Source organism: Ananas comosus, linkage group 17 (genome assembly GCF_001540865.1).
Source record: "Ananas comosus cultivar F153 linkage group 17, ASM154086v1, whole genome shotgun sequence".
Lineage (NCBI taxonomy): Eukaryota > Viridiplantae > Streptophyta > Magnoliopsida > Poales > Bromeliaceae > Ananas > Ananas comosus.
Window position 1 is genome coordinate 10581976 of NC_033637.1, and position 72089 is coordinate 10654064.

Genomic DNA, 72089 nt, shown 5'->3' on the forward strand with positions numbered 1-72089 from the left:
AATGTGAACAATTAAGCAGGCCTGCAAAAGTCATTGCTTTGAAATAGAGAAAGTGGGAATTTTTCTAAGAAAAGTAGAAATTAATGTAAAGGGCTTTATTCTTCATGAATATTAATTGCATGCCATTTCAAACTTCAACTTTAGTAGTTTGGAAAAGTTACTAGAAGGTTATATGTATGATAAACAATAAGATCCTAAATATGCATGTATCTCAAATGTGAATGATTAGAGTGGTCCTTAAGAAGAGATCTTCAATAGTGGATTTGTATCATAGGGCACCTATTTTACACTTTTTTGAAATATATAGGGCAACAAGTTTCCCCTCACATGCATCCCAACATGCCTTTTGACTCATTGAGGCTCCCATGGCCTTCAGAATAAGCATAGATTATATTAAAAGGAACAATTATGTTCACCCCCATGAGCTTGAAAAAGATTAAAGGAACCATATGGCTTTGAAAAGGTGGTAGTTTGTGGAACTTATCATTGATTTGGCTCAAATTGGAAGCACATGGATTGGCAATTATAATCCTTTTAAAATTATTATATTAATTTAATCTCAATTATTATAATACTTATATTATATACTAATTGATGTCTCATTGGATACTCAAGCCACCTAATCTTCTAATTTCATAACTCCATGCATGCCATGCTCTTGGGACCTCAGCAGTGTGAAATGCTTCCAGGTTAAAAATTCACCCTTCAAGTTTATATCTACATCATAAGTTGCTAGATATACAATCCATAGTATATGTATATATAAAATGAACTCACTAGAAATGTAAAATAATTAGGATTCAAACTTGGGACCTCAAGTACCAACCATCAAGTCCTTAGTCAACTGCACTAGGTATAGTTGGTGGTATATTCTAAATGTTTTCATGGTGATACTAATCATGGGTTGCAGGTTTAATTAACGAAGACCTTCTTTGCGCTATCCTAACCTAACTGACATAACCACCATGTTCAAATATCACTAATTATTATAACATGTAAAGAACAAAACACCTAGATTGCCTTCTTTCAACTTTGATATTTTTTTATCAGAAGTAACATGCATAGCAAGCATTACTTTACTCAGGATCAATATGTATAAGCATGACCAACAAACCCTAATAGAAAAAAGTATCCCTGAGTTACTTTTGTTAAAAACAATTAAACATATATAGTGTGTTATTCATGCATATTCATCAAAACAATTACCTAATAAATGCTAATTCTAATGCATGGGATCGTCTTCGGCGATTAGTTAAATGTTTACTCTTGAAAGAAAGAAAAATCGAAGATCCAATATTACCCAAATTAAGAAAAAGAAACAACATCAATTTAAGAGTAAAAATAATGACAACTTTTTTTTTTGGCTACAAAGAATCCCTGATTAGATTGTGATCCAAGATTAAGCATGTGGATCGTAAAAACTTATCAATGTACCTATCCCAAAAGTACGTGCTAATAGGAAGAGTGCATCCATTGCGCACCTAAGAGCTTAACTACAGTGCTCACAGGCTTCGATCTTACTCAACCCACCTGGATGTTATCTATTGTTGGGTCTCTTACTGTTAGGTCTATTATGAATCGCATTCTCATTCAACTTATTGGTCTCACCCAACTCAACTTATTAGTCTCTTTAATCTACATATTGTCACGGGACAGAAGGTTGGATCTATTTTAGTCAATAATAAAAAGCCAACAATACATTCAAGTGCCATCTTAATTTAAATTTTCTATAGATCTAAAAGACTAAAAGGAAGGGAATAAGTTGATCATTAAACAATATATAGGGGGAAATTCGAAAAGAAAAGTTGGCACTAATTAATCATCTCCATGAGGCCATCTGATGATCATGTGATTTCACTCTTAATTACTCTATATATGAGGCCCCTCCTCCTCATTATTAGAAGCTCAGTTCCATGAGAGAACAATCATAAGATCTTTTTAGTGCATTAGGACCAATCATTCAAGTTTGATGCATGCAAAGGGCATAGATTTGTTGTGGCACTTTAGAGCTGTTGATTGGGCTCTCTCATATGAATTCACTTTTTTCCTTTTTTTTTTATTTCCCTCCGTTTTTATTTAAGAAGACGTGGCCATGGAGATATCAACATGTTGAAAAGTGCAGGGGAAATTAAAGAGTTTCAGGCGGTACTACATATGGGTGCATAAGTATATAATACTGGCCTATAATTACCTTTGCTATGACTTTGACTAAGGTTAAAGTTGTTGACTTAAAAATGGTCAGCATCCTATATATCTTATGGCGGGAGATTAAGTTGGGACAAGTCACGTTCAAAATGGCAGAAGGTCGAGTTAAGCCGAGTCATATCCGAATGACAGAAGGCCAATTCATAATCGACATCTGTAAGCGTTATGTCTGTACACTTTAAGTGAATTAGTTGTATTTTTCTAACAGTTCGAGCTTTTGAAATTAATGGTTAGCGCCGACGATTCGACAAAAGTGTTGGCTAGGGATTGTTTGTGACAATAATATTGCTAATAGAATAGGAATTATTATCGACATTACAGATATATTGAATACGTTCAATTCTATCACATAAATAATAATTATTTATAGTTCAACTAATTTGTCAACAACAATTGATCATTCTTTCTTAATAGATACATATATATGCTATATATCACATGTGCCAAATTTACATTATAGAGATGCTAGTCACAAATAACACCATATTCCACAAATCCCACTAAGCCCATTTATATATTATTGAATTTATTTTCGCTTTTAATAACTACATGACAAAAATAATTATCCTTTTTTATTAATTAAGGCACTGTTCATGGATATCCCATTATTCCCTAGCCTCTCTATTCTCCAAATAAATATGGCGTAAAGGTGAATAGATTCAAACTAATTTTTTGCCAATTTAACTAAAGATCGATTGAGAGAATAATATTAAATGTATATCTTTTAAAATCTGTATTTTTCACTATTTTTAATATAAAAGTTTCTAAAATTATTAGAACAGAAAAACATGACATAAATATTGATTTTACTTTTTTTTCTAAGAAATTTAACTTAGCTCAAAATATAAAATAATTCTAGCTTTCGAACTTGGGATTTCGATCCTGAAACCTCGGATATCAACTATCAAATTCTTTATCACTTACGCTAGCGACGGTCAATACATAGTACAGGGAGTAAATTAACTGGCATTTTATTTCCATTAAATTTAATGAGAGTAATATAATGTACACTCAAAATAATGTTTATCTCTAAAGATGGATTAATATCATGGGCTAGCATGAAGTTTATGTATATGCTATTCCTGTGGCTAATAAGCTCTCATATATGTATCCTAATTGTTAGTTTTCACTATTCTTAATTATTAGCTTGTTCAAAGTTTTACAAAAAGTGTGTGTGTATATATATATACAATTTAAAAAAACAAAAACCAAACATTACCTAAGCAAGTAAAGTAGTACAAAAAATATATCACCACACTTTCATGTTTTCTTTAATTATGCAGGTGATCTCTCTCTCTCTCTCTCTCTCTCTCTCTCTCTCTCTCTCTCTCTCTCTCTCTCTCCCCACTAGTCCAAATCATTGGGTTGACCACAAGTGGACTCCACATATTAAGAATCAAACCATGCATTTTTATTTCATATATTTCCAGTGCATTTCGCTCCTCCCCTTATATAAACTCCCCCTCCACACCATGCAACAATGCAAAGCATCCCCAACCTCCTCTCTCTCTCTCTCTCTCTCTCTCTCTCTCTCTCTCTCTCTCTCTCTCTATATGGATCTCTCTAGTTACTTCCTCTCATCCCCATCCTCTTCTTCTTCCACACCACCTGATCATCAAAAGAAGTCAAAGCGCCGCCAACCGCAGCAGCAGCAAGAGAGAAGCAACAGCAGAAACAACAACAACATTAACAACAACAACAACAACAACGCAGCGGTAGCCGCAGCAGAGACAGGCGGGGGTGGCGGTGGCGGCATGAGGTACCTGGGGGTTCGGCGGCGGCCATGGGGTCGGTACGCGGCAGAGATACGTGACCCGGCGACGAAGGAGCGGCACTGGCTTGGCACGTTCGACACAGCGGAGGAGGCGGCGGTGGCGTACGACCGCGCAGCCCGCTCCCTCCGCGGCCCCCGCGCCCGCACCAACTTCGCCTTCCCCGACCTCCCCCTGGGCTCCTCCCTCACCCCCTTCCTCTCCCCCGACCTCCACCACCACCACAACCTCCTCTTCTTCGCTACCCCATCCCCTACCCCACCCCCACAACCCTCTCCTCCCCCTCCTCCTCCTCCTCCTCCTCATGATCCAACCAACCTGACCGTTGACTTTGACTTTGACCTTGACCTCGACTTTGACTTTTCTGGTGGGCCCCAGCACTCCGCTGCCTCCGTCCCTGGGCTCGCGGAGGCGGAGTCGGCGGCGGGCCATTGTAGTGCTTCTCCCGGCGGCGGGGCCAGGTCGAGCGGGTTCGAGTTTATGAACGAGTACGCCTACGGGCCGGAGTCGGCGGCGGAGTCGGGGATATTCTTCGAGGAAGGCTATGTCCACAGCCCGCTTTTCGGGCCGATGCCGGCCGCAGACGACGCCGCAGCTGCCGCTGTTGCCGACGGGTTCCAGCTCGGCGGCTCCGCCTCTTCATTCTTCTTCTGACGAAACTATCACCTGCGTCCGTCCGATGCATCCGTACAATCCGTGAAAGTATCACATCACTTTACTCACCGTTCATTTCATCTTATACTTCAATTTTTGTCATCATTCAATCACAAAAAATTCACGTCAACTTTCTTAAAACCCTCCCCACGAAGAGATAACTGCTTTAAGATCGGAGCACCCCACGTAATAGTCGACCTTTGATTAGAACGCCTCTTTGCAGTGAGTCTCTCTCTATTTAATTTTGAAAATTAAAATATAAGATGAAATAAATGATTGGCTTATTCTGATGCACCGGGTGCATGTAGTAATTTTACACATTTTGTGCATCCGATCAGACAATCGTGCACCGCCTATCCGTAGATTATTTTCTCCTTTATTATTCTGACTAAAATGTTGGACGGTAGGATTTGAACGTGAAACTTATGGACGGCCGATAACTGAGCGGCGCACAGATGCACGGATACACCAGGTGTTTTCTTTCTTTTTCTTTTTCTTTTTATTTTTCCTTTTCTTTTTTTGAGATTTGTGTTTGGGTGCGCCCGCAATGACGACGTGGCGTGTGGTGATTGGTGCGTGGCCTTTTTTTTCTTTATGATTTTCCTATTTTGTGTGTGCGTTTTTGTTGAAATTTAATGTATGAATGAATGAAAAAGAGATATTTGGATATAAATATATGCATGAAAAAGCCCGCATGTGAATTTTTACTGACAATAATATCCACCCATGAAGAAACGATCTAATCAGTCATTCATCACTACTTTAAAATTCATACATTGTATGAGATAAACAGTTGATTCGGCCATCGGTCTCAGTATTTGTCAATCGGACCACATTGAGACTCATTTTTTATACACATACTGTTGGAATGGTAATCCGAATTTAATCCAATATTTAGTTAGAGATAGACGACATTTCTTTTCTCCATATTATTTTATTTTTATTTTAGATCTTGGGGTACATAATCGGTATAAGCGCAAATACCGATTTCAACAATTGATATCAGGGAAAATCACATTTCCAACACATGCTATAATATATAAAGATTAATATTAAAAACGCCATTAATTAAATTACATAAAAACGTTTTACAAATATACAAATACAGGCGCAGGGTTTGTCGGGCTTCGGATCGGACTTGGATCGAATTTGGGAAAAAGCCCAAACCGGCCCAAAATTTTTTCGGGCCTAAATTTTGAAGCTCCGCCGGAGCCCGAAGTCAAATTTTGCGGTATGAAAAATCCGGGTACGGAATTCGGCCCATACATCTAACAGAGAATTAAGCAATGTAAAAATATTTGGTTTTTTTCGTTTAAGAATTTGAAATGAGCTTCTGTGTCTTAAAAAATGGAGGCTTATATTGGAGCTTCAATTAAGGCTAGTAGTTTAGCTCGCTGTTCACGAGTCAATTCGTATTCGGCTCAAAATGAGTTCGAAATCTATCGCTTATTTAATAAACAAATTGTACACGAGCTGAATTTTCAACTTAGCTCGCTCGAATTAATATATATATTTTCACTACAACAAAAACGGTCTATAGCGACACTTTTAAATGTCGGTATAAGTCAAAATAAGTGATGCTGGCTAAATTACCGACACTTTTAAAAAGTGTTGCTATATGTGGGGTCGCTAGGTATATAGTGACAGTTAAAGAGTGTCGCTATAATCTAAAAGAGTGCTGCTAATTTACCAATATTTATTTAAGCATCTAGCAATCACCGGAACTCTACCTCGTTGGCTGCGGTGGCGGAGGAGGACGAGAGGAAGGGATCTTCGTCTAGAATTTCAGTCGATTGAGTGAGAGGAGAAGAGGAATGGTAATAGTAATCGATTTTTCTTTCCTTTTTCTTTTATTTTTCTTTTCTGTGTATAATCAGGCCGAATGTGCTAGGTGGGGTGGGTTGAGTAGAGTACCCTTTTATTTTTGATTGGATTAGACTTTATATTTAGGCATTAGTAGGTTTTTTTTTAAGTTTTGGTATAAATATGACACTTACACAAAAGTGTCCTAAACATGTGTCCCTATAACCTAATTCTGTTGTAGTGTTTGCAAGTCGGTTCATGTTATGTTCGAAATGAGTTTGAAATCGATTACTTATTTAATAAACGAGCCAAGTATAAGCTGAATTTTTCTATTAGAAATCTTAACGAGCCAAATACAAGCTAGGTTAACTCACTCGTGTTTATATATATATATATATATATATATACACACACCAAACCTCGCACGTGATACCCATCGCGTTAAGCACGTGCTCGTCCCAGAACGTATTTATGTGGTATTTATTCACGCGCATTTTACCCACTTGCACTTCTCGTGACCTTGCATAAATGAACACTAATTTACACACAGTAATTATTATTATTTTACTTATTTTACGGAATTTAGTTATTAAGTTTAACTAAATCTTTTAGTACAATTTTAATTACATATAATTTTAGTCAAATGCACGGACCCAATACTATATTTAAATTTGCATATAATTAAAAAAAATGTAATACAGAAATAACTAGGTGCAACCAACCGGCTACTAAACTCCTTCCGTGCCAGAGTGTTTATGCTAATTTGGCAATTTTCGTCCAAATTGACGATGTTTTCACTTAAATAATTTAATAAAAATAGCTAATATGTATATATATGCTAATGATCTATGGGGATGTTTGGTTCAAGTGCTATAATATTTTTGGTAGGAAAAAAATTTTATGCTTTTTAGTTTGTACAAAAACAATATTTTTCATTAATATTTATTTGGTTTGTCCCAAAAAAAAAAAAAAAGGGATAACTTCAAAAACCCCCCATATGGTTTCGTAGTTTCTCACTTTGCCTCACTGTGATTTAAAATGTATCAATTTGCCCCCCTGTGGTTTCGTTTTTATCTTTTCGGTAATATTTCGTTAAATTATATATAAAAAACTTCAGACACCCATCTAGATTTACCAAATATTCACTTTAGTACTCTTTAATTTTAACTTTATTACTGATTTAAGAAAAAAAAATAATAAAATTGATAAAAAAAAAAGAGAAAAACAAAACCACAGGGAACAAATTGATACATTTTAAACCACAGGGAAGCAAAGTGAGAAACTATGAAACCACAAGGGGAGTTTTTAAAGTTTTCCCAAAAAAAGGAAAACTTTGATTTTTTTTTTTTCTAAATTCGTAAAAATATTTTTACCCCTAACCAAACAAGGAAGAAAATAAATTTTTTTTTTACTTGTTTGTTATGTAACTTTTGAATTGAATGGTAACGATGAGAACAAGGAGTGAGGATGTGGTAGAGAAGGAAGGTGTGTTGTTGGGTTACCTTTCCGGCGATCTTGTGCATCTCGCCGAGGAGGCAGGAGAGCAGCGAGGACTTGCCGGAGCCGACGGTGCCGACCACGGCGGCGAGCGCGCCCCGGCGGATCTCCACGTCGACGCCTCTCAGCTCCGCGGCGTCGTCGGCGGCCTCGTCGTCCCACGCGAACGCGCCGCCGCGCACCTCGACGGCGGCGGCGGCGGCGGCGGCGGGGACCCGCTCCACCGCGCCCCGGTCGAGCTCGCGGCTGCCGAGGAACTTGTCGAGGCGCTCCAGCGAGATCATGGCCTGCGACACCGATATCAGCGCCTGCGGGAAGCTGCGCACCGGCTCCTGCAGGATCTTGAAGAAGGACGTGGCCGTGAACACGAGCCCCGCGTCGAGGCGCACCCCCACGGCGACGCACGTCCCGAACACGAGCGCCGACACGAGCAGCGGCGCGCTCTGGAGCGCGATCATGTTCCCGGAGATGGAGTACATGAACCTGGCGATCCAGCCGTACTCGCCGTCGCGGAGCAGCTGGATGCGCCGCAAGAAATGCTCCTCCCAGGCCTGGAGCTTGATGACGCGCATGTTCGCCAGCATCTCGTTGGTGGCCTTCATGCGGCGGTCGCGCATGGTCATCAGCAGGAACTGGTACACGTTGTTGCGGCGCGTCAGCAGCATCACGAGCGCCATCACCGCGAAGATGCCGACCACCGCGGAGGTCACGGAGGGCCCCAGGTACGCGTAGAGCAGCGCGAGCGCGACGCCGACCTGCAGCGGCATCAGCCAGAGGTAGTGCACCTGGTTCATCATGTCGGCGATCATCTGCGCGTCCACGGCCATGTAGTTCACGATCATGCCGACCCCGTGCGCCTGCCGCGCCGCGCACGAGAGCCGCAGCCCCTTGCCGTACAGTGCGGTGATCAGCGCCGACCGGATCCGCATCCCCAGCTTCTGCGAGTNAGAGAGAGAGAGAGAGAGAGAGAGAGAAAGAGAGAGAGATGGAATGCTATCAATTGTTTGTTGTCATCCATTTGTTTTCGATGGTGGAGCCTTCAAATCGACGATCAGTACAATTGAACATGATTTATACTACTTGAAGTATCTGAAAATCAAATTTCAAGTATTTTCGACATCATCAACCTAATGATCAAAGGGTTTTAAAATTTATAATGTTAATGATCAATATGAGACTTCTCATTTAACGCTATAAAGATATCAAAATCAATTGAATTTTGGTTAGAAAATTTTTTAAACTATTTAAAGCAAGATCTATACTCTTGATTCTGATTACAAGATCCATATCATCACTTTTTAAAGTATATTCATTTCCAGTCGTTCATTTTTGCGTCCACTTGATGGACAAGAGAACAATATCACAAAAGCATGAAATTTAATTTCTAGATACTTCAAGTAATATAGATCATATTCAACGTATCGATCATCAATTTAGAGGCTCCATTATCAAAAACAAACGAATGGCAATAGAGCATGTTTACTACCGATAGCATTTCAATTATATAACAGTGGCATGCACCATGTCAATGTATCTCTAGCCAGTCGATGTCTCTTTCTTAGAGAAAAGTATAATAATTTATTAAGAAAATCATGGTGGTGGGGATGAATAAATTTTGGGGACAAATTTGACTGGTTGGAGATACAGATAATGTGGTGCCACTGCCATCGCCATATTTTAAATACTTTTTGTGCCTGGAAAAAAAATAATTGTATAGTGGCTTTCCACTCCGGGATTTTTTTCTTTTTTTAATTAAAAAATATATGAGTAAAAATATAAAATAAAAAATAAATTAGGTAGATACATTTTATTTAAATGTAAAATAAATGATTACTCTATTTGAGCTTTTGAGTTTTTTGATGCACTTAGATAACATTCAATTGTTGCTTTTAAATTTTACAAACTATTTTCTTCAAAAAAATTACACAATATTTTTTTAAAAAAAATTAAAATTAAGATAGTTTTATCTCTTTCAGAATAATTAACTAATTCTTCGATCCTTCTATATTAGAAGTGAGCTCTTTATATATGCATTGCTTTTTAGTATTAATTTTTTTACTGTTTTATTTTATTTATTAACATGTATTCTTTTTCATATTTTTATAAGTCACTAAAATATGCTCCCTTTTCTACATGGACGCCGCGTGGGCAAGTGCTCATAACAACGTAGATTCCATGACGAGACACCTAATGAAATATTATACAAGGAGGGATTCGATGCTGTCCGTTCAATTAAAATATACTTTTCACAATCTTTATTCTGAAAAATGATTTTGACTTATCATTGCTGTATTCAGCCTCTAGTTGTTATCACATTTGACTTCGTTACGGTGTCATATCAAAAAAGAATTTTAATTATACAACTCAATCATCCAAAGCCTACTTTTTTTTCTCCCAACCTTATTATGTTTTTTTAATAATAAAATTGTCAAAAAAAGTATTTAAATCTTAGGAGAGAGAGGATTTTAACCCTTGAATGGAGAGTTCTAATCCTACAACTCTTTTTACATTGCACAAGGAGGGATTCGATGCCGTCCGTTCATCCTTTCCGTTCAATCAAACTATACTTTTCACAATTTTTATTCTAAAAAAAAAATTTGACCTTAATGAAAAGGATTAATTAAAAGGAAAAGATGCTTTGCCAATTTTATTCGGCCTCTAGTTGTTATCATATTTGATTTCGCGATAATGTCATACCAAAAAAGAATTATAATTCTACACCTCAGTCATCCAAGAATTATGTTACTATACTATCGATAGTATCAAACGCTTGGTGCTATCAAGTTTTTGACCGTTGGATGAAAAGATATACTGTTTGGATGATAGTGGTCTCCTGAGGTTGAGTGGGTGGTTGGTTGAATTATATAATCTAACAGGTGAAAATAATAAAAGAGTAAATCTAACAGCAAAAAATTAAATAGTACTAAGAGTTTGATACTAGAAAATTCAATAGTACTAAGAGTTTGACACTATCAATAGTATATTAGCCGAACTTATCATCCAAAGCCTACTTTTTTTCTCCCAACCTTATTATGTTTTTTTAATAATAAAATTGTCAAAAAAAGTATTTAAATCTTAGGAGAGAGAGGATTTTAACCCTTGAATGGAGAGTTCTAATCCTACAACTCTTTTTACATTGCACAAGGAGGGATTCGATGCCGTCCGTTCATCCTTTCCGTTCAATCAAACTATACTTTTCACAATTTTTATTCTAAAAAAAAAATTTGACCTTAATGAAAAGGATTAATTAAAAGGAAAAGATGCTTTGCCAATTTTATTCGGCCTCTAGTTGTTATCATATTTGATTTCGCGATAATGTCATACCAAAAAAGAATTATAATTCTACACCTCAGTCATCCAAGAATTATGTTACTATACTATCGATAGTATCAAACGCTTGGTGCTATCAAGTTTTTGACCGTTGGATGAAAAGATATATTGTTAAGATGATAGTGATCCCTAGGGTTGAGTGGGTGGTTGGTTGAATTATATAATCTAACAGGTGAAAATAATAAAAGGGTAAATCTAACAGTGAAAAATTTAATAGTACTAAGAGTTTGATACTAGAAAATTCAATAGTACTAAGAGTTTGACACTATCAATAGTATATTAGCCGAACTTATCATCCAAAGCCTACTTTTTTTCTCCCAACCTTATTATGTTTTTCTAAAAATAATAAAATTGTCAAAAAAAATTATGTAAATCTTAGGACAGAGAGGATTTTAACCCTTGAATGGAGAGTTGTAATCCTACAACTCTTTTTACGTTGGTTTTTTTTTGTTTTTTTTGTTTTTTTTTTTAGAGAGAGAGATAGGTAGCACGCTACCCGCTTCGTCTATTTCATTTAGAAAATAAACTTAGGTAGAAATGTGAATCAACTAGGATTCAAACTTGGGACCTCAGGTACCAACCATCAAGCCCTTTGCCACTTGCTCTGGGGACGGTCGAACCCTAATTTTTTTTGCTTTCTTTCTAGTGTTTCAGAAGCAACATCAAATTAAATCCTAAATCTTAAACCGTAAGATGTATGAATTAAAACCCTAAATCTCTACGTATCGGGTGTCATTACATCTGATGCAATGAGCATTTGATTACGTTTTAAAAATATCACGATCACATTCATTTAAAGCGTCATGGATACAGCAGTGATCACGGATCTCAATTGAAACTAAAACTCATCCGCCTTATTACGCCACTCGAAAACATGACTGACCATTAGATTTCACACGTCATTTGAATGTGACTCGGCTCCACTTGCATTCCCGCTACAGCACAGAATACTTTTTTAAAATGTAGCTTTTTAGATTTGTATTGGAGTAACGATTTGATTACCCCACATTGGTTCTGACAATAAACACTCTTCGTGGAGCAAAATGATTTAATAATTGCAAAAATCGGCGCGACAACAACAAATAATGCTCTAAACTTCGAATTATATTCCGCACAGGATAAGCAGAGCCAGACAAGTTCTAATTAAAAGTCTACAATTCGAAACCCTAAGGGTTTGTTTTATTGTTGGATTTTATCCATATTAATTAATTTGATATACAAACTAAATTGGAATATTGTTATTAGAATTTACATGTTGGATTAGAATCGGATCACATCTCGCCGAATTTCAATTTGAAGTGGTTCAAGCCGATCCGGAATTGATCAAAGTAAACCATTCAATCAACATTATTCAAACTTAGGTCTGGACAAATCATAATTCCTACCAATTGGATGCGAAGTGGCACAACAATAATTGGAGACTTCTTTACAATTTATCGATTTGAGCCGGTCAACCTGGTCATTTAACCAATCTCACCTTTTGGGTTTGATTTGAGGCTTAACGTCAAATTAGTCATATTGTTAATATGGTTATGAAAGAGATGATATTATGCTTATAAATTAAAAAATGATTTTATTATGGACGAATTTAAAATATGCAAATATGATATGAAATAAGTTTTACTATGTATGGTATTAATTCAAAAGCTTTTACAAATGTGCAATGAATTTAAAAATAGTTTTATATTTGTAGTATTAATTTAAAGGATTTTGATCTGTTATCAGATAATTTGAATAATTTAAGATTGAATTTCAATATTAGTTTGAATTCGGTTTTAAGTATGTATAGAATTCAAATTTATTTTGAGAATTAATTCAAATGCATTGCAAATCATGCGTTAAAATTTCAAATTAAAATCAATTTATGCATTTAATCATATTTTTGTTCCCTTTTTTAATATGATGGCTGTTATTTAAAGGGCTTGTCAGTTGTTTTGTGATAAACTTCAGAATAAACATGTCTAAGTTCTAATTATCTCATTGCATTTGTAATTGTGAGTTTCATCTAGAAAGTGTAAAAAAGTTTTGTACGCTTGTAAACATTTTGGTTTGCCATGATTCAAAAGGGCCAAGTGATAGTTGACAATCGTACTCTAGAAGAAGGAGAACCGCGACTGGAGTAGACATGAAATGGCCGGAGATCAGGATAAATCATCTGTATTATTTGAGTTGATTTTTTTTTTTATTTGATTGATGCATTTTTATCTAGATTTAATTTTTACTTTTTTTTTGGAGGTTTTTCCACTTGTCAACTAATTCGCCCCCTCCTTTAGTTGTCATTTTGATCCTTCATTTATTCTTCTTTATAGCAGAAGCTTGAATTATGACTTACTTTGATTTGACTATCCAATCTTTTGTAAAATTTTTAAAATTTTAATTTTGCTGCAAATTTTTTGAAAACTCTTTTAGTTTAGATTTTTTGGATTCCGTTTATTTTAGTGTGTTTTGAGTTGAGGAGGCTAATTCTATTAAAGTAAACAGTCTACAATTAATTTTTATACCGAAGTTCATCAAATGCCTCAATATCTAAGAAATTAACACGATAAGCAACAAAGTTTGTACCACACCTCAAGTTCCATGCATTTTCACCAAACTTTATTATAGACTCTATCATTTGGTACGAAAAAATTACGAGACGAAATTCAAGGGGCAAGTGACATTTGTGAAGTCATTATGCCTGACGCATTCGGGATTGGATAAAAGTATTGGGAAAAATATGCTTCTCCCTGTCGCATGTCAATTTTACCTACATTCGAGTGTGCGTTAGGTTATTTACTGATATTAGAACTCTAAAAAAAAAAAAAGAAAAAATAAAAGAAAAATAGAAAATAAAAAAAAAAGACACATAATACAAACTATAGAACTTCAGACAAATATTTGGCACATAACAGTCAATCTTGAAAAATATATATATACACTGTAGAACTACTATGCTATTGAAAATATAAAGGATTTGATATTTTCGAATTTTTGGCCCTTTGATTAAGAATTGTATAGTTGGGATGATTGCGATCCCCCCTAGGATTAAATAATATCCTTAGGATTGAGTGGTTCTTATAAGATAATAATAGTATTAATCCAAAAATAAGAAATGATTAAAGGAGTTGATCTAAGAATCAAAAAATCGAAAACACCAGATCCTCTATATTTTCGATAACATATATATATATATATATATATATATATATATATTCGAGCTTTTCGATCTTTTCGAGCCTAATTCGAACGAGCCGAGTAATACTCAAGCTTGGCTTGAAATGAATTTTGAGCTTTTTTTTTTGTTCAAGCTCGGCTCATTTAATTTCGAGTCGAGCTCGAGCGAGCCAAATATCGAGTCGAACGCGAGTCGAACACGAGCCGGCTCGCTCATTTGCCAGCCCTACACCTCTGTGGTTCAAAAATTATAGTTTGCCTCCCTATAGTTTAACTCATTTTTACTTTGCTATCCTGTGTTTCAAGAATTTACACTTAATTACTCAGCGGTTTAGCGGATTTTTAATCTCGCCACCTAATTTGATATAGAATTTTTTAATGAAATAAAAATTAAACCACTAGGAGGCCAAGTGATTACATATCTTACACAATCTATACCTATACATTATTTCTCCTAATTTTTTGCCACGTGGCGAATTTTCCTTTACTCTTTCTCTTCTCTCTTTCCACTCTTATTTTCACCCAATATTTCATCTTCCTAAACCCCCACTCAATTAATGTGTTTACATAATACCATCTCCACCCAATGCTTCATCTTCCTAACCCCCCTATCTCTCAATTAATATGTTTATATGGTTTCATCTCCATTTCTTCATTATCTTTTTTTTCATATTGTTTTGTTTTCTCCCCCTTATCTCTCAATTAATATGTTTACATGGTTTAATCTCTATTTCTTCATATCTTCTTTTTTCTTTTTTTCTTGGCGCACAAAAAGGGCTCATGTTTTGTAACTTTTTAAAATTTTGTTGTGTGTGGATTGAAATTAGGATTTCGAGGATCGCGATGGAGCGCTGCAGAAGAAAACGGTGATGGATTTGGAGTCAGTGAGAGAGAAGAAGCAGTGGATGTGGATACGGGATTGATATGGTCGTGAATAAAGAGGAGCTGGACACTAGCGGCGAAGGCGATGTAAAGATCGGAATTTGCCTCTCCGATGTCGATAGTGCAATGAAGATGTGTATGGGGTAAAAAAAATTTTATTGCTTAGTTTATTATTATTATGTGTGATTTATTTATCGAAATTATAAATTTTGTTATATCTATACCTATATCTATTTTATATTTTATATTTTATATTTGTGTTTATTGAAGTCCCATATCAAATCAAAAAATTTAAAATTTTTATTTTATTTATATTTTATATTCTATAGTATCACTCCGCCGCAATGCGCGGGTAACTTCACTAGTAGTTCAATAGGACCCTTCTGTCAGTGGCAATTACTAATTGCACAGTTGTTTTAAATCATTTGATAATATATCTTACACATAATTTTATAGAATTAAAATTATAAAAAAAAAAAAAATTTTCTCTTCCAATTTTGGCAAGCAGTAAAGTGATTGAAGAATGGGTGAACCAATCTTCGGCTTTTATTATTTTTTTATATGTTAGAATTAAAAACATAATTTTTTTGTATTTTCAAACTTTACAAAATTATATGCAAAACATATAATCACAACAGCTGTATAATTAGTAACTCGAATTTAGGAGAATGCCTCGAGAGTCTAATTACCAAAATAAAAAGTTCAAGAAGGTTTTTGTACATTTTTTTTAACTTTTAACATATGTACTCCTTTAATCTAATGACTGAGTCCGAACGTACATGCTTAAATTTTTTGATAAAATTTTAGATAGCATGAGAGTTTTGATAAAAAATTCAAGTAACTCCATAGTGGGGTTGGGGGCCACAAACATTGCACATGGAAAAAAAAAATATAAAAAAGTACCACAAAGGTTATTCCTGCTTATTTTCATAAATTTTAAAGAGTTCCGACCAAAAAAATTAGTGTTTATCGGATCTAATTAATCTTTACTTGCCACAAAAAAGCACGATTAAGATTATTCCTATTTGTTTTCGTAAGTATTAAGCGATCAAACTTCGTGCGCAGATTCTGCTGCTAAGCAATCCTACGAAAAAAAGAAAAAAAAAAAAAAAACAATGTTTCAACCTGAAGGCCGGGGATTTAAATCTCAATCGAGAAATGTTCAAATCTGAGCACTTTGGCGTTGTCTGGGATTGCGGGCCATAAACATTGTGCATGACAGTACTAAAAAATGTACGATAAAAATTATTCCTAACTTGTTTCATAAGATTCATGTTATGGCATGTTTGTGTACACTTTGGACTAAGCAATCCTCCGTTCATTATTTTTTCTTTCTAGTTGTTTTTGAGAAAGCAACATCATAATTAAATCCTAAATCTTAAAACCTAAGCATTATAATTAAACCCTAAATCCTCTACGTATGGGCGTCATTACATCTGAATGCAATGAGGTTTTGATACTGTTTTAAAAATATACAATCAATTCATTTAAAGCGTATGGATACAGTGTCCACGAATCTCGATTGAGACTCAATTCATCCAGCCTTACGCCACTCCGAACATGACTCGACCCAATCGGATCTCACGTCATTTGGAATGTGACTCAGTCCACTTGACCTCCCACAGAACAGAATACTTTTTTAAAATGTAGCTTTTTAGATTTGATTGATATTAACAATTGATTCCCCACATTGGCTTCTCACAAATAAAACACCTTTTCGTGAGCAAAATGATTTAATAATTGCAAAAATCGGGCGCAACAACAACAAATAATGCTAAATTCGGTTATATTCCGCAGTAAAGCTAGAGCACAAGTTCTAATTAAAAGTCTACCATTTCGAAACCCTAACTTTGTTTTTATTGTTGGATTTTATCTAATAATAAATTTTGATGATAACAAATAAATTTTGAATTTAATTTGTCACTTAATAATTTCAGGTTGTAATTGAATTTGAAATGGTTCAAGCCGAACCGGAATTGATCAAAAGTAACTATTCAATCAAATTATTCAAATTGGCCCAGACAAGATCAAATTGTACCAAATTGGATGCAAGTGCCACAACAATAATTTGGAGGACTTCTTTACAATTTATCGGATTTGAGCCGGTCAACCTAGTCAATTTAACCAACTCACCTTTTGGGTTTAATTTGAGTTTAACGTCAAATTAGCCATTATTTTAATACGGTATGAAAGAGATTTGATATATGGTATAAATTTAAAAATGATTTTATTATGACACGAATTTAAAAATATGAAATATGATAGAAATAAGTTTTATATGTATGGTATTATTTTAAAAGCTTTTACAAATATGCAATGAATTTAAAAAGTTTTATATTTGCAGTATTAATTTAAAAGGATTTTACGAATTTGGTATAATTTCAAGTGAGCTTTTTAATATAATAATATTTCAAATGTGTTTTGCAAATATGGTATGAATTCAAATTTATTTTAAAATTAATTCAAATGCATTTGCAAAATGGTTAAAATTCAAATTAAAATCAATTATGATTTAATCATGCTTTTGTTCCATTTTTTAAATGATGGCAAATGTATTTAAAGGGGGGCTTGTATGTTGTTTGTGATATAACTTCAGAAAAATTTTCTAAGTCCTAATTATTTATTGATTTGTAATTGTGAGTTTCATTAAAAGGTTGTAAAAAAGTTTTGTGCGCTTGTAAACAGTTTTGGTCTTACCTTATTCAAAAAGCCAAGTGATAGTAAAATCAGTACCTGTAGGAGAAGAAAGACCGGACTGGAGTAGACAGAAAGGCCGAATCAGGATAAATCATCTGTATTATTTGAGTTTGATTTTCTTTTTTTATTTGATTGTGTAATTTTTATCTAGATTTAATTTTACTTGAGTTTTTACTTGTCAACTAATTCACCCCCCTTTAGTTGTCATTTGATCCTTCTATCCAATCTTTTAAAATTTTAAAATTTTAATTTTGCTGCAAATTTTTGGAAAACTCTTTTAGTTTAGATTTTGTGGATTCCGTTTATTTTAGTGTGTTTGATTTGAGGAGGCTAATTTCTATTAAAGTAAACAGTACAATTAGTTTTTAAACCGGAGTCATCAAATGCCTCAAATCTAAGAAATTATACGATAAGCAACAAAAGTGTACCATAGCTCAAGTTCCATGCATTTTCACCAAACTTTATTATAACTCATCATTTGAGTAGAGAAAAATTACGAGGAAATTCAAGGGGACAAGTGAAATTTGTGACTCATTATGTGACGCATTGGGGATTGGATAAAAAGTATGGAACAATATGCTTCTCCGCTGTCGCATGTCAATTTTACCTACATTCGAGTGTGCATTAGGATTTTACTTAATATTAGAAAAAAAAAAAAAAAAAAAAATCTAATAAAATGAAAATAGAAGAGTTAATAGATACTTTACAAACTTATGAAATGGCTTTTTTCTAGTAATACATCTTCTTTACGTTTTTATGACCCTCAAATCAGTCAGGGAGGAAGACAAATTCTTTTGCATCGAATTCGAATAAAGATGTCTCAACAGAAGAATTTGAGAAGTAACTAGCAATCGTCACGAAAAGATTTCGACAGAATTTTAACAGAATAGAGCCAAAAGATCATCTTCATCATCCAAGCAATCCGACATGAAAAAGAGGGCTCTCAACTCAAAGAGACGTCGTTAGGAAACTTCCCACTTAAGTTATTTTTTTCCAACTGTTACGAAAATGGGGAGGCCATAGTAGTACTAGAGGTCAAGAACCTTAAAAAGAGATTCGATACCAATCTTGCTTCTTTCCTTCACCTTTCAATGCTGCTGCCGTACGCGTCGTTCTCCAACCTCAACCCAACCCAACCCCCTCTTCTCCTCTGCGTATCTGATTCCTTTCCCCTTCCACTGTTTTTTCCTCCTCTTAACTGTGTCCCAGACATTATTATGTGCTTTAACCCCCACATTCCTATAAATACTACAAGGATAGTACTTTTGAACCCAAACAACCCCAGAAAATAGAACAGAGTCTTAATCAGAGATACCTATCCTCCACATTCTTCTGCTCCCCTCCCTCTGGAAAAGAAATTCAGGCACTTAACAGACTGCTTTTTTCCATGGAAAGCCAACCCCCTCCCGCCGGCCGCCCCCCGTGGTTCCGACTGGCCTCCATCGCCCGCCAAGAAGCCCCGCCACAACCCCCGCCACCTCCAAGCCGGCCGCCCATCTTTTCTGCATTACGGTCGCGTGCCGATCAGCCCACAGCCCAACCAACGCCAACGCCGCCGCCGCCGCCGCCGCCACCGTCGATATCGCCGCAACTGCCAGCGGCGCCCAGCACGGGCAACGGCATTGCCGTCACGGGCGAGCAGCAAGCATCCAGGCCGTCAACCGCACCGTCCCGACCTGCGACGCCTCAATCCCCGAAAATCATCAAGACTTCTTCCCAGACGCCGCCCCTGTCCCCGAAGGCGTACCACCCGTTGCCCGCTGCCCCCAACCCGGAGCCTGAACCAAAGATCATACCAACGACCCCGAACCAAACAGGGAGCATTGCTGCGAAAGGCGACAGCGAGAAGAACGGTTCCAAGGATGCCGCCAATGGCTTCGGCAACCTGCAGAGAGACGAGCCTGCTGTCGAAGATAAGCGAACAGCCTCCGAGACAAAGAAAGAAGACGCGAGAGCGCCGCCTCCTTCCTCGTTACATCCGACGCGGAGACATGATGATAACAAAATGAGGATCATAACATTAGCAGGCAAGAATGTGGGGGCTTACATGGAGCTCGGGCCTTCTCTTGCGAGGAAAGTCGAAGCGAGTGCTTCTGGGAGCCACGGCGGAAAAGCTGTTGGTGAGAACTCGGCCAGCAAAAGCCCGAAGCCCTTAACCACCACGGTGAACAGCAATGTGCAGAGCATCAACAACTCGTGGCTCATCAATAGCTCATGCAATCTCCGAAGCCCCGGTGTGCATGTCAAACTCGTTAGCCGCCGCAAGTCCAAGAATGGCCGCCCCGCCGATCCCGTAAAAGAGAACCCAAAATAAACATGCACCCCCCTTTCTCAATCCACTCATTTAAGTCTCTATTATAACTAATATTGCCTTGGGGTTATATTTATATTTGCATGGTGTGTTGACAGTGTTGTATAACTAAATTCTCTCTATGAATAACAGGCACAGCATATTTGTAAACATATAGTGATGCCTCAGCATGTGTAAACATATAGTGATGCCTACTATATATATATATATATGTTATTAATAGCACGAAGCACTTGGTGCTACCAAGTTTTCCGCCATTAGATCTACCCTTTTGATCATTTTCACCCGTTAGATCATACTATTCAACCAACCACCCACTCATCCCTACTAGGGAGCCCACATCATGCTAACCGCACATCTCTTAATCCAATGGCCAAAAACTTGGTAGCACCAATAACTTGGTGCTATTAATAGTATATTAGCCTAGTTCTTTCTATATATATATATATATATATATATATATATATATATGTCACATTTGCATACAGTGTAAACAAACCAACATTTGACTCAAGATGAATTAACAAACGCGCTAACAAATTTTCCAGTACGAAAAATCGAGAGCAACAGAAAAAACAAGCAGCATGAAAAAGAGCGGGAGTTTCAGAGTAAAAGCCAATATATAAGAACAACATATTCAACAGTTAGAAAAAGGGAAGAGAACCATAAATTTTATTAAGTTAGATGTTAGTACGAAGGTTACACATATTTCACACCTAAATTATATTCTAACAACTGGGGAATAGAAGAGGACAGCAGGATTGATTATTCTACAGCATCTTCTGCTCGCGTATTATTTCCCCCACAGAATTCCTAACTCATGTACAGTTGAAAGATGGAAAATTCTCTAACTTATTCATAAGAATAAAAGGAACAGAAAACTAAAGTGAGGAACAATGGGCTACGTACAGAAATTGCAGCCGCCTTTGGTTATTTAGTCGTCTGGCTGCTCTCGCTTCACTGGTAGGTTAAAGGTGACGGCGGCTTCTGAAGAAGCAGAGCTGCCGTTTTGATAACCGAAACTACCAGCTACAACGGAATCACTTACCATGTCGAAGCCCAATCTGTTTTTCGCTCCACTGCGGCAGATACCCAGAAGGGCAGTAAAATAGGGGTTAAAGATTTGTTTATACAATTAGTAATTGGGCTCTTTGCATATAAACCACTGTAAATACGCAAAAGTTGTGCAATATACACTTGCGAAGTTAGTTTGTGTGTGCGTGCTCCCGAAACCATATTTTTCTGCATCCATGCCTTTGCCAAGGGTTTATATGCAAAAGATCTTTTCTGCATAGACACCCTCTGGAGGGACGCGCACACAAATAAGCTAAGTTTTCAGGTGTCAGAAGTACCTTCGCAGGGTTAACTGCAAAACATTTTGAATATTTGAAGGGAATATGTGCAAAATATAGGGAAGAAAAATGAAAAACTTATTTAGTGTCTGTTTGGCTTAGGTCTTGAAGCAGCTTTCTTACTCCGTGCTTGGCAGACAATAGGTATTTCGCAGACAACAACTATGGAGCTTTTGATGTATAAAGAAGTTCAAGCGAGCTTCTAGACCCCAAATGCAGAAACTCCAATTTGAAGGTTCTGCTACTGCAGCAACAAATAGCTGGAGGGATTTCAACAAGAAATTTATGCTTCTTCAATCAGCTTTATCCAAACAGCACTGCTGCAGAACCTTCGGAAGCCAAAAAGGCCCTTAATGCTGCAACAGTTATTGGAGGATTACCAATTCAGGCGCTTATTTATGTCCGTCAAATCTTTGGATGGACTCTGGTAAGCACGTGTGCTCTCCCCGACGCACGCGTAGTAACTCTTGGCACTTGGCGGTAGTAGAGTATCTACCTGTTGAAAGATGTAAGAGGCTTAAATGACAATAATAAGACAACATAAATGTAGCTAAAAAAGCACAAGCATAAGAGAGCGCACTCCCATTATTACAGCATTCACTTGCTTTTCTAGTATTCTGACCATCAGAGCTTCCTTCAATTATGCAAAAAGAATGTAGCAACAAAGCTTAGAGATCTAACTTTGGTGTGCAAGCATTCTACAACAGCAAAAGTAATAAATTACCTCCCCCATCCCAAAACTTAAATTATGTAATGCAGTAACTAATATAGAATGAAATAATAAAGTGAAACACCGTTACTAAACATCCATTGTTCAAGTATTTACAAGCTCAATGTTGCAGCATATCATTTGATTCAAAATTAGAAAAAATTAGAGAGAGAGAGAGAGAGGCGTAAGATTCCATTACAAAAGGCAGGCTCTAAACACTCCCTCCCAGTACTCAACCTTTTGTGGGACCATAAAAGGCCGGCTCCTCCAATACAAAATCTTCCCTACAATAGGTATTCCATGTACGAGAGTAACGCCCAACAAAAATTTGCTATCTTGCACAGAAAAATGTAAACAAAATTTTTCTTTCACATCTTCTCAAGTTTTTACTGCCCTCTCTTTGACATCCACAAGCTTACATAGCTCAATGGGCACAAATACCATGCTGAACACATGTTATAGAGGAGACTCTCCAACTATACAAAGATGAAGAGTACACAGACTGCTTCCTCCAATACAAAATCTCCATATCTCCAAAGGCACTCTGAAATCCTTGGCACATCATATGCATACAATCAAGCTGAGACCACAGAAAAACCACTTTTATCACCATCCATTGGATATTGGAAGCATCACTTTATATTGCGGATTACTATCTAGTCTTTGTATAGTTTGGATGTATTGGTGGAGAAACTGCAGCCCGACACGTGGTGCACGATCTGGTTCATCCACCAACCAATATCCCTCAGTATAAAGGCTAGATATAACCGTCTCAGTCGCAGACCGGAGAGGGAATAATCCGATCGGATTCAATCCTCGAGAAATGATCTCAAGGTCTCCACACATGGGCTGAAGGCACAAGGCTTCGACTTGCGGACTTTGGCCGCTGATCTGGCCGAAGGTAGATAGCAGGACCGCTGATCGACAGCAGTCCTCAAAACACAGGTTTTGCGCAGATGGGGGCACGCAGGCTAGAAGCGTCTATCAGTCAGAAATGAGATCTGATTGGGTCCTCTAATCTGATGGAGAAGCATTTGCCAGTCTGATGCATGATCCAATCAGGTCCTCCTGCTGGCCAGGCTGTGATGCATCTGGCCTTTCTTTATCCCGGCCGCTGCTCCGAGCTAAGATCGGATGACGGGATCCGTTTGTGAGTTACGGGATCCGAGATAAGAAGCTACACGTGGCGGAGGCATACAGCGTGGCAGACGGGATCCGTTTGTGAGTTACAGGATCCAAGATAAGAAGCTACACGTGGCGGAGGCATGCAGCGTGGCAGAGCGTTCACCGGTAGAGACCGAGGTGGTCAGACTTGGTCGAAGTGGTTGCGGCCTGCGGGCGGTCAGAGTTGGATGAGGTGGTGTTTCGAGGGAACTCTAAGTTACAGCTACTCCTAGATTTTATTATGCCTACTCCTAAGGCTACGTTGGCCGATGATGATCCTTTTTTTGTCCTGTGCTACTCTCCCTTATATAGTCTCAAGTCTCCGGCTTGGCATAGATACAAGCAAGGCAGCATTTGCCGGGCGGTTACATATTATTTTCCTCGGATCGCTCTCAGATGTCACGCCTACTTCCATATACTTCAGCATCCATTATTTGAAGTTTGAATTTCGAACGGGCCCAAGACTCGCCTTCTCCGGCCCTGCCGAAGTCTAGCATCGAACATAGTGCCGAAGCCTCTTCGGCACTCTCACAACTAGGTTATATGATTAAAACATAACATACCAAAATCCCTTGGAGTTGGAGCATGTCAATTTGGTGGCACATGCCACATGGCACAAGTCTTTTTTTTTTTTACTTTAAAAATTTACAATAAAGCTAGTTCTATCAACATTAAGTCTTGTACCATGTGCTGAAGCATCCGCCACATCAAAGCCCTCCTGGGTTCGCCGCTTCCTAGTGCCGAAACATAATGCCAAAACCTCTGTCAGCATTCTCAAAATAGGTGTCAACAGCGGAATTCCAGAAAGCTCAACACCACGGGATTTTAAATCTCATGCACTTGCTGATAATCTTCTCAATCCTCCAGACTCACCACTGTAAAGGCTAAAATGGACTAGTGCAGTTATTGTGTACCTACTGATCCAATCAAATCTTGCTAGATCTAAAAGCTCTAATAAGAAAAAAGGGATGAGCATTGAACTTTCACCAAAAAAAAAGAAGCCAAGATATATAGTAAGGATCGAAGAAGCCTAGGCCTTCATTGAACCAATGTATGCATTATCTAGTTTCATAACAAATATTCGTTACAGGCTTATGGAAATACACTCAGAGCAACCAGACTCAGATGGAATCATAACAGCATAGAAGGGTCACAGAAGGACAATCAAACCAAGTTTAGCAGCAAGCCATATGCATGCATATATAAAAATTCAGCTTAATTTCCAACGAAGGAAATATAACAGGTTGTGATGGTAAAAGGCAAAGGTGCTAAAATACAATAACAAAGCCAAATGAAATTCATAAACTGATATGCAAATTTAAACAAGAAGGCACACCTTTGATTGTCGCAGAGGAGATACATAAACATTATGAGAAGCAGAGACTTTTTTGGGCGACATATCTGGAAGCTTCGTGAAAGGATATAATTTAGGTGATCCCTGTCCCTGACCTGCTGAAAAAAAAACAGAAGAAATAAAGAATTCTTAGCAAATTTCGGGTGAGAAACCAACACTAACTAGAAAAACCCAGAATATATACCATCTGTGATATTCCTGTCTTGCATGTGAGCTCCTTCATCTGTTAGCCCCCACAGCAAAGGTTTGACTGATGGAATGAATATTTCATTGTAAAAGGTAATGATATCAACGTGATTAAGTCCCACCCCCTGCTTATAAAAAGAATCTAATTAATAGCCAGTTGAAAGTAAATGACGGAACTAGCTAGATCACTACATATTACCGCATTTCCATTTGCAGATGAAAAACCAACAAAGACACTTCGAAATACTCCCACTTTCCATTGTGGTTCCTTTCTGTAATTGTTGACAATCTCCTTAAAAGTCAAATTAGCATGAGACACCTGTATAAAAGAACATAGAATATGTTAGAATAGGGTGAAATTCAAGAAACAGTTTGCAAGCATTGCTGACTTTACCTTCGCAACACCATAGAGGCAACATAAAATAAGTTGGTCGACATGTCGATTGAAAAACAGAGCTGTTTGGTGAAAAAGAATTTGTTGAAAGATACTATAAACGCGCTCCAAGATTTGTTGAGACTGCCGTAGCCTTTCACACAAGCTTCTGATTCTAATGGCAGCTAACTTTAAAATCTGAAGAGTACAAAATGAAAATTTAGATAATGAAGGCAAAGTACGAAGCATTTATATATCTCAGAACTTTCAAGATAACATTGCCTTGCTGAAGAAGATTTTGATCCCAATCTCGGCGCAAGTTTCACCACCTCCTACAGGGTTACGCTGATTTGGACTGCCAAAAGAATTAAATGTGGATTTAATATGATTCATATGATTACATATATAGATATATATAGATAGATAGATAGATTTATATAATACATATAGATATATAGATATATAAAATTCAAATTTTAATACCGGAGAAAGATGATCGAACCTTGCAAATGTCGGCTGAAGAGTCAGTACCCTTGATTTTAGACTGTTAAAAGTCAATAAACGTTCCTTGGTTGGCGGTGTAAAGGAATTCCGTTCAACCAAAACACTCCTAAACTCGTTACAAGCTCTCTTTGGTGATCGGGCCTCACCATTCTGATCTGTAACAATATCAACATAATTTCATGAATAGACCATTTGTACCACATCACTATGGTATAATTATTCTGGAAGGCAAAAGGTGCAAGGAATAAACGGCGAGTAAGCCCGTATAAATAAAATCATATTATTCATATGCTACAATGCTGAACAAATAACAAGGATAAGAAGTAAAACTCTTACAACCTGACACCTGCTAAACGTGCTATCCTTCTGGTTTAATCTTTTTTCACTAACGTATAGCTTACAATGTAGGTCCATTTCAACAACAATGAAAAGGTACCATCATATTGTAAGGCACAAGCTTAATATTTGCAATCATCTTCCATATTATCAAAGGTCAACACTGCCATTCTAATTGCTATATGAGATGTCCATGGAAATATGGAAGACCTGTGTGAAATCAAACAATCCTTTATCAACCTACATCATTCAACGGTAAATCACCATCTTATCAACTGTGCAACACAGAAATTAAGTGTTTTGGGGCTAAATGACTATCTTATAGATTATGCAACACAGAAACTGTGGTGTGCCTGCTTTTAACCTAATGCAAACATTGAAGCCATGAAAAGTTAAATCAAAACTTCAGAGTTCTGAAAACTACATCTCAATAAACATGAAACTGGAATAACTATCTACTGGTAATATATGAGGCATACATCTCTAACAATTCAGGATAGTGCATTTCATTGTAAGCACAAAATGGATATTCACAAAGAACTTATGAGATTTCACATTAAGTGATAAAATTAATGATAAACAAATATATAAGTTCTTTTAAAGCCTCTAATGCTCACAAATTCACAAGAGATAGCCGTTCATCCACTAGTAAACAACTGTGAAGCATCATTCCAAAGGTGAGAAAATACCTGGCAAAGCACCATGTTTTCTAGAAGGCAAAGGTGGCAACCCTCTATCAGCAATATTATGTACTTCTATTTCATCAAGGGAAGGCATCGGATCAGCTAGTAGTGCCAGGCGATTTATTTCTACAGCGAGAGCCGGCCTCACAACGATCAAGGAATTATACAGCGATGAACCTTTCTCCAATGCCTTGCTCTCCAAAAGTTGCTCTTCCAAAGAATTCAAATGCCTTTTTAGCTCTCTCGGAAGAGTTTCTTCATGTCTAACGAAACTCTCAATAACCTTGCTCAAATCAAAAGCAGTTAACCCAACTGCCCTTAAGACATCAGGAAGCATCATGACGACAGATTTATGTGTGGCCAAAACTATTTCAGCCGAACATGCAAGCATGCATCTGTGGAAACGCTCATTGGAGAGTAGAGAAGTCAAATTGTTTTCACTAAGCAGTTGCGATTCTGCTTTACAGATTGCCTCCAAAACTCTATAGTACAGCTTCAAGGCCTCCATTTTTCTCTCTTTTGCCCATGTAGTATCAAATGAAATAGATCGTCCTCCAGAAGAACTGCTTGGAAAAATTGCTTCCAGAATGATGTCGGCCCTACGTGTCACATCGCTAGTAATGTCCCTGTCGCATGAAGCAAAAAAGCGCTCAAGCTCAGTGGAGGGTTTCGGTGGTAGCGAAGATATGACATCTCGAAGCCACTTTGCTGATGTCATAGCAGAGCTGACTGGTGTCATCTGAACCATCTTTGAGCTATTAATGAAACAACCATTTGTAGGCGAGGAAGGAGAACGAGGAAGATTCAACATGCTCTTTATCGTCCTGGTTGGTGAGGCTAAACTTTCAAACTTAAACTGCAAAGAAAGGAAATAATCATAAATAATTGGTGAGAAAAAGCCGTATTCAATAGTGAAGCCATAATTGCGTCATCACATTAGCATACCCTTGTGCTGCAGAAAGTGGCTCCTGATGTACTTTCGCTATCAAGTAAATTTTCCTCATCATTGACAAACATCCGCTCATCTAGCTCCCCTTGAGTGTTGATTGCATTCTCATAATGTCTCCCTAAAATAAGTATACTTGATTGCAATGACCTTTCATCAAGTAGATCCTTGAAATATATTAAGCCATCTGCCACAAATATGATGGCAAAAGAAATTAATACAAACTGCAAAAAATAAATAAATAAATAAATAAATAATCTAAACAATGAGAATGAGCCAAAAGCGCAGTAAATTTTGGACCTGTGTTGATTTGATCGAAGTTTTCTGCTTTGCACTCTGAAGCAAGTGATGGATTCCTATTCAGAATATCAACAATCAAATTTTGAGCCTTTCCCATCATTCTTTTTAAATGATCTTCCAAGGTATGATAAGTTTGACAGAGAGAAGCAAGAAGGTCCACGCCTTTTTCAGATCTTTTGACTGGACAAAAGAGACAAACCAAATCAACTGATCTAGCATATAAGTAACATGTAGATAGTAAAATGGACCCAAAAACAACACCAAAATGAAAGCATGACAAAAATTGAGGACAATTACCAAAGTGGAACGAATCTTGAATTGTGAAATTCCTAAATTCTGTGGGTACATGAATTATGAGTATGGCCTGCAACATATTAGACATCTTCACATATACTTAAATAGAAGAGTCGGCTACTCTACTGATTAGACAGCATACCAATTGCAAATAAATAAACAAATATTGACAAGTAAAAGTAAAAGAAAAGGAGGAAAAGCTAACCAGAATAGCTACTAATCCATGAATACATGATACGAGATCTTTAAATAGTTCAGGGGTGTGGATACGAAGAGCTAAGAACAGCAACCATCCAAAATGATAGAATTCTGAATATTTTCTAATACAGCCAGAAATAGAACAATGCTGAACATTGCTTGGGCTTGAGAACAACTCCTTGTATGCTTTATCGTAGAACCTGATGCGTCATTGTAAATATCTAGGTCAAAATTTAGGCTTACGGCAGGTGATGACCAAAGAAACTTCAAACAAAATCCAACAAGCAACAGACAGTGGCAGTAAATTATAAAAATAAAATAAAATAAAATAAAATAAAATAAATCACCTACTTTGACAGATATATATATAGAATTAGGCTACTATACTATCTATAGTACCGAAGCTCCGGTACTATAGTGTTGTTTTCGATCTTAAGGTGTTCAAATTAACGATCCACACCGTTAAATATGATCTAGAATATATGAAGTTCTTAGGAATAAAATTTTAGTTTTTTTCGACATCGTTTACTTAGTAAATAAATTATGTCAAAATGGACGGTGGAAATTGAATAATCTTTAAAATTTGAGCATAGGACTTTTAAATTCAAGATCAAGAATGTTAACCTTAATCTAGATAGTTTAAAGTATTTTCTATGAAAATTTGAAGAAATTTAGATTCTTCTACACCGTTAAACTCCAAACTCGCCATAGTAGCCATTGAAAATTGACAATTTTGAAATGGTTTGATCATAAAGTAAACTATATCGAAAAAATATAAAATTTTATTTCTAAAAACTTTAAATACCCTAGATCAATTTTAACGGTGTTGATCGTTGATTTGAACACCCTAAGATCGAAAATAAGACTATAGTACCGGAGCCCCGGTACTATAGATAGTATAAGAGACTAGCTCGATATATATATATATATATATATATATATATATATGTGTGTGTGTGTGTGTGTGTGTGTGTGTGTGTGTGTAAAGGAGAAGAGAATGGAATTTTCTCAGATTATTGAATATTTGTTTTTCAAAATGATGTAATATATATTATCATGTGAAACATACTTTTACATATAGGCCCCACTAATTTATGAAAATTATACGCAATTTATATTGCGATTTAAAAAAAAATTAGTAAACTATAAATTATGTATGTTGTTATTTTGTAATTTGAAAAGTTGGTAAATTATGTGCAAGAATTTTACTTTAAAAAAAATGATGAAATTGTGAGTAACTATAACTTATGAATGTTACCACTTAATAAAGTATGGAGAAACTGCAATTTATGCATGTTGTACTTTCTGATTTGAAAGGTTGGTAAGTTGTCTGCAAGAATTAATTTATCTTTTCTGAAAAACACTTTACATAACTATAGGTTATTTGTAAACTGGAATAAAATTGTGACATTGATTACAAGTTATAAACAAGTTTTGACCTCGAATTTGAATTCATTCTCACCTTCTATTAGCTCTCAAATGAGCCCATAAGTTTAGAATTAGATTAAATTAAAATTTGTTATAATTATTAGACTTTCCGGCAAAAGTCATAGCTTTGTATAATAGTTGTTCAAGCCACCTGTCAGTCCTCCTATGAGCCTTGACATCCATCCACCTAGGTGTCTCTTTGCATGGCTTCTAAGCCATCTAGATATAAAAAAGTGAAATTATATTCCATGCATAGTTTAGCTTTAGTTCCTCATAGATGGTTTTCTCTCTCTCTCTCTCTACATAAAAGGGAGATAGGAAGTAAAGGAATTTGGTTGGACTAGATACACATAAGGGGAAGAGAGAGAGGGTGAAGAAGAATGACAAGGAGAGAAATGTTGCCATGTTGTAGATACCATCATTGCCTCAGTCGTCACGCACAGTCAATCTGCAGTCAACAACCACTACCCCGACCGTCATGCAAGACCGATCGTTGCCATCACCGCTATAGTCGCACAACCAACTTTCAGTCATGGATCTCATGCGGATTTGGTACTTGTATAAATATATAATATATAAAATATAGAATTTATCGATATAATTACATAAAGTTAGTTAGCTATAATATATTTCTAAAGTATAAAATAATATAATTATTTTGTAATATTTTATTCCTCCACTGCGAACCACGGATTTTACGCTAGTATAGCACAAAAGTGGAAGGTCGTAGACACATCTGGTGGACATTTAAAGAGCGTTTACTAGGAAGCTAACCTCTTTAGCATTATGAGCCCAAGCGCCTAGACAAGCAAGTGGTATGGTCTTTTTCATAACTTCCCCTACAACTTTAAATTGCAATCATAATTTTAGCAGAGAAACTTCTGTATGATTTCTGTAAAAGGAAACAGAACTTTTAGCTGAAACCATCTGATTCTCTAGATCAACGGTGCAGAGAGTTTGAAGTGACTGTTTATACCAGCTATACATAATACATACTGGTGCCGGAAGAGAAGTCCAACTTTTCTTATGGGCGGACAAGGTACAAAAAAAGAAGTCACAAATTTCTCTTCGTAAGAAGGTAATCCCACACGACTAGGTGACCAGTAGGCTGTTGTTGAATGCATAATGGAAGAGATATAGAGAGGGAAAGTAAGTCAGTTAATGGACAATCAATATAAACGAAGAAATTACGGCAAACTTGATAGCCATAATAATCTATTTATGACCAGAAACCCGAAGGGTGGTTTGCACTACTAGTCCCTGAACTTTCAGTGAAGTTTCATTTTGGTCTCAAACTTGTAATTTCGACATTTAAGACCCCTAACTCTCTAAGTTGTCTCACTATAGCATCTAGTCTTTACTATAGAGAAAAAAGCTATTGTCTGCGCCTAATTCATTCGAGCTATTGCCTGCTCCTAATTCATTCGAGCTATTGTCTGCTCCTAATTCATTCGAGCTATTGTCTGCTCCTAATTCATTCAAGCTATTGTATGCTCCTAATTCATTCACGTATCTATGCACCACGAATCCATTGGCCATTCATCCATCTCATATTTTTAATCTAGCATTCCAGTATCTGAATATAGAAAAGGCTACACCTCGATAGGTGGTAGGATTCAAAAATGAAATGGGAGATCAAGGCTCCATAGATGCATGGTGCTTAAATTTATAGATGCATCAGGTGTAGGCAATAACTCTAATAATAAAATTAACATAACGACTAAAGTGAAACACTTTTAAGAATTTCAGGTTTAACATGTCAAACTAAAAAAAATCCAAGGACCAAAGTGAAACTCGGCCAAAAGTTTAGGGATATGGTGGAATTTACCCAGATGGGTGATTACTTACCCCAAAAAATTATAACTTCCTTCAGTTGTGGGGAAAAAAATTATAAATCACTTTCTCACCAACGCATTTTCTATCGTTGGACAGTACAAATAATGCTTTGAGATTCGGATTGAGTGTTATCTGTTGGTAGGAAAGCATTTAGAGATGGAAAAAGCCGTGAGCAACTTTTGCACTCGCTTCCCTTCTCTGGAAGATGAGGAAGAATTGAGAGGTAGCTCATACTTCCCAATCCTCCCATAATATGAGAATCACTAATTAACTAGATTGTTTTATTGATTTCCGATAAAACCTTGAAGAGTTTGATATTACCTTCATTTGCCGTCTTACCTTTCAAAGATATTGTATAGAAGCATTCCTCGAATTTTAAATCTCTTCTATTGATAACAGGGATGGTTAAATTTGTTCTTTTTATTCAATTTTCACTTTGAAAGATGGGGTGCTTGTGAGTCAAAATAATTTTTGCAGTTTCATTGTTTTCTTTTTTCTTTTTTCTTGACAGTAAAGTACAATGTACATTGACTTTTATACAGTGAGTTAAGTGGATGAGGCCTTCTTCTCCACTTGACTCAAGGCGGGGGCCCCTAGACTTTGCTACAAGACTGGACTCCAAACTCCAAAGGTTTCGAGATCTCCTGTGAGGAGAAGTTTTCATACGGTGAGTTAAGTGGAGATCTGGGCAGCCATCTAGTACATTTAAGGGAGGCAATAACTTGGTCTTTGTTAAGAAATTGGCAACCATCCATGAAATTAGTGAGGTAATCAAGCCTTATATATTAGCAAGTTAAATGAATGTGTTTATCCCATACATCTTGGAACCAACTGCATATAGTTCAGAGAGTTACCAGTTGTCCGACAACAGGGAACAAACCCCACAAAATGTAAATGAGACGAAACCAAAAAAAAGAATATGTAATCCAAGCATATACCCAGTTCTTTGTATCATCAGCTTTTCATGTAAAATTTCTACGACGACAAGGTTATGTAATCAAATTATCACTCATAAAAGATAAAACTATGATAGGGAAGAGGTGAAAAGTCTATTAAGGAAAGAGAACAGAGGTGAAGGGGCTTACTTGCTCGCATCTGTTAACAGCTTTATGTACTTCTCCAATTGCTTCAGCTGAAACATTAAATTGCACAGACCGACAAAACATAAAGTAAGTTACACAAACAGAATTCAATATGGTTCATACCAAGAAGTTACCTCGAGCTTTTCTTCCCAATCAGATCCATAAAATTTGCTTAAAATCTGATCAAATTTAAGAGAAAATTGTTGCGCCTCTTTGAAGAAATCATCGAGTCTACGAAGAAAAATATAGGATTATCAGTCAAATAGATTACAGATATGACCCCAAAGAAATAAGAATTAACAAAAAAGAAACCACCTACTTAAGCTTAGAACACCTCAAGACCTGGCACAATCTAATCCTTTCCTCTTTCTTCTCTTCCTTCCCCTGCCCCTTTCTCAATTTCGCCGCACAGAACAAAACATAGGCGGCGCGGAATTTCTCAATCTCAATCGGCTACAAAGACTCAATATTTAGATTCAATTCAAACCAAATCACAGCAAATAAACCAAACCATAGATCATTCGTGGAAAGAAGCAGCAATACCTGCCTAGTTCCGAATGGCGAGGCGAAGCGAATGTTCTTGCTTTCCTTCAACAGGGATACCGCCTCCCTCTTCAGATCCTCACCAACATCCAATCCCTTCACCTCAACCAAATCCCCACGTCAATCACAAACTGAGAACAAAACAAGAGAGAGAGAGAGAGGGAAAGAGAGATCGAGGAAGAGGGAGAAAGAGAGACCTTGCAGAGATCGTAGAATCCCGCACCCACGCCGCCTCCATCCTCCGAGTTCGGCGACACCGCATCCTCCGCCGCCGCCGCCGCCGCCGCCGCCTCGGAACTCATCTAAACCCTAGCAGATTCCAAATCACAAGAGCCTCATGATCTCCGATCACGCGATCGAAGAATCCCTACTCAAATCAGAGAGAAACAAGTAGGAGATCGATCGAACGCGATTACGCTACGGGGATCCACGGATCCTGGCACCAATTCCCCGATCCTCGCCTCGATCCTCCCCCCGATCCGCCGCGGGATCGGCAAAATTAGGTTGAGGGTTACGGGAGAATTAGGGTTAGGGTTTCGGGGATCGGCGCGGAGGAGGGAATCGAAGAGCTCCTCTCTCTCTCTCTCTCTCTCTCTCTCTCTCTTTCCCTCTCTTTCTCTTTTCTTTTTTTTTCTTTTTTTTTTTGCGTTTTTCTTTCCCTCGTTTTTTTTTATTTATAATAATCCCGGGGTTGTTTTTGTATGCAAGAAACCGCCCATCCACCTCCGATTTAGCGCGGGAAAGGGGAACATGTGCGTGTTCGTACGGAGTTTATCCAATGAGGAGGCGACACGTGGAATGTAGACGTTATTTACCGCCTAATTCATTATTTTATACCGTTATATATTTGTTACATATAATAATATAATATTATATATTTGGGATTTATGTTTATCGATTGCGGGGGAAAGTGCATGGAGACCCCTCAACTATATTTCGTTTTTGAAATTGTCCTCTCAATGTTAGTATTTTAAATTGACTCATCTTAATTTCTATTTTTCTTTTTCTTTTTTTGTTTAAGAAGTTCACATTAGCTAAGCTTGAAACCTCGTTAACCTATTAGTTGACAATTATTTTAGATTTGTTCACTATAAGTTAAATTTGCTTTAAAAATTATCTAAAATTTTTAAAAAAATTGCTGGAATTGTTAAAAAATTATATAAAATTTTTAATTATTTGGCTAAATTCAAAAGTTAAGATGGCATGAATAAAACTTGGTAATCTTAGATAGATAAGCTTATCATTTGTTTAAAATTACTCTTTTCAACTTTTGCATTTGGAACTATAACTAAGTTGGGCGTAGTTCCGACTGCTACAGTTGAGCCTTCTTGTACAATTTTAATTACAGTAAATAAATTCAAATACAGCAAATCAAACACTATATTCGAATCTATATGTAGTTACAATTACAGTGCAATTATAAATTACATGTAATTAAAAAGTCACAAAAGAAGAGCGTAAGAGATGGACTGTATTTTATTTCTTCAAACGCAATGATTAAAGTCCCACCTCGTGCTGTACAATACGGAGCGACACGTATCGTGCCCCCAAGAAGGGAGCAAGATATAGGGGGAGTTTCGGACCACCCTTCGTACCGCACACTATGTTTTATTTTTTGCTTTTCTTTTTCTCTTTGCTTTCTTTTCCTTTTTCTTTTGTTATTTGGGGTACCAAAAAATATTCGTGTACTCTACATTTTCGAAAAATATTACAAATCGAAAATCTACTTGTTAGATAAGTCAAAAAAAAAGTATAATTTATTTTTTTTGTTTACAAATATACTGCCAAATTTTTAATTTACATATCCGATCCTATCAGCCCGAACCATTTGCTTCCACCACAGACATCCATTTTTTCTTAACAAACTATTTTATCTAAATTTCTCGCACCGCAAAACTTTTAGCGAATTAGAAAAACAAAGTCGAACTCAATAAACAAAATTTAAGACACATCAAATATAAAATTTTATTTTTACGCTAGAAAATTAAAAATACTGATAAAATTAAAAGTTAAATTAAATTAATTGATATACTTAAATTTATTTAATTTATTTGTTATATAATTTATTGCTTAAGTTTTTTTGATAGATCTAATAATTTAAAAAAATTAATTAAAAAATAATTTTTTCAAACACTTTTTAAAATAATTTTTCAAATAATTTTTAAATAATTTTAAAATTTATTTTTTGTATTTTATAAAAGAAATACTATAATATAATCAAAAGAAATAAAGAAAGAAATTATTTTTTGCATTTTAAAAATTTTAACATGCAAAAATTTTTATTCTGCATCAGGTATAGTTGTATTTTACAAAAATTAATTAAAAAATAATTTTTTCAAACACTTTTTAAAATAATTTTTCAAATAATTTTTAAATAATTTTAAAATTTATTTTTTGTATTTTATAAAAGAAATACTATAATATAATCAAAAGAAATAAAGAAAGAAAGATATTTTTGCATTTTAAAAATTTTAACATGCAAAAATTTTTATTCTGCATCAGGTATAGTTGTATTTTACATACAAAAAAAGTTACAGATATATTATTTTTTCAAAATAATATTATAAAAATTTATTGGAACCAAAAAAATTAAAATAAGTCAATACCAAAGTATGCCAGTAGAATGTCATGCGTATCTATCGACACACAAGTGTACCATGTGTCAGTACGGAAGTATGCCTGTGTCGTACCATATCAGGAAGACAACGGCACGCCTCAATGCCATGGTACTTTAAACCTTACTTAAAGGGTATAGTTTCAACTATTACAATTGAGCCTCATTGTGTAGCGCCAATTGTAGTAGTTGGATTCAAATATATCGAATCCATTTTATATTTGAATCTATACTTAGTTTCAATTATAGTGCAGTTACAAATATATGCAACTAAATAGTCACTAAAAAATGAGCATAACAGGCGCAGTTCTAACTATTACAGTTGAACCTTTTTATATCGTACCAACTAGAATAATTAAAATCAAATATATAAAATCAAATACTAAACTAGAATCTTCGTGCAATTATAATTACAGTATAGTTATAAACACAATCAACTAAAGTGTCCATATATAAAAGGAGGCCGGACGGGTAAGAAATGGATCATATTTTGTTTTCTTAATATGCATATTTCCAACTATTGCCGTTGAACCTTCTCAAACAATTTCGACTGTAGCAGTTGAATCAAATCCATCAAATCAAATACTATATTCAAATCAGCATGTAGTTATTATGATCACGGTATAGCTAAGAATACAAGGTTTTTTTTTGCATTTAGCCCTCTCAGAATTTTTTTCCACAAATAGTCTCAAAAAATTTATATTTGCAAGATTGGCTCTATCCCTGTCACACGAGCGCCACGTGAGCTGGTGGCCCAGGCTAAGTTGAACACAATGAATCATTCATCGTGTTTGGACACGGTGAATGGTTCACCGCGTTTATTGTTTTATATATTTCTGTAAGTTATATAAGTTTGAGTTGAACACGATGAATCATTCACCATGTCCAAATACGATTGGTTCACCGTATTCAACTTATCCCTAGGCCGCCAGTCATGCTCACGTGACGCTTGCTTGGCGAGAATAGAGTCAATTTTACAAATATAAATTTTATGGAGCTATTTATGAAAAAAAATTTCTGAGGAGGCTAAATACACAAGAAAGTCTAAAAATGCATGCAATTAGGGGCATGTTTGTTTGGGTAGAAGTGGGGTGGAAGTGGAGAGGAGGGAAGTTATTTTCGCTGTAAACGATCACTTCCGTTGTTTTGTTCGCCGTAAAAAAGTTACGGTCGAAACTCCAGTTAATTTGAAACGGCATAATTGACTTCGGCCTATCGTGGGCCAAAATCAATTACGGTGAAAAGAGGTGAAGAAAAAATAATAAAATAATATATTAGGTAAAGATAGTTATATTTAAATATATTTAATTAGGGTACTAATTATTCTTTTATTCATTTGACATATTTAAAATATGATAAAAATTGATTAGTTAAGTTTTAATATTTTTTAATTTAGTTTGTATAATTAAAATATGATAAAAATTGACTAATTAAATATTACTTTTTTTATTTTATAACTTTATTGTTGTATTACTGTAATTTATATATAAAAAAATAATTTAGTTGCTTTAAATTAAATTTTAATAATATAAAAATATAATTATATTATTTTTATTTATTAAATTATGTATATTTATACATAAGTTATAGTTTTATATCATATACTTTCCACCAAACAAACAGCAAAACTAATGAAACTTCACTTCCATAACAACAAAACAAACAGCGGAGAAGAAGTAATTTTCACCGAACTCCACTTCAACCTAAAGTTCACTTCAACCCAAAATCTAGTTTCAGTAAAACAAACATGCAAGTCTCTAAGTGGCCGTTTGGTTGCATGTAGTTGCAACTACACTGCAGTTGTAACTGCATGTAAATACAAATTTCGTACTTGGTTTGATATATTTAACTCCAACTGCTGCAATAGGAATTGCAGGAGGAGGCCCAACTGCAGCAGTTCGAACTACGCCCAAATTAGCCGCAGTTCCAACTACAGCAGTTAGAGAGAGTAACTTTAAATAAAAGGTATGCTTACCTCCTCAATATTTTTTAAACAAAAATTATTTTCCTTTTTTACATTAGAGGTAATCTCACCATCATATATAAAATAATAAAATTTTAAAAATTATTTCTCAACTGCATACAATCAAACAAATTATTTATACTTACAGCGCTTTCTACTACAGCCAACCAAACATGATTCATGTAGTTGTACTTACTGTATTTTCAACTGTATGCATCTCTAACTACAGTACATTTATAATTACATCTAACCAAACAGCCCTAAGAGGAGGACGCAAGTGATAAATCGTATTTTGTTTTCTTACTAGGCATTTTTAATAGGGCCCATGAGAATGATGATTTATGATTTCGGGCAGGCCCGTTAATCTATTTTGTTTTCTTAACGGGCCTTGGGTCCAAGTTGGGGATTGAATGTACGGGTTTAGAATTAGGCCGAAAAGAGTTGGGAGGAGAGTAGGGATGTTGGGTACGGATGCCCAAAATTTTATAAACCGGTATCCGGACAAAATAGATTTATTTAATACTAAATGAATATAGATTCGATATGAATATCAAAAGAAAAAAAAAACGAATTTGGATTCGGATATAAATTTTGATTGTACCCGACTCAAACCCGAACCCAAATTAATTTTATATTATATAATGTGTGTGTGTATATATATGTTTGATGCTATGTTTAAATTTGTATTTTAATATGCTTTGAAATATTATAACGAGAAATATTTGTTTCTGGTTCGGATTTCGGATTTTTGGTAGTTCGGGTTCCAGGCTTGATAGTCGGGTTTGAGTTCGAATTTTTGAAAACTCACCCCAAATCCGACATGTTGACATCTCTAACCGGAAGCATATAGAAATATATTTTCAAATTTTTGGTGGAGACAAAATAAAATATAGTAGATTACAAAAAAAAAAAAAGAAAAATCATGATTACAACCCAAAAAAATAAAACCTCATAACACAGAAATTACAGTTATACAAACATCCGAAAAAGTTTTTATGGTTCTGTTTGGATATATAAATATTTTGTTGAATATATTTTTTTTGATTTACAGAAAAAGGTTATATTATTTGATAGACGAGTAGTGTGACCGAACCTTATTTTGATGTGATTGAAGAGTGATAATATGTTTCGCCGTGATCATTTTATGATGTGATTGAAAGTTACGAGTCTAAATTATTTGAATTGAAAAGTTAATTCAGCTAATTAAATTAGAAACTTAAAAAAAAAATAATTGTAGAAACAAACTAGTTATTTTTAAAAAAATCTTTTCAAATTTACAAAATAACTTTCTAATTTGGTAATTAAAAATTAAGTTTCTTTCAAAAATTAAGTTATTTTAGTTATCTACGGTTCTGAACTACGAATTTTTTTCATAAAATTAAGTTATTTTGCACCAATTGAATTAGAAATTTTCAAGTTAATTAATTAAATTAGAGATTTAGTAAGTACTTGTTCGGTTTTCCTTCACTGACCATAATTTTAAAATTTTAAAATTGAAATTTTTTTCAATTAAATTAGAATTAAAATTGTTGTTTTTTTAAAAATTAAAATACGTCAGTTTAGTGAATTAGAAATTAAAAACTTAGTTGTAATTCATTGATCAAAATTTCTATTAAAAATTAAATCATTTCAATTAACTGGATTAGAAATTTTTTAAACTAAGTTAACTATCGTAAAATTTTCTTTTTGAAATTAAGTTCTTTTTGTTAGTTGAATTAGAAATTTACTAAGTACTTGTTTTTGAATATATAGTTACAAAAAATTCTAAGAATTTAAAGTACTTTTGTTAATTGAATTAGAAATTTATTTGACTTTTTTTATTAAAAAAGCCACTGGTTTTGCATTTTTGCAAAAGCGACCACTATTTTCAATTTTTTTTAGATTCGATCTGAAATTTTCAAAATATAGCTGAAATACCCTTCCGCCCATTATATATAGGGCAGGTAGGGCTGTCAACGAGCCAAACACGAGGGAGTTGAAGCCAGCTCGAGCTTGGCTCGACAGTCTTCAAGGTCGGCTCGTGTTCGGCTCGAGCTCGTGACGAGCTCGAAAAGTCCAGCTTGTGATCGGCTCGCAACTTATTCGAGCTAGCTCATGTTCTGCTCATTAACTCAATGGAAGAATGAAGATGAAGATCGCGGTGTGCCTGTTGAAAGCGAACGGCGAAGAATGAACGCGCCGCTGCCAGAGTTCCATCGCGGTGTGCGAACGGCGAAGAGTGCGCTGTCGGTGTGTGCGAACGACGAAGAGTGCATTGCCGGGATGTGTGAACGGCGAAGAGTGCTCTGCTGGCGTGTACGAACGGCGAAGAGTGCTCTGCTGGCGTGTACGAACGGCGAAGAGTGCGCTGCCGGCGTGCCACCTAGTGGGGGTATGCGAGATGTGCGAAGTTTGAAGTGTGGCAGTAAGAGAGAGAGAGAGAGAGAGAGAGAGAGAGAGAGGCTGCGTGAGAGAGAAAGAAAGAGAGGGAGGCGGTTGTGTGGCTGTGTGGTGTCAAAAAGGTGGAAAAAGGGTTAGGGTTAGGAATAAAGAGTTAAAAGTCGTTAGATTTTGATCCAAGGGTTGATATACTAAATATAAATAAATCTGGGATTTTTTTAAAAAATTGGGCTAAAAATTTAAAAATAAAAATCTGTATTATATATTTATATACAAATATAATTATATATTTATATATATAAATATAATATATATATATATATAATTATATTAATACAAAATAAATATAATCGAGCTGTTATCGAGTCGAACACGAGCGAGCTGATCCTAGCTCGTGTTCGGCTCGTTTATTAAACGAGCTGAAAAATTCAGCTCATATTCGGCTTGTTTACTAAACGAGTAACTCGATTTCGAGTCGAACATGAACTGGCTCGCGAACGGCGAGCTGGATTGCCACCCCTAAGGGCAGGTCATGCATAGGGGGATGCAAATGGGGCGGATTCGGGGATGGGAGGGTTCCCCCACCTCCCGCTTCATTTTTTGTCGGGGTGGGGCGGATTCGGAGCAGGTTATTTTTCATTTTATTTTTGGCTCCCACTTACCACCCCATTCAGTGCGGATTGGGACGAGAGCAGATTTTTGACGGATCGGCCAGATTGAAAGAAGAAAAGGTTTTCCGCCTTCCGCTCCATTTATTTGGCAGATCAAGACGGATTCAGAGTGGATTATTTTTTTCTATATTTTTTGTTTCCACTTACCGCACCATTCAGGACGGATCGAGGCAAGAGCTCCACCAACCGAGATCCATTTGCATCCCCAATCATGCATCCAAAGCTTTTTTTCTTCTTTTTATTTTGAAAGATAGGTAGCACGCTACTCGCTTCGTTTATTTTATTTAGAAATAAATTTAGCAAGAAATGTGAACAACTAGGATTCGAACTTAGATCTCGGATACCAACAATCAAGCTCTTTGTTACCTGCTCTAGAGACGGTCGGTGTCATGCATCCAGAGCTTAAGACCCTTTTTTTTGTGAGGAAGTGAAAAATGCGAGTTGCTCGTTCCTTCTCCTTATTGTTTGTTATGCTCAAATTAAGAGGCCTTAATAAAAAAAAATTATTGAAGGGGCTTATTTTAAAAACGACCTATAGGTGAGGGGCTCCATACATTTTTACTCACCAACGATTAGGGGTATAAATATCATTTTATCTATGAAAATTAAAAAAAGCAAATAGAGAATAATGACAAGGGTATTTATAATAGTATATGATGTTTGAGAAGGTATTGATAATATTTTATAATTTTGAAGGGCATATCTATGATATTTTTTAAAATTTTACAAGGATAGTAACGACATTGCCTCAAAAAAAGCGGCAAAATTAAATGTCCGGGGACTAAATTAAAAATATTTAGAAGGAAAGGGCACAAAAGAGCAATTTACACAAGAAGCTGCAACAAACACGGTGAATATGATGACATAGCCCCGACAAATCGTACGGATGTAAATGTCCGTACGGTACGAATATCCATCCGTAGGTTTCTGATCGGACGGCTCATCAGAGCGCGGCGACGTCACATCCTCCTTACATCCAAAAGAGTTACGTGGCTCAATTTTTTTTTTTTTACTTGTATTATTGTTTATTTTTGGCCAATTTCCATAAAAAATTCACTTATTTTGAGCTTTTGCAAAATCGGGCCATCTTTTTTATTTTTGTAGATTCGGTCCGCTTTTTCAGCAAACTGACCAAAATACCTTTATTACTTTTTCTCTTTCCTCTTTCTCTCTCCTCTTCGTTCTCTCGTTCTTTTTTTTTCCGCCGGAAAAAAAAAGCGAAGGCCGGGCTCTTCTTCCTCCTGCTGGAGCACCTTTTTTTTGTCCCCTCTTCTTTTCTTCTTCTTCTTCTTCTTCTTCTTCCCTCCTCGTGACCTATTGTTCGAGTCCTGGCTCCACCCGGCCCAGTACCGCACCCGCCTCTGCAAGGACGAGATCGGCTGCGCCCGCCGCGTCTGCTTCTTCGCCCACAAGCCCGACGAGCTCCGCGCCGTCAACCCCTCCCTCGCCTCGTCTCCGCCGGCCTCGCCCTCCCTTCCCCTCGCTCCTCCAACGATGCCGCTGCCCTCATCCTCTTCCAGCAGCAGCAGCAGCAGACCCTGCCGCCGCCGTCGTCGTCATCTCCCTCCTCGTGCTTACACCATTACACCATTAATGGTGAAATTACACCATTAATGGTGTAATGGTACACCATTATGAAGAACCCGGCCAGCCGGGACAGTGAGCGCCCGCGCGAGGCCGCCGGGTCGACGTGCGCCTCCTCCGCGGCGACGGCGACGGAGAGGGAGGCGTTGGCGTGCACCGGCCGACCTCGAGCTCGGCCGACCCAGACCTCCCCCGCACCTCCGCTCGACCCCGACGCCCGCAGGCTGCCGCGTGCACCGGCACCGTGCGTGCCGCGGAGCCCCCCGAGCTACGCGGCAGAGCTCGGCTCGGGGGCGCCATCGCCGCGGCAGAGCTTCGCCGCTGCTGCTGCCGCAGCCGACGCCGCGCCCTCGTCCGCCCCTACACGGCTCGCCGCGGCCTCGTTCGCCGCGGCCCGCCCCGCGCCGCCACCCCGCGATCGAGATCCCGCGGCTGCGGATCGACACTGCGGGCGCTCCCTCGCCTTCTTCTCCCTCCCAACACACAGCGTCTCCTCCCCCGGCCCCCCCACGGCCGCGGCGGTCTCTCCGGCGCCGCCACCTCGTCCCCCGCCTCTGCCGCCGTGGGGGCGGCATCGCCGAGGAGCGGATGCTGCGGACAATCCCGCGCATCGCGTGGCGGCTACGGCCGACGCGGACCGTGGCGGTAAGGGAGGAGGCGTCTCCTTCGCCCCGCTTCTGTTTCTGTTTCTGCTTTGGCTTCTGCTTCTGGAGAAGTCGAGGACATGGTCGAGAGGAGGATTCTGGGAGAAGTCGAGGATATGGTCGGAGGGGAGGAGGGGGGTCTGTCATCCAGGGAGCGGTGGGCATCTTCACTGCGGCGGCGCACGCGGCGCGGCGAGCATGGCTTCACTGCGGCGGCGCCGAAGCTCCACCCGCGGCTCCGTTCCGCGGGCCCGCTGCATCGTTAATGGTGTAATTACACCATTACACCATTAATGGTGTAATGGTGTAATTACACCATTAAGCGTGTAATGGTTACACCATTAAGGTGTATATTTCACCATTAACGGTGTAATGGTTACATCATTAATGGTGTAATTTCACCATTAATGGTGTAATGGTGCACCATTACACCGTTAATAGTGTAATTACACCATTACACCATTAATGGTGTAATAGTGCACCATTACACCATTATGACGAAGAAAAGCAGCCGCAGCACGCCGCGTGCCCGCCCGCCCGCTGCGTGCACCGGCCGCGTGCACCATTACACCATTACGAAGAAGAAGAAGCCGTCGGAGATCGGAGGCGGCCGACGCCGCCCGAGCGGAGCGCCGGGCGGCGCGCGTGACCGCCGCCCTCGACAGGCGCGACGTCCCCGGCTGCGACACCCCGCTCTACCTCGCCGCCCGCCTCCCGCGCGCCCCCACCCTTGTCGCGGCGCTCGCGGTCGCTGGTGCCGACCCCTCCCTGCAGAACGCCGCTGGGTGGACGCTGCTTGGCGAGGCCGGAAGTCGCCGTGGCGCGCCCCGTGCTCTTAGAGGAAGAAGAAGAAGAAGAAGAAGAAGAGGGAAAAAAAAAAGGTGCTCCAGCAGAAGGAAGAAGAAGAAGAAAAAGAAAACGAGAATAAAAAATTGCTCCGCCTGGCTTCGCTTTTTTTTCCCGGCGGAAAAAAAAAGAACGAGAGAATGAAGAGGAGAGAGAAAGAGGAAAGAGAAAAAGTAATAAGGGTATTTTGTTCAGTTTGCTGAAAAAGCGGACCGAATCTGCAAAAACGAAAAAGGTGGCCCGATTTTGCAAAAGCCCAAAATAAGTGGATTTTTTATGCAAATTGGCCTTTATTTTTTATTAAGATAAAATGTGTAAAATTTATCAAAATTATTAGTACTTTTGATTTTACTATCTAATATTTTAAAATTTTAAATTTAGTATCTAATATTTTAATTTATTTGATTTGAAAATTTTTTAATTTTAAAATTTTAAATTTTGTTTCGAACTATGCAACTTTTGTATCAAATAATACAAATTCGTCTTCTTCTTCTTTTTTTTCTTTCTTCTTTATTTTTGGTTTTTTTGTAACAATCATGACACATGATAGTCTTTACAAAAAATATTTTTTTTTTATTTTTAATTTTTCTTCTTCCTTTTCTTCTAACCTTTACATCTGTTTTTACTATCATGCCCTCTCCCTTGCCCTCTGCCACTCCAATGCGCTCTCCTTTCCGGTTATCCTTAAATCCTGCGGCGCCTTTCTCATTGTCCCCATCCGTAACTCTGCGGTCCACCTCAGCCTTACTTCCCCGATCTACACAATATCCAAGCCGGCATCGGCGAAGGTGTGGGCGAGGTAAGTGAGCAGGGCACGACATTAATGTAGGGCCAGTGGAAGAGAAAGAGAAGGAGAGAAAGCGGTAGGAAAATGAGAGGAAGAAACAACAAGCGGGAAGAAAACGAACTAGGAGCTGAGGGAGAAAAATCGACCAGAGAAAAATAAATAATGACATTTTGATCGGTTTACAAAACATTCGGATCAAATAAATAAAATCCAAAAAAATGGTTCGTATTAGCAAAAACACAAAATTGATGGATTTTTTATGCAAATTGGCCATATTTGTTTATAGAGTAGTCTTTCTATACTTGTTATTACTGTTCATCCATTTTTATTCAACAGCTCAAATTTATTTTTTTTTTAATTGTGACTAGCAATAGAAGATCACTTTGAGAGAGGTACTAGTTACCAAGTGCCCTAAAAAAAAAGGTATTTTAGTTTTTTAATACATGAATAATTTAGTAATTTTATGTTCACTATATTATCAAATCTCTATTCTTTCTTTCTTTCCTTTCTCTCTATCTTTCCACTCCACTCACACTAGAGATGTAAAGGGGTAGGATTCGAGCCAGATTTTCAAAAATTCGAACCTGAACCCGACTATCAAACCCGAAACCCGTATCCGAACCCAAATTTAACGAATTTTAGAAAATCATATTTACACCGGTTCCTGACTAAAAATTCGAAACCTGAACCCTAGCCTGAACCCGAAAATTCAAACCCGAAATATTTATTTCTCTTTATAATATTTTTAAATATATTAAATTAAATCTAAAATTTTAAAATACATATTCAAATATAACATTAAAATTTATATATTTTATATATAACGTAAAATAAATTCGAGTTCTAGTAGATTTTGAGTTCGGATCAAATACAATCAAAGTTCATACCCAAATTCAAATCTCTCATATTTTTGTTTTTTATATCCATATCCAAAACAATATCCATTTAGCATAGCTAAATCCACTGCGTTTGCTTTCGAGTTTGGGTTCGGATTCAGATAAAATTATGGGTATCCGAGCGCAATGACATCCCTAATTCACAGATATTTTGTCATTTCATACCCGTAATCTACATATATTTTATTAAAAAATATTACACCATATTAAATACGTTGAATTCAATTTTTTTTTAAGTTTGTGGTAAAAAATTAATATCTAAACTAGAGGAATTTAAAAGTTTCTTAAACAAATTAAATACGTTGAGTTTTTTATTATCAACATTAAAATTTGCTAAAATAGTAACACAAAATTCTCTTATTTAAATTTGATATTTTAAATTTAAATATTAAATATTTAAATTCAACATATTTTAATACAAAATTAATGCTAAATTTTGAATATTAGTCAAAACTTTCTTAAAATTTTGTCTAGTTTAATTAAAAAAATAATTTTAATGAAATAATCTTTNTAGTAACACAAAATTCTCTTATTTAAATTTGATATTTTAAATTTAAATATTAAATATTTAAATTCAACATATTTAGAAATATTATTATTTCTAAAATCTATAAAATTTAAATTAATGTCTAAATTAGAAGAATTCTAAAATTCCTAAAATTGAAGCCTAAAATTCGGGATATCAATCAAATCTTAAATTAATTCTTAAATTAATACAAAATTAATGCTAAATTTTGAATATTAGTCAAAACTTTCTTAAAATTTTGTCTAGTTTAATTAAAAAAATAATTTTAATGAAATAATCTTTTAACCTACTACATAATAAAATGATATTTTTAACCTTCATTAATCAACGGTTACAATCTTTTTTATTTTTTATAAAATAAGTACTGAACATTTCTCTTGTTGATATAGCTGTGGAATTAAATTTTTTCAATTCTGATATTTTGTTTGGTACAAAATGAATGATGTAAAAGTTAAAAGTAAAAAAAATAGGTTAACGTTTTATTTTTTCTCATTTTTTCCTATGTGAGGGATTCACAATTTTAGAACTACATTTTTACTGATGTGAAGTTGTCGTAAACTAAATAACAAAAGTAAACGTTTGTGGTCTAAGGCTTCGTTTGGGATTGCAGGGAGATTACGTTACGTGCGGTGGGAAAGTACGTCGGAAAAATACCATGTTTGTTTCCATACGTAATATTGCGTTCCGCATATTGCGATGAGTCGATTACGCTATATTTTCTGCGGTCCCACCGGAGAACGCCGAAGCATATCCCTATATGCTTTTTCCACAACTCCATTTTATCTAATAGCGTTATATAGGCCTCAATACCAAACTAAGCCTAAGCCAATTACCAAAATAATAATAATATATTAATTTATCTTTTAGAGTTGAGCTGGAATGCTATCTGTAGCAGATATAATCCGCTGTCATCTATTTATTTTCAATTATGGAGCCTCCAAATCGACGATCGGCGTTATTAAATATGATCTATACCAATTGAAATATATAGAAATAAAATTTCATACTTTTTCGATATTATTTTTTTGTTTATCAAGTGGCTACAAAAAATGAATGGCTGAAAATTAATATGCTTCAAAAAGTGATGATAAGATTTTTGATTAAATAGATCTTATTTTAAAAAGTTTTAAAAAAATTTTAACCAAAATTAAATTGATTTGTATATCTTTACGTCGGTAAACGAGAAAATGCCTACATTGACTATTAAAACTACAAAATTTGAAACACTTTAATCATTAGGTCAATGATGTTAAAAATTTTTGAAATTTGGTTTCTAAATATTTCGAGTGGTATATATCATGTTCAACGATGCCTATCGTAGATTTTGAAGTTCCATCATCAAAACAAATGGGTTGGAACAGAGTGTAATATCCGAGATTTTATAATAAAGGAAATTCGATTTTTTTGAATTTTTTTAAATTCAAATTATATATATATATATATATATAGAGAGAGAGAGAGAGAGAGAGAGAGAGAGAGCTAGGCTACTATACTATCGGTAGCACGGAGGACCAAGTTGTTTTCGATAATGCGGCTTCCAAATCGACGATCGGCTCCGTTAGACTTGATCTACATATTAAAAGTATTTATAAACTAAATTTCATCATTTTTTGATACCATTTACCTATCAAACAAGTAGTCTAAAATTAAACGGTTGAAAATAAAAATCTCAAAAAAATGATGATAAAAGATTTAAATTCAAAATCAGATATACTGATCTTACTCTAAATAGTGAAAAGAATTTTTTATAAAATTTTCATCGGATTTAGATTGTTTTACACCGTTAAACTCTCAAACACACCACATCGGCCATTAAAATGGTGGAACACGGAGAGGGTTGGCTTCGCCGCAAATCGGCGTCCAATTCTGATGAAACAAAATGATAGATTCGATACCCAGTTGTGCTGAACGCGCTGGCGTGATCCAATCGGAAATCCGACGAACGGATCTCCGGAAATCGCGAGATGTTCGCTGAAGAGTCGAAATTGGCAAAACGAAAAATCTGTGAAAAACCCAATATTTTATGTACCGTTTTGCGTGATTTCGTATGTCGAGGTGCGTATGCGTAAATCGCTCGTGCTGTTAAGGACTTGGCTTGAAATATGCAGCTGGGGAGGACTAAAGTGCATTTTTGCCAAACTATATAAAAGCTATGTTAGGGTTTTCATGCAAACCCTAACCCTATCTTTGCCCTAACTCCCTCAGCCGCGCCCATGTAGCCTCCATCACCCCCCAGCACCCCGCCGCTCGCACCCCGGCCGCCAGCAAGCTTCTCCGGCCACCGTAGAAGGCCTACATTGCTTCCCTCCACCATCCTTTCCACCTCCTCGACCGCCGACCTCAAAGAACCACCTGTACCCTTGGAGACATCATTCCCTGGCCGAGATCCCCCTCCGGCGCCATCCCCGCCTGCCCCGGCCGTTCGCGCGCGCCGCCGGTGCTGCCTTTGCTCCCTGCGGCCGCCGAGACCCAGAACGGGCTGAGGCCGAGCCATCTTGGCCTCCGCGTGTCGTGACCGCCCACCGTAGGGCGCGCCATACTCCCTCGGTCTCCGACGACGTGCCGCCGTCGCCCCAGCGCTCCCCCAGCCGCCGTCCAGCCGCCGTTGCTTCTCGAACCCGAGCCAAGCCGCATAGGAGCGTGCTGCTCCACCACGCCATCGGTTGCCTCCTACCACCGGCCAGTGCGTGCCCGGGCCCCTTTTGACAGACTACGACCTCCCCCTGCCGGAGCGCCCTGCGTCCGGTCGCCACCGGCCAACCCGTGCCCTACTTTGCTCTGGTAAGGCAAGTTGCTGTTTTCTGTGCACTGTTTAGGGTTTCGATCATTTTTTTTGTGATCCGGAGACACCCCGACACTCTCAGAAGTGAGCACGATGATCCCTAATCCGTGCTGAACATTGTGCTCACCTCCGTCGGGGTCAACGATGTCCCGGTTTGTGTGCTAAACACGGTTTAGGCATTGTGCACGCTATGTGGCTAAACTTCGCGTCGCTCCCCCGCTCGCCACAGTGGCCAGCCGTGCTCCGAAGTGTGAGCACGGCCTCTGGTACACTGAGACCTGTCAGTGGGTGTCTCGGCCAGGCTAAAAGGTCCTCGGTTTGTGCTGTCGGGCTGTAAAACCCCGAAAATCATATGAAATGATGTGATTTTATGTAGTCGCAGGGGTTTTTATGCAATTTTACATTACGAGGCTGCTGTTGAAAGCTTGTGCGAGCAGCGGGCGACCTCTGGACTGGTTTTCCAAGGCCCCAGGCCTTTTCGGAAATTAGATATTGATTTTCGATGCGTTTTTCGGCAAAATCCGCCGACAGAGCGCATTTTCGGTTCGGAATTCTTCCGACTGTGCCTCACGGTAATTTGTGTTGTCGCTGAGCCTTGTTGGCTGGTCACTCGCGTCATTTCAAGGGTTCAAAAATGACGGGTGAGCGACGGTGGGCTCTGGTGTCGAATTTGACACTTTCGGGAACGCGGATCGGAACGATTATCCGACGATAATCGTTTCGATGTGAGATGGTGTGTTTGCTGCTAAGTCACACGAATAATTATGTTTAGTGGCAGCGGGTGACTCATGTACAAGTCGGTGAGTTCTGGGACAGTTCGTTGGTCTCGGCGGAGTCCCGGTGCGATTTTCGGGACTTCCGGCGTATTACGGCAATCGGTTTGGGAAACCGATTCTCGTGGGTTTATTTGTAGGGATTGTGAGTTAGCGATTCGTGTTTGTGGGTTAGATGCTAACTCGATGGACCCTTCATAAGTCCGGTGGATACTTTCTCCGCAGTCGGAAAGCAAGCACCATATACATATAGGTGGGTACTTCGACCCGAAGTCGGTACAGTGGTGCACGCTCGATGACATTCCCTTCACTCTTTCCTTGTTGTTTATCTGGCATGTTATACGTTGAGCCTAGCACCTATACAATATCTCTTTATTGCTCTACTTAGTTGGTTGCATACCCAGTATCATGTTTTAGAAGTAGAGCGATTTTGTGATTGTTTGTGAGACTTATGACCTAGTCGGTCAGTGTGTTGCATCTTGTATTGTGACCTAGTTGGTCGATTCTTGTATCTCGTATCTGTGACCTATTCGGTCGGCTTACTGCATTGTTATCGCGATCTACTTGATAGGTTGGACTATTTGATGACCTATACAGTCGGTATATCCTGAGGGGTAGCGTTGTCGGCTAGTTGCCGATGGTTGGCTATTGAGCATATTAGCATCGATGACCACTGCTCGTATGCATTTCAAGAACACCAGTGGTCTGATCGACCACAAGAGGGTGTTTTTTTTCGAAAATGTGGCTGGGAGTGCCAGCCCGTGAGCCCGGGTGCTTTATGCAAGGCTTATATGCTTTCAGATCCGGGTGTTTATGAATGGGGATGTGATTGGGTATATAAGAGACTTAGACACTAGTAATAATAACTGGATTTTAGCATTTTGGGCCGATGGTTGGGCCCAACGAGTTATTGTTGCTAGTGGGGTAGGTTGTTACATTTGGTGTCAGAGATAGTTCACGAGCCGAAAATGTGTGGCGAGTCTCGGCTGAGCCAATAGGTTATGCCGGAGTCTGAATGACAAGGTGACTGGCTATGCCAGAGTCTAGATGACAAGGCTAGCGAGACGAGTCTCACATCGCCTAGTGCTCTTGGACTGTGTGTGTGATTGGATTGACGAGGACGTCAGGGCCTTAACGGGGGGAGTCTGTCACATCCCAATAATCCCATATCGGATATGAATGGGGATGTGATTGGGTATATAAGAGACTTAGACATTAGTAAATAACTGGGCTTAAGCATTTTGGGCCGATGGTTGGGCCCAACGAGTTATTGTTGCTAGTGGATTAGGTCGTTACAGTCATTTACAGGTTTGAGCAGTTGTGGCACAAGTCTAAGGTCTACGGACTGATAGGGCAGATTTCAGATTGAGTATTTTGAACTAGTTGTCCGGATTGATGCATTCATACAGTAGCGGTAGTTATTCATTTATACATCTCGTTCGTTTATTATCGTTGCTATTGTATTACCCTTAACCATAGATTTGTTTATTCTCCTTGACTGGTGAGTACCCCTGGATTGATGCATTCATACAGTACCCATATCTTTGTTTATTCTCTTTGACTGGTGAGTAACCCTCGCCCTCGTCGGCTTGCGGTACCCACTGGGAGGGGAGACATATGTACATGTTCTCACCCCCACCCCCATTACAGATGACATTGCGGTTCCTAGTGGGACGGTTCGTGAGTAGCGCACTTAGCGATCGATAGAGCTACCATTCCGTTATTTGGTTAAACTCTTAAACTCAGTTTCCTTTAATAAATAACTTAGACAATATTTATGATTCAGTATTTCATGTTAATTAAATAATTGAGATTTCATGAATGTAAAAAGAATTTATTGGTTCTTGCGAAATGAAAATGATTTTTTACCCCTCATGATAGCGAGTTTTAAAAAGAAAATAGTTTCCGTGTGGGAAACAATTTTTAAATGGATTTTCTGATTTTCCTGGTTATTAGTATTTCAAAACGAATTTCTGGTTAGTAAACATTTTAAACTGATAGATGTGGATTTATGGATAATTGTGATGTATTGAATGTGAATGGAAATGGTGTATGAATATATAGATGTCCATATGTGTGGTTTTATATGGTATCGTAAATCTTGTATCTTATACTTGTGCGACGCCGTGCAAATACAGGAGAGACTCTATCCGTGTGAACAGTGGACTCTCTATATTTGTGACAAATTTGATAAATCCAGGGGTCAGAATTTTCAAAAAAAAAAAAAAAGTTTGGGCACTTCTGCATTGACTTTCATATCAAAAAGGTACTCCGGGGCGTGACACAAAGGCTATTTGCTACTAAGGGCATGTTTTTTTCACCGAAACTAAACTTTGGGTTCAAATGGAGTTCGATGAAAACTATTTCTTCCCTGCCATTTGTTTCATAGTTATGAAAGTGAAATTTTATCAGTCTACTGTTTATTTGGTATGAAGTGTATGATGTAAACTATAATTTATATATAAATAATAAATAATTTAATAAATAAAAATAATATAATTATATTTTTATATAATTAAAATTTAATTTAAAATAATCATATTATTTTTTATCCATAAATTATAGTAATAAAACAATAAAAATATAAAATAAAAAATATTATTAATTAATTAATTAATTAATTAATTGTATCACATTTAATTGAACAAATTAAAAAAAAAGTATTAATACTTTACTAATTAATTTTATCATATTTTAAATATGCCAACCGAATAAAAGAATAATTAGTACCATAATTACATATATTTAAATATAACTATCTTTACCTATTATATTATTTTAATATTTTTTCTTCACCTTTCTTTACCGTAATTGACTTCAGCTTACGATGGGCCGAAGTCAATTACGTCGTTTCAAATTAACTCGAGTTTCGACTGTAATTTTTTTACAGCGAGCCAAACAACAGAAGTTATTGTTTATGGCGAAAACGGCTTTCCTACTCTCCACTTTCACCCCACTTTCCACCCAAACAAACATGCCATATAGTATCCCAACTTAGCTCTTATATTTCATGCTTCTATACTTTAAGGCTGCGTTTGGTTGAAGAACTAAATTTTGGAGAACAACTTTTGTTGTTCCCGAGAATATGGGATATTTCGGTACAAGATAGAACAATTGTAAATTTGTGTTTGGATGCATTCGAAAATATTCTAGAGGATATCCTTAGTAGCGTTTGGATAAAAAGTCTAGAACAACGTCTAAATATATTTTTAAAAATAAAATAATTAATTTATATTAGTATATTTTATATAAAATTATTTATAAAATTATTTCATATAATTTATAATATAATATTTTATGTAACAATCTAATTTAAAATAGTATATTTTATTTTATTATATATAATAATTTATTTTATGTAATAATTTATTTTATATAATTTATTCATAATATATTAATGAATAAAGTATAATACTAACAATATCCCTATATTTTTAATTAATAATTAGTATAAATTTCAATACAAATAAAAAAAATATATATAATTAAATATTAAAGTATAAATGATAGAGTTTAATAAAATAAAAAATATATCAAATTTAATTAATTTATATTATATAATAAAATTTAAGTATAAATATATTATCATAAAAATTTAAGTATAAATTTCAATACAATTTAAAATATATATATAATATATGAAAAAATAATTTTATGTATATAATAATTAATATAAAATAAAATAATTAAATATTAATATATAAATGATAAAACTTAATAAAATAAAATATATATCAAATTTAATTAATTTATATTATATAATAAAATTTAAGTATAAATATATTATCATAAAAATAATATTTATATTAATATATTTATTTATTAAATTTGAGCATTCATTTAATTTATTTGAAATTAATTAAAATAAAGTATAAAAAAAAAATAAAAGGGCATAATAGAAAAAAAAAAAAAAAAAAGGGAAAATTTTCTGTTCCAGCTTGTTCTCCATGGAAGGGAGAACAAGCTTAACGGGTTGTTCCCGGGAACAACCTTAAGCCCGGAACAACCACCTTATTCCATTTTACATTGTGTTTGGGGGGATAAAGAAGGATATCCCGCCTTGTTTTGGGATATCCCTCAAACCAAACGCAGCCTAACTATTCATTTTCTGTTGAACAAATAAAGTATACTTTATTTCCACATATAAACTGCATAGATATTTTGGGATTTTTTTGTGACTAACCCTATCAACTTTTAATTGCAAAAAATTACATTCAAAACCGACCGTTACTAGAGCAAGTGGCAAATGGCTTAGTAGTTGATTCCCAAAACCCAAGTTCGAATCTTAATTGATTCACATTTCTAGCTAAGTTTATTTCTAAATGAAATAAACGAAGCGGGTAGTGTGCTATCTATCTCTCAAAAAAAAAATATTTAAAATTTTTATTTATAGAATTAAATTTAAACAGAGAATCATTCGTTGTTTTATAAAACGATAAATTATTCACCTTTTTTACCTAACTTATATATTTTTTATATCCGAACTTTAAAAAATATAAAAATAAAAAATATAAAAATGATAAACGATTTACAGCACCGTATAAAATTAATTTTATAATTTTGCAAAAAATACCATTTTTGCAATTGTAATTTTTTAATTTTTTAGTTTATTACTTAAAAAATATATATTTTTTATTTTTAAATTTATTATTAAAAAATTAGATTTTTTTGACTCGACACTCTCGTCCCACAAGAATTCGACACGTGTCGTCTTCACTCCTTTATCATCCGTCGCTTTCTTTCGCCCTCAAAAGCCCAACATCATAATTACTCCACCTTTATTCGAATTTATTTATTTATTTATTATTACTATTTATTTAATTTATGGCTAATTTACACCTTCATCCCCAAACTATCAGGCGTGTGACACTGTGATCCTCGAATTTAACAAAATATATTATCTATACATTTCTATATGAAATAATTGCTTTGGTAAACTCTCGGAAATATTAGCTATTTGTTATTGGGCTAAAAATAGGTCTAATTTTTTGTTTCGTGACAATCGACTCATAAAACTACTAAGTTGAGTGAGACCGCAGTCCATAAAAGACTTAACGATAAGAGGTTCAATAATAGACCTAACGTTCAGATAGGTTGAGTCAGATCGAAATTCGTGAGTGCTGTGGTTGAGTCCTTAAGTATGATGAGTGTGTTCTTTCTATCAGCATATATTTTTGGGATAGTTGATTCGTAAAAAATTCCAGACTTCCATATTTGCTCGCGTTCGAAGTTCTTTTTAATATATACTCGTAAAGTTAGATTATGTTGGTAAATTATTATAATAGTTGGTATTTCTGTTAAATTATTATTTTACCAATTCAAATATATTCTTTATTACCATCCAATTTCTTATTTGATCTTAAAATGCCAAATAATTTTCTTATCTCCAACGGTTTTTTTCCAATAACCAACTTCTTTATAGTTACATGTAAGTAATCACAACATCACAAATTTATGTTACATATAAATCACTAACAGAACTAACTTCATATGTATATTTAGAAGAACTTGGAATGTTAAATTTTTTTTTTTTTTCATACAGATAATCACATATGGCTCTCTGCAAAGATATCAATAGCAAATATGTCCCTACAAAACTTAAATTATTAAATTTATTCCCTCAAAAGTTCTTTCGTTTGCAAATATATTATTTTTTTACCAAAATTTAGATAATCATGAGTTAAAAAATAACAACAATTAGTTAAGGGGTAAAATGACCTTTTTATCTCTTATGTCTTTTTATTTTTTATCCACAGCGACGACGAGACCTATAACCACATGCAATGACATCGAACTTGAGTTCTCGGTCATGACAAAAATGAGGTGCGCCACACGTGCCACTGTAAAAAAGAGGAGAGAGAAAAAAATATAACTTTATGTAAACATAAATTTGTAAGGAAAAAAAAATTATTTTATGGATCCACTGTTAAAAAATTAACGATGAACCAAACAATAAGTACATATATGAACGAATTAGAACTTTTAGAAAAATATATGTATAAACAAAACTTTTTTTGAAGGAATAATTTTAATAACTTAAGTTTGTAGGGATATATTTGCTATTCCATATCTCTGTAAGGACTTGTGCGAAATTAATCCTTTTCTATCAACCTTGTAATGGGGAAAATAAAGAATTTAGATATTCTTTTTAAAGGGGATAATTACTTGTTAAGAAAATATATTAGTATGTTAGGGGCAAAGAATATTTTAACTAAATTTTAAATTTGATAAAAATTTAAGGTAAAAAATTTAATTCGATATAACTTAGCAGGTAAATTATTTTTGAATAACGAAAAAATATATTTAAGTTATATATGAAACAAAAAGGAAAAGTAGAGGTATATAATATATTTCAGAAAGCTTTTAAAATATTTAAATTTAAATTTTTTTAAAAATTAAATGGTGTAAAATTTAAAATTTAAAAAATTGAAATTGAAAAAGAGGGCAAAGGGCAAAATGGTAAATAGAAGGAAAAAAAAAAAAAGAGAACAAAACATCACGTGCTCATGTGATAGGAATGATGATGATAGTACACGAACCACGAGAGCGTTGCACGGCACGGATCTCAACGCATTAGCGCGTTGGGTGTATGAGTAGTGTTATTTTTTTAAAAAAAAAACTCTCCGGGAATAATTGTAAATAAGCCCCTCTAAAATGGGACTATTAATATTTCATCTTTACCTTTCAGTGTTGGTATGCAAATTTCAATTTCCTTTAATTTTTACTTGAATAAATATTAACATATTACAGATGTAAATTAATATAACATTATAATTATTATTTTAGTATCAATTATAATATTATTATATCACTTTATACTAGTATTTTCCATGGATAAAAGGGATTGGATCTAAAAAATACAAAAGTATTAGATTTTTATGCAAAAAGGCTAATGTGTAGTTTAGTCTCACCTTTTATTATTATTATTATTATTATTATTATTATTATGGGCAATTATTTATATATTTTTGAAAGGGTCCATTGCATACAGATCCTCGCAAATATAGTGAATTACATATATATTTCTGTAAAGTTTAACTTTTATAAGTTATCTCTATAAAAGTTCTAATGTTTTCAATTATGTTCCAATCATTAGAATCCGTTAAAAAAGTTTAGTTAATCATAATTCATAGATTAAATACTTTATCCGAATTAATTTTTGACATTTTTATCTCTCTTAAATTATATTGTTGTAACTTTTAGAGGGACATATTTATAATAGTAAAATTAAAAATATAAACAGTTTTCTAATGATTCTCTAGCAGTAACAAACTAGAGGGACATATTTGAAAATATTAGGACAGAGCTAAAAAATATATTATTTTTTTTATTTTTTCAAATATAATATTTTATCATTAAAATTTTTCTTATTTGTTCTTAAGTTAAGGACAAAATCGATATTTTAATTTTTTTGGATAAACTTCAAATGTCACTCCTATAGTTTTATACTTCTCACTTTAGTACCCTGTAATTTAAATTGTATCAATTTAGTATCCTGTGATTTTATTTTTTTTTCTTTTGTCAGCTATTCGTTAACATTTCGTTAAATTATATAGAAAAATTTTCAGATACCCCACTTAGATTTATCGAATATTTACTTTAGTATTTTTTAGTTTTAATTTTATTACTAATTCAAAGAAAAAAAATTAGTGGAGGAAATAATAAAAAATAAAATCATGGAGTGCTAAATTGATACACTTTGCTTCGTTTGGGATTGCGGGAGATTGCGTTACGTGCGGTGAGAAACGACGATGGAAAAATACTATGTTTGTTTCCGTATGTAATATTGTATTCCGCATATTGCGGTTAGTCGGTTACGATATATTTTCTGCGGTCCCATCAGAGAACGTAGAAGTATATCTCTATATACTTTTTCTTAACTCCATTCTATCTAATAGTGTTAGATAAACCTCAATATCAAACTAAGTCTTAAACTATAGGGTACTAAAATAAAAAAAAAATCTGAAAAAATTTTAAAATTTGAAAATTGAAATTAAAATTTTGAAATTTTAATTTTCCTATATACCTATAGGGAAAATTTTGAAAATTGAAATTAAAATATCCCTATATACTTTTTTTCTTTTTTAAAATTTTGATAGAATTTTTAACCCGCAATATCTTTACAGATACAAGGTATATATATTTGAAAAAAAAAAAAAAAGATAGGGATGGAGTAGATATTTTAAAAATTTTCAAGGACATATTACATATTATCCCTATTATTATTATTATATTATTATTATTATTATTATTATTATGAGAAATGATTTAACAGTGGCCGAGTTCGAATTTCCCTCCAATTCTCCCACCTACAAAAAACCCGCCAAATTAATCAACAAAAATTATTTTGTTTTATTTAAAAATTCAAATTAAAAAAACACTAAAATAAGATAAAAACAGCTGTGGAACACGATGTACGAGGCGCGCCAGCAAGAAATAATTGCCTGGACCGGGTCCATCGTAGACCGGCACCTTTTAACACAGTTAAAAAAATGGAGCATGAGAGTGCTTGGCCGGCATTCTGAAAAATAGTTTTTTTTTTTATTTTAGAAGAGTGTTTAGTAAAATTTTTTTGGTTCAAAATTTGATTTTAATTTTTAAAATTAATTTTTTGATTTTAAGGGTTCAAAGTTAGAAGTAGATAAAATTTGTTTCTTGAAATTTGATTCGGATTTTGGACTTAAAATTTAAACTTAAAGTTACATTTAGATTCAAATTTTGAAATTAAAAATTCTAATTTTTAATTTTTAAATTTTTATTTTTCGATTTAAAGTTTAAAATTCAAATTTTAGTTTTTTAAATTTCAAAAAAACTTTAAAATTTCCAAATTTCTAAATTTTCAAATTTAAATTTTAAATTGAGTTTGAAATTTAAAATTTAAAATTTAAATATTAAATTTTGGATAGAAATTTAGATATTTAATTTAACATTTTAAATTTTAATTTCTAAACATGAAATTTAAACTTTAAAATTTAAATATCAAATTTTAATTTTTGATTCATATTTTTAATACAAAATTTTAAAATTTCAAAGTCAAATTCAAATTTTTGAATTTAAATTTAAAAATAAAATTGAGCGAAAAAAATTATTGTTAAAATTTTTTTGCCAAATAGTTTTATAAAATTATTTTTGAAAGGCTACATAAAAAGAAAATTCTATCAATATCTGTTTTTTCTTATTCTCACTCTGTTATTCAAAAACTTACACTTTGCCCCTTAAAAATAATATTCTTTTTGGCCTCCGTCGTCAGTGTTTTATTAAAATTCCGCTTATATCCTTGTTTTATACCCAAAATACCTTTGAAATCCTCATCATTCTCCTCCTTCCTCACTTATATCCTCGTCGCACAGCCTCGCCCTACTCCGCCGCCTCGTCCTTGCCCTCGCCCTCACCTGCCTCTCTGCCTATACCCAGCACGATCTCCTCCCTACAATTGCCGAAATAGATGGGCGGTGAGAGTGCTAGAGGAGCAGAGAAGCAGGTGGAGGAAAAAGAGCCGGAGCTAAGGTCTAAGGAGACACATGCGACAGTACGGAATAAGCAGGATTGGAGAGGAAACGAAGAAGATAAATACAATTTTGTCATTTTATCACACCGTACCCTTGTGAATATTTTTTATTTTTTAAGAAGGGAAAGTATAGATTTTTAAATAATCGGGAAGAAAGTAAAAAAATTGGGTGTTAACAGAGAGTTTAGTCTTTTTAAAACATTGCTTTTCTACTAACTCAAATGAAATAAATTTACAGCATTGATAATAACGGACTCAAATCAAACAAATTAAAATGTTAGATATTGAAATTAAAATTTTGAAAATTTAAATACTGGACTCAAAATGATTTATAGTTCATTTGCATGTTTTAAAAACTAAAGTAAACTTCAAATTAGTTATCTCTCATTTAATTTATTTTTTTTTGTCATTCTGTAGTTCAAAAATTATACTTTATTCTGCAGCAGTTTTATTTTTTATTTCACTGAAAAATTTTATATCAAATAAGGTGACAAAATAATAATTTTTTAAAATTATAAAATAGTAATAAAAAAATGTGTAATTTTTTGAACCATGCGACGAACAAAAATAAAAAATGAGTTTAAATTAGAGGACCGATTTGATGTTTACCTATAACTCACCTGTTCCTTAGATTTTTATGAATCATGTGGCTGACGTGGTGCACCGGGTCCACTGCTACAATGGTCCGTCGCATCCCCCACCGAATTAACCGTTGGGGTCACAAAAGTCCGAATAGGAAAAGGACAAAGCTTTTTGATTAAGTCTCTAATTAATCAGCATAAATCGGGGATTAATCGAGGCACTAATCATCGTATTAATCCTAATCCTAATCCTGATAATCCGCGTTAAATCCCCGCGACGAGGTTGAGAGAGAGTGAGAGAGGCGACCTCGACGCTCATTGCGGGGGAAGAGAGAGAGAGAGAGAGAGAGAGAGAGAGAGAGAGAGAGAGGGAGAAGGAGAAGGAATAGGAGAGCCATTTCCGACACGGAGAGGAGGAGAGCTCCCCTCTCTCTCTCTCTTCACGCGTCTCCGCAGCGCGAGCTTCGATCTGTATATATGGCGATCTAGGGCGTGTTCCCGGGTTCGATCGGTGCATTTGGGGCGTTTTGGGGTTCGATCTCGAGAAGGAGTGGGAGATCCGGTGCGAATCGAGTATTTGGCGTAGTGGAACTCTGTTTCTCTTCGATTCCTGCTTAGATCTGTGAATATGGTAGTCTAGGGCTTGTTTTTGGTTCGATCGGTGGTAGATCTCTCTCTTCTTCGCAATTCTAGTTTAGATCTGTGTATATGGAAATCTAGGGCTCGTCTTTGGCTCGATTGGTGCGATTTTGGGCAAATCTAGTCTAGATCTCTCTACTTTCCAAATTCTTGTTTGGATCTGTAAATATAGAGGTCTAGGGCTTTGTTTTTGGGTTGATCGGTGCTATCAGGGCGTTTCGGTTATCGATCTAGAGATCTAGGGGGAGATCCAGTCCGAATCGAGTACTTCCTTGTAGAACTCTCTCTGTATCTGGTTTTAGTTTAGATCTGTAAATATACTGGTCCAGGGCTTGGTTTTGCGTCGATTGGGACAACGATCTCGGGGAGGAGTGGTAGATCTGGCGATTCGGAGCGATTTGGTGTCGATCTCGGGTTCTAGTGGGGTATTTGGTGCGAATCAAGCATTGGCGTTGTAGATCTCTCCCTCTCTTTCCAATTTTAGTTTAGATCTGTAAATATGAAAACCTAGGGCTTGCTTCCGGTTCCATTTGGTGCTTTGCCGTTGAAGATCTGGCGATTCGGAGAATTTTCAGGGCCGATCTCGAGTTCTCGTGTGAGATCAGGTGACAATACTCTTCCTGTTTTTACGAATTTTTCTTGTTTATATGTATCTGCATTTGATGCGTCTCTCTAATATTTATATGCTTTTTAAAAGGCTTTAATATCGTCTGGTTTCCTTTATGAGTTCTATTTTTCTGTTTAGGATTTCCATAAGGTAGTTTGTTTTGTTCATTGTTAGATATTTTTTTGTACATGAAGATCTGATCTTTTGGCTTCTATGGTTTGGTTTTGGGATTTTATTTTTATTTTTGGTGAAAGTTGGTATCTTTTTGGCTAAATGTTAGAAAATTGGGCTTCGAGCACATTTTTTTTCCTTTTCATTTTTGCCTCCTTTATGATAATATATGTGTTTTTTTTTGGTGTGCTTATTACCTGATCTCTCTTTTCGAGTAGTTTGATATATCAAATAGTGTTATAAAGAATTCTTAAATCATTAGTTAATGCACTTGGCTCCGAATCTGATTAGATTATGTTCCTATGTTTATGATTATAGTTGCTGCTGATGAAGAATCTGTAGAAAATTGATGTTTTTTTCCCCTCCCGTCTTTTCTTTTCTTGCAGATTATGATTTTAACAGTTATTAGTCAGTTGGATTGATTGCTTGAATCTATGCATAGTCCATGAACTTTCCGATCCCTGAATTTTTTGCTTAGAGTGTAGATGGTTCCACGTAAAAGCAGCTGATTTTTTTTTTTTTTCTGTCTGAAAATAAATTTTCCAGCATTTGTTTTGGCGTAAAATAATTTTCCACAAAAAAATTATTTTACGGATTTGAGCGAAAAAACGGCTTTTCTTTTCGGCCACGATGGTCCACATTGGACAGCTTGAGTGAAAAATTATTATACATATTTTATATTTTTGTTTAACAAATATTATATGTTTTTTCTTTTTATATAGTGTTATATGCATACTACTACATATATTATATTATATGCTTATTAATTTATTTATATTATGTAATTTTGATATATTTAATTTATAAAATAAAAGTTATAATAATAATAACATATATAGCTTAATAATTAATATAAATAAATAATATAATATATAATAAAAAAATGATTTGAAAATTAATTTTTCTTTCCTACTTACCAAACACTACAAGCCATAATTTTTTTTTTTCCACGGAAAACTTTTTTCCACCGAAATTTTTTTTTCCCAATTTTACATAGAACAAAACATCCCCTTAGTGTAGTTTGTAATCTTAGCCTAATTTCTACATTGTCATCACTGGACATGTCTGAAATATCTAACTTCTCTTAGGGCCTATGCATAGTATGCGATGATTCTCTTGTCAAATGGTGTATATTTTTTTTCCATCCTTGTTTAGCTCAAAACAAAATTTTCTACAAAGGAAATGCATAGATTTGTTGATTCGGTGAGCTGAATAGATTTGGTGAATTAGCTAACACTGTTGGATCATGGAGCCTTGATTGAATGCTCCTCCTCGCCCATCAGTGAGACGATTCGGCTTGCCGAATTGGCAAGAATAGCATGATTCTTCTATGAAACATGACCATAATCATAAATTTTCTTTGTTTGGAGAGCATTTAGCCTAGTGGATATCATGGGCTTTGACAAGAAAAAAAAAACTCTTTAAAGGCCTTTCAAAATTTAGTTAAGATTAACGACATATCTGTTTAACTGACTCCCTCATAAATGTCTATTAATGGCTTACCGTTATGTGTAACTTTTCCACACGATTTAAATTGTTCTATAGAGTGTAGTAACTTAATAACTGCCTATTGAAGAGTTTTATGGATATTGTAACTCTTCCAGGGAAGTAACACAGTATAAATAAGTGCATTTACACCTTTTAGTTCCTTTTAGTAACTTGTTTTTCTGCATATGCTTTTATTTATTCATTTTCAAATCAATGAGACAGGAGTTTCCTTCACATCTTATCTTTTCTTGGGCTTGGTTGCCTATCGATAGTTCTATACATATTGTAACCCTTTTTAGAAGTACTACACCATTTTATTCGTTTCTCTTCCTTTTCTGTTAGATTCTCTAATTGCCATTTGTGAGACAGAATTTTGTTCACATCTCATCTTTTCCTGGCCTTGGATCTTCACATATTGGCTATTTGAGAAATTTGGGTTTGAGTCATTTCTTCTCGGTGTTTCTTTTTTAATTTATCTTTGAGATAGTGCTATGTAAACATATTGTCTCTCTTCAGATTCAATTACACTATATTACTATACGGCTCTTATGCTTGCTGCATGTGGAGTATTACAATTTCCTTTTTTCTTTCAAAAGTAGTTTTGAATCTTTTGATGTTGTTGGATATTAATCAGAAAACCTTCTGGTGCTGAGACATTGATTAATCGTCACATTATTTGCTATGTACAGAAATGAAAGGTCAAGTGTGCTGAAATATGTATTTAATGAACACTCTCGTCGATGTAAAAATTGAATGCATGCTGTTGACCTGATTACTGCAGAATCTGTGTTGTGCTTGTAAGATTATTATAGCATTGTTAGAGCTATGGCTTCAGAAATTGTTCATGTCGGTCAAATGTCTCAGAGCAACACCCGTGACAAATGATCTGGTACCATTAACTAACATGGTAGCAGCTAGCCTCATGTTCCATTTATTAAGGATTTACCATCTTATTCCGAATTTGTATCTTAAGTTGGCAATATTGGGTTGCCACTTTCTTTAGTCGTGCATGTGGGTTGTCATGATCCAATATCTATTTGTTACTTTCTGCTAAGTTTCTCGTCTTTTGCGTTTTCTTCGTCTTGTTACTGCCTATTTTCTAGTGTTCTTAGAACTAATGCAACATCGATATTTGCTGTTGCAGGAGACAATTAAGATGGAGCACTGTCCGGTGATGCGAAATACCATCAGTCAATTAACCTTGGAATGCATGACCGACAGAAAATCCCGATTTTGGCAATTCGATGCTCAGACAATGCCTAGGGTGGAAGTCATTTGCCCGAAACCTCGGCGGGCCTCCTGTGTCCCGTTCTTCATGGAAAGTCTGAGCAGAGTCAGCCCCATGCCGAATAGGTTAGTTATTTCTGGGTGAGAAAGCATCCTTTAAACAACACTTGATGAAAAACTCCCGCATGTGCTTGTGTACTCACGATGCTTGTGCCCTCTAGATGATTTATTTCAGTATTCTTTTACTGCCGAGAAAGGCTTCCCTCCATGCCATGTTCTGCTTGGTAATTAAAAGCAGTTAACAAAAAGAGACATTGGCGCTTGTGATTACACCGCACACATATTCACAAAGCTTTTAATTTATGCAAATTAGAAGCAACTTTTTATGCTTGCTGATTTTCGTGGGCATCTCATTTCACTGTCCTGCCTATGTACAGGGGCGACTGCACTCCGGACAACCTCGACATTATCCTGAGCAAGGTGCTCTTTGTATTCTTTCTCTCCGATCTTCCACTTTTTGCTTTTTGCATTTCACCCCTAATTCTTTTTTTGTTCTCTTAATTTCATGTTTCACAGGATGACTCTGATAGCGATCTCGATCCAAGCAGCCCTACGGACTTCTTCTCTGGGTCGCCCCCGGTACGCAGCACCAACCCGCTAATCCACGATGCACAGTTCCTCAAACAAACCCAATTTACAAAAATAGCTTCCCCTTTAGGAAACTCACTGGGTAAAAAGCCTGCGGGTAAAGCCGAAATCGGCTCCCCGTCCTGTGGGGCTGCTTCTTCTTTCGGAGGTAACCCTAAAGTAAGAATCGAAGGTTTTTCTTGCGGGAACTCCGAGCCCCACTGCGTGGTCCCCGCTCTTGCTTGAGCCCCTTTTTGAAACCCTAACTCATCAAACTCATCGTCGTTTACTATATTAAAAACTTTTTTTTGTTCAACTTTCCTAGCAAATGGATTATGGAATCGGCTTTCTAAACCTTCACCTAATGATTAATCCTAAGCGCAAATTGAAGAGGGTTTCTCGGTGTACATATAAGAGGTATCCATGTATTTACTACTACTACATATAAGAGGTATCCATGTATCTACTACTACTGCTACTTAACTACTACTACTACCGCCACCTTTTGAGTCTCTGATAGTTAAAGAGTATTATATCATGAGTCGTAGTTGGAGTGTTGAAAGAAGCTGTTGTAAATAGAACTCCTTTTTGTATGATAGTTACCAATCTTATAATATGATGATGCATTTTGTTGTGAACTTGCCTAGTAAGAATCAAAAACAGTTTATGTTTGTTCCATATTTGAAAGCTTTCCCATGGTTTCGTAGTTGAATGATGTGGCGCTCTGTAAAGCTTTGTTTGAACAAAGCTGTTTCTTAGTAGCTTTTTTTTTTTTAAAAGCAATCACTACTTCCATGCTGTAGCTTCTTACTAGTATAGCAGAAGCTTGATAAAATTAAGCGAGTCTTATCTTGATATCTTGTTGTACAGCAGAGGCTCTATTATCTATTTTTATTTGTCAATATTTGATTTTTATTTCTCCCTTTAAACTCCTTGAAAGTCGGTTTAAATGAGATAAACAAACTTTTAAAAGTTTTGAGGTAATTCCGTATTTTGATTTCATATAGTTTTATGGTAGTCGCGTAACATTTTGTGTCTAAATCATCATTATTTATAGCAGTTGGTATATAAGCTCTAATTATGGTGATACTCTTTAGTCTTTACTTTCTTGCAAATCAGATAAATTTATTTCTGGAGCTTTTGTTTATTCATCCTTGATCACTATTTAAAATTTTTGAATTTATTCTGAAATTATCTAAATATTTTTATAAATTCTAATTCTTATTAGCAAATCCTAGGGGTTTGCAAATATTTGTCAAGCAGGGGATATGTTAGATATTTTTGAAGTTTTGAATGGTGTATTAAATATTATTATTCCTTTATTTCTTTATCAACTCGGAATAGATCTCATTGTAGCATTTGAATAACTTTGTGCAATTCCATCCGCAATTGTTAAATTTAAATGCACGGGTCTTTATATTGTATTTGGATTTCCATTTAAATCCCAAGCACAAGCACTAGTATGTACAGGTGAGCATTATTCAGTTAAAATTAAAAAACCGTTCGAATCGAACCGATTCAATTTTTACTCTCTCCTTTGGGTTAATTGCATGCAGGTTTATACAAATATAGTGCAAATATAGTGGATTGTAAATAAATCTCTATAAAATTTAATTTTTATATATTATTCCTACAAAAATTTTGATATTTTTAAATATATTTTTGCTGTTAAAAAATTTAATTAATTTTAGATTAAATATTTAATTATAGTTTGTTAACGAGGTGAATTGATTTTTTTACCTTTTTTCAATTAACAGTTGGAAGGGTATATTTGTGATGACAAAAGGTCTTTTCATTTATGAAATAGACAACATTTTAACAGTAATAAATTAGACAAATATATTTAAAAATATTAAAATTTTTATATATTGAAGTTGAATTTTATAGGAATATATTTGTAATTTATTATATTTACAGAGATCTATATAAAAATTAAAATTTTTTTTTATTAGTATTTTATAATAATAGTTTAGCTAGAAGAGTGTTTCGCGAAGCCGCTAGAAACGCCTCACCTGTATCTTCCAGTTGCTTCGTCACCTAACTCTAACAATAAACTACACACCTTTACTAATTAATTAAGACGCTAATCTCGGTCACGTGCCCCTCCCTTCCAGCAACTTCCTCGTCCCCCACGCGTCACGTGACCCCCCGCCACGTGTCACACCTCACCCCACCTTTCGCCACGTGTCCCCCGCACGAATATTAAAGCACCCCTGTGTTGCATTAGTGTATATATATATCTCTATAAAATAANGTGTGTGTGTGTGTGTATCCATTTTAACCGTGGCTCAAGCAAAGCAAAGAACATTCCCACTTGCAGAGAGCACAAATTTGGTCTCAACAATTTCTCCCAAGTCCAAGCTCTTCTCCCTTTATCAGGTTCTCCTCCGATCCCGAGCGCAGCAGCGCAAAACAAAACATGGTTAGCTTCTCCAAACCGCAGGCCATGGCCGTGGCTTCCAAAGCTGTGGTAATTACTTCAATCTCCTCCTTAATTTTCCACCCCTCTCTCTCTCTCTCTCTCTCTCTCTCTCTCTCTTCAAGCGCTTCTTAATTTCCGAAGCTGAAATTTTCACCAGAGAATTGCACTTTTGGTTCTCAAATTTTAATCTGCGACGGTTTTTGTTCTAATTTTTTTTTAAAAATTATTGTAATGAAGTTCTATGATCAGATGGGAATGTGATAGCTTAATAATTTGTTACTTTATTAGTGATTATAGCACTGTTAACTAGTTAAATTGAAGGGTTGATTTCATGCGGGTCTTTGCAAATCTAGTAAAGGATAAATATATTTCTACGAATTCAACTTTTATATATTGTTCTTGTAAAAGTCATGGTGTTTTTAAAATATGTGCTTCTGATTTGTTACCGTTAGAGAACTACTTCACACCGTTTGGTTAGGGGATAGGAATAGGAATAGGCCCTTATCCCCTTTTTATACCCAAACGCTAATTTTTTATCCGAGAATAGTAGTTCTTGGTTATCCCCACCAACACCTCCATTTTTTATATAAAACTATATAAAATTGTTCTTATCCCCGGGAACAACCCAATTTTTATCCAAACGCTATTTTTCTTATCCTCATACTTGTACCTATCCCTGTAATAGCTAGTTCTTGCTTATACCCGAACCAAACGGTACCATATAGACAGTTTATATTTTTAATTTTGTCATCATAAATATATCCTTCCGAATGACATAACAGTATAGTATAATAAAGGAATAAAATGTGTCAAAAGCTAATTAGAATTAAGTATTTAATCTATGATTAGTTAACTAATTTTTTTCTAACGTATTTTAATGGCAGGGACATATTTAAAAATATCAGAACTTTTACAGAGACAACATATCAAAGTTGAACTTTGTAGGGATAAATTTGTCATTCACTATATTTGTAGGATAGGGACATGTATGAAATTAATCCTAAATTAAATTATAAAATTCAATTGTAAATTAAAATATTTTAGTTATAAATTTTAATGAGTTAAAATTTGAGAAACAAGATGGCATGTTTTCTGTAGTTTAATGAAGACTAAAAATGATAAATTTCTATAAAAAAATTTTATAGGGTAAATTCTGCTTTTGGTCTTCAAATTTTGAGGCGCATGACACTTTTAAGTCTTAAATTTTAATTCGTTACGATTTTTATCTCGGACCTTCTAAATTGTTGTAATAAAGTTATACTGTCCAATTTAGTTTTCTAAATAAAATATTGATGTGTTGTTGATACTTGATACTGATGTAATAATGATGTAGCATCTTAATAATTTTTATGTTATCTATTACAGCATTGTTATATTACTACTACGGTTGCGAGATGTTGTTATTTAATCAGCTAAATTAGATTGAAATTTAATCATAATAATTTAAAAATTGATGGCTAACTTTATGAAAATTTATAGTAGTAGTATTGTTATTTGTGAGTCGTATTTTGTAAATTTTGTATAGATTGTAAATTTTGTATGCTAAAAGTTTTTGTTATTTATGTGTCATGTTTTGTAAATTTTTTATAGGGCTTTTTTTGCAAATAGCCTCCTGACAAATTTTATTTACAAAAATAGCCCTGTCCAAAAATTATTTGCAAAAATGGCCCTGCCCCTGCCACGCCAGCGCCATGTCAGCGCCACCCGGGCAGGGGGGTCCAGGTATTTAAGTTGAACACGGTGAACCATTCACCGTGTCCAATATAAAAACTTTGTATTGAACACGGTGAATGATTCACCGTGTTCAACTTAATCATCTGGTCCAGCCCCGCCCGCGTGGCGCTGACGTGGCGCTTGCGTGGCGGGGCCAGGGCCATTTTTGCAAATAAATTTTTGACAGGACCAATTTTAAAAAATTTTTTGTAAGGGGGCTATTTGCAAAAAAAAAGCCCTTTTTTATATGTATGTACACATTCATTCTCTCACTCTAGTAGAAGGGCATGTGCAACTCACGCTTCACGCAAAATAATAAAAATAATATATTCTAAAATTTTAAAAATTATGCAAATTTTTCACTTTCGGAAGAATTTAACTGTGCATATATATTAATTAATTTGATAAAATTTCAATTATTTAGTTTTAATTAATAGAAGAGTATTGTAGAAAATAAATGCATGGCGTACTCAAATCTTTTATTTGTTGCATAGATTGTAAAGTCGATCAATCTCTACCGAATTTAAATGCAAAGGTTATGTCATAGGTATCAAAATTTAGAGCGCCGATATTATTTTAATTTTGTTTCACGCACTTCTATTAATTTTGGATCAATTGTTCTACTAGATTTTCTCAATTTGATTCTTGAACTTTTAAATTTGAAATTAGATATTCTAAAATTTTGAGATATTTTCATTTTAGGTCCATAAGCATACTTTTCTCCTGTTGTTTGATGATTGTGTAAGTTGGAATAAATATTTGCAAGTAAAATTACTCTTTGTTTTGGGATATAAAAAGTGTTATAATTATAAATATAGTGTTTGGTGAAAACACTTATAAATCCACTATATATGTATATATATTTTTCAATAATACTTTTGCAATTTGGAAATTTCTTAACATTTATAATGAAAAAAAATTATGTTTCAATTATTAGTAAGGAACTGATGGGAATATCTAGAGTAGTGTTTTAATCAACATTTTCCTCTAGCTAGATCAAACAACTAAGTTTGGTTTTTTGTGTTTTTATTATTCTTTTAAAATTTTAGAATTATTGGAAATCTCTCGCAAATACCCGAGGTTACGCCACGTCGACGGCGCCCAAAACGAGATCGGTGGCTTCAGCTGTCGATGAGGATCTCCTCGCCACTCGCCGTACCTCGAAACCAAGGTTCGTCTCACACATCAGTAATTTATGAAATATCATAATTTTGCTGTCGTTTTAGATTAAATTAATCATAATTTCGTATTGTAATGTATACGTATTGTATATCTAAAAATATGTGTATATATATGCAGGGGTGATTATGTGCCGGTGTACGTGGCGCTAGGACTGATCGTGCTGTCGACGTCGTTCGGGCTGTATACTGCGAAGCAGCAGCTGGCGTATGCGCCGAACGTGCTGGTGGACAAGAAGAAGCGGGAGACGATACCCGAGGTCGTCGACCCTGACTGGGCCATCAGCGAGGCCGAGCGCTTCATCAGCAAGTCGATTTTCCGCAAAGTCGCGCACCTCCAGGACTTCGATGCCGTCCGAGCCGGCATTTCCGACCCCACCCGCAGCCCCGCCTCCGGTCATCTGTAAGTGAATTTGAATTTTTAGACCTCCTCTAATGTCCTTTATTATTATTATTATTATTATTTTTTTTATTGTTGTCTATACGAATAAATGTAACGGACGGCAGATCATAGTCATTGTTATTAGCTTGCGATCGATTTTGGTTGGATAAGAATTTATGTTACAAAGATTTAAGATATGGATTGAAACGGGGGCATATAATTTCTAATTTTTGGACATTTATATGTCGCATACATTTTTGTTAAGAAAAAAAATTATGAGTTATGAAAGATCGAGAACCAACTTAAAACAACTACATATATAACTCGTAGTGAATTGTAGGTAAAAATGTAGAGAATTTATGCCTAGTCTTAATAATTTGATTTTACTATTCAGCTTTTCATTTTATTTGATTGGAGTCCGATAACAACATTTTGATTTTAAAATTTATGCTAATTGCTTATTTTAGTAAATTATAAGAATGGAATGAAGTATACTAATTAAATTTGTGAAGATAAACGGCGTATTCAAAATTTGAAGTATTAAGTATCGTTGATTGATTCGTTTTAAGTAAACAATAGAAAAGTTGGATAGTAAAATTAAAATTTTGAAAGATTGGGTAGTCAAATTCAAAATGGTTTATAGTTCTGTATCTAAAGTCTAAATTATAATGTATTGCCTAATTTTTTTCATTCATTTGATTTGATGATGTTTTTTGGGTTCTTTGTTGAGATGAGAATTGTAATGTTTGATTACAAAAATAAAATTTTTCGGACTTATGGTGGTGATTAATTTGAAAATGATCTTTAGTTTCTCCATTTAAAAATCTGTTTCTTTATTTGACATATTTTGTGCTGTGTTTTTACTGACTGTACTTCCTGTGTGGTGCTGCAGGCCGGTGAAGGCGGAGACGCTGAAGGATGTCGGGGTGGAGCCGCCGGGCATCGAGAGGTGCCCGTCCTTGTTCGAGAGAATCTTCCGTCGAAGGACGGCGGATCAGTGAAATGTCTTTTGCGACGATAATTCTGTTTCAGTTCTGTATCAGAAATTCAGAATGTAAGCAGTGTGGCTCAAAAATGGTGATGTAAATAGTGCGTAATAAGCGAATGCGAATATAGCATTTGTGCGCATTATATCTGTACCGAATTTAACCTCAAAACGTTTTGTAGATTTATTGGGCCTTTTGTGGTTGTTGTTTGATGCTAGTAACTAATATTTGCAGGTTTTAAGACTTCTTCTTGTTGGTGGTGCTGTTGAATGTAAACTACTAAGACTTGATTTTAAGTGGCTTAAGCTTTTGGAGTGTAACTGTTATTTTATATTCTTTATTGTGCTATGAGCTTTGTTAGTTAATTTTTTGCGAATTATTGAAAATCGATCTGAATTAAACTGTTTGTTTACGATTTTTTTTTTAAAAAATAAATTATTTGTGAATTTTTGAGTAATTCGCGAATTATTTTTGAAATTATTCAAAAATTTGAAGAAAAGTTT

The 72089-nt window shown here is 35.5% G+C and overlaps 6 protein-coding genes across 9 annotated transcripts; 5 read left to right on the plus strand and 1 right to left on the minus strand.

Moving 5' to 3' along the window:
- LOC109722915 (ethylene-responsive transcription factor LEP) lies at positions 3759–4631 on the plus strand. Its single transcript, XM_020251093.1, has one exon. The coding sequence runs from the start codon at positions 3759–3761 to the stop codon at positions 4629–4631; it is 873 nt and encodes a 290-aa protein (XP_020106682.1).
- LOC109722916 (formin-like protein 7) lies at positions 19381–20454 on the plus strand. The gene has a single exon (XM_020251094.1). It carries the CDS (start codon positions 19381–19383, stop codon positions 20305–20307), a length of 927 nt encoding a protein of 308 aa, XP_020106683.1. The 3' UTR covers positions 20308–20454.
- LOC109723115 (retinoblastoma-related protein-like) lies at positions 20949–34226 on the minus strand. Of its 4 annotated transcripts, none has more exons than XM_020251337.1 (18): positions 33790–34226; positions 33593–33688; positions 33369–33502; positions 33184–33280; positions 33053–33099; positions 28711–28903; positions 28509–28575; positions 28212–28391; positions 27911–28098; positions 26972–27821; positions 25945–26101; positions 25725–25797; positions 25464–25640; positions 25269–25388; positions 25068–25194; positions 24866–24978; positions 22037–22152; positions 20949–21383 (listed from the first exon to the last, which is right to left on the minus strand). In XM_020251337.1, exons 1-18 carry the CDS (start codon positions 33892–33894, stop codon positions 21239–21241), a joined length of 2985 nt encoding a protein of 994 aa, XP_020106926.1. In that variant the 5' UTR covers positions 33895–34226; the 3' UTR covers positions 20949–21238. The 4 variants fall into 4 exon arrangements, 2 of the variants coding, with proteins under 2 accessions (XP_020106926.1, XP_020106925.1); XM_020251336.1 differs by having other exon boundaries at positions 24866–24981; XR_002219621.1 differs by lacking the exon at positions 20949–21383 and adding an exon at positions 22237–22354 and having other exon boundaries at positions 22039–22152.
- Positions 40264–43713, plus strand: LOC109722917 (atherin-like). Its single transcript, XM_020251095.1, has 4 exons — positions 40264–40551; positions 42567–42815; positions 42860–43448; positions 43520–43713. Exons 1-4 carry the CDS (start codon positions 40264–40266, stop codon positions 43711–43713), a joined length of 1320 nt encoding a protein of 439 aa, XP_020106684.1.
- LOC109723187 lies at positions 60429–65583 on the plus strand. Its single transcript, XM_020251468.1, has 4 exons — positions 60429–61390; positions 64196–64404; positions 64716–64758; positions 64855–65583. Exons 2-4 carry the CDS (start codon positions 64208–64210, stop codon positions 65149–65151), a joined length of 537 nt encoding a protein of 178 aa, XP_020107057.1. The 5' UTR covers positions 60429–61390; positions 64196–64207; the 3' UTR covers positions 65152–65583.
- LOC109722763 lies at positions 67160–71919 on the plus strand. Its single transcript, XM_020250892.1, has 4 exons — positions 67160–67375; positions 70090–70211; positions 70340–70621; positions 71493–71919. Exons 1-4 carry the CDS (start codon positions 67325–67327, stop codon positions 71599–71601), a joined length of 564 nt encoding a protein of 187 aa, XP_020106481.1. The 5' UTR covers positions 67160–67324; the 3' UTR covers positions 71602–71919.

What these genes read in the sequence shown, in the direction of transcription:
- LOC109722915 (XM_020251093.1), top strand. Translation starts at nt 3,759, where the DNA reads ATGGATCTCTCTAGTTACTTCCTCTCATCCCCATCCTCTTCTTCTTCC.
- LOC109723115 (XM_020251336.1), bottom strand. Translation starts at nt 33,894, where the DNA reads ATGAGTTCCGAGGCGGCGGCGGCGGCGGCGGCGGCGGAGGATGCGGTG. An exon ending in CGCCATTCGGAACTAGGCAG is followed by an intron (nt 33,503 to 33,592) that starts GTATTGCTGCTT and finishes GAGTCTTTGTAG; the next exon opens with CCGATTGAGATTGAGAAATT. An exon ending in ATTGGGAAGAAAAGCTCGAG is followed by an intron (nt 33,100 to 33,183) that starts GTAACTTCTTGG and finishes TTAATGTTTCAG; the next exon opens with CTGAAGCAATTGGAGAAGTA.
- LOC109722763 (XM_020250892.1), top strand. Translation starts at nt 67,325, where the DNA reads ATGGTTAGCTTCTCCAAACCGCAGGCCATGGCCGTGGCTTCCAAAGCT. An exon ending in CCGTGGCTTCCAAAGCTGTG is followed by an intron (nt 67,376 to 70,089) that starts GTAATTACTTCA and finishes TTAAAATTTTAG; the next exon opens with AATTATTGGAAATCTCTCGC. An exon ending in CGCCGTACCTCGAAACCAAG is followed by an intron (nt 70,212 to 70,339) that starts GTTCGTCTCACA and finishes ATATATATGCAG; the next exon opens with GGGTGATTATGTGCCGGTGT.
- LOC109722917 (XM_020251095.1), top strand. Translation starts at nt 40,264, where the DNA reads ATGTTCTGCTCATTAACTCAATGGAAGAATGAAGATGAAGATCGCGGT. An exon ending in ACACCATTACACCATTAATG is followed by an intron (nt 42,816 to 42,859) that starts GTGAAATTACAC and finishes ACCATTATGAAG; the next exon opens with AACCCGGCCAGCCGGGACAG. An exon ending in GGCCGACGCGGACCGTGGCG is followed by an intron (nt 43,449 to 43,519) that starts GTAAGGGAGGAG and finishes CTTCTGGAGAAG; the next exon opens with TCGAGGACATGGTCGAGAGG.
- LOC109723187 (XM_020251468.1), top strand. Translation starts at nt 64,208, where the DNA reads ATGGAGCACTGTCCGGTGATGCGAAATACCATCAGTCAATTAACCTTG. An exon ending in GTCAGCCCCATGCCGAATAG is followed by an intron (nt 64,405 to 64,715) that starts GTTAGTTATTTC and finishes GCCTATGTACAG; the next exon opens with GGGCGACTGCACTCCGGACA. An exon ending in TCGACATTATCCTGAGCAAG is followed by an intron (nt 64,759 to 64,854) that starts GTGCTCTTTGTA and finishes CATGTTTCACAG; the next exon opens with GATGACTCTGATAGCGATCT.
- LOC109722916 (XM_020251094.1), top strand. Translation starts at nt 19,381, where the DNA reads ATGGAAAGCCAACCCCCTCCCGCCGGCCGCCCCCCGTGGTTCCGACTG.